Raw genomic sequence first — 72,089 nt, forward strand, 5'->3', positions numbered from 1 at the left:
TTAATTCAAATGGGAGGGTCCAATCTGGTGCTACCATGATAGGTGCATGGATCAATTTGTCTTTTAAGGTGTTGAAAGCATGAAGGCATTCAATTGAAAATTCAAAAGGCACTTCTATCTGAAGCAAGGTAGATAGTGGCTTGGCAATTTTTGAGAAATCCCTTATAAACCTCCTATAGAAGCCGACATGCCCTAAGAAATTTCTCATAGAATGGACAGATGATGGGGGTGACAATTTTTCAATTGCCTCCACCATGGCATTGTTGACTTCAATACCTCTGTGAGAGATCTTTTGTTCAAGCACTATGCCCTCTTGCACCATAAAATGACATTTCTCCCAATTCAACACAAGATGTGTTTCTTTGCATCTAGTAAGCACCTGTTCCAGATTATTCAAACATGCATCAAATGAAGAGTCAAAAATTGAAAAATCATCCATAAAGATCTCAACAATTTTTTCAACCATATTAGAAAATATGGACATCATGCATCGCTGAAAGGTTGTTGGTGTTAGACAGTTTTGTATGCCCTTAGCTTCAATCAAATTGATGTACTTTATGAGTTTATTGTAAATGAATAAAAGTGCATATTTGATTCATGTTCCCTTGGTATGTTTCTGTATAATACCCTTAAACTGGACACTTAATGAGACTCGCGTTAGTTTAGAATGTTCACAGCCAGTGGGTCAGTCTGGGGAGAACTATCCTGACAAGGCTGACACTATGGTGCCACCAAGTCGGTTGGGGTGGCTTGTCTCAGCTACTGGGGTGAGACCCTAGGCACATACAGCGTGGGATTAATTGAATCTTTGAACTGGACCAGATTTCCAGTATTGCCCTGGACCTTGGAGATTGATGGGCAAAACTGGCTGGCCCAGGGACCACTTAGGGTAAGTGTTGGGCCCATAGAGCCCATCTGATGGGTTTTTTTAGGGGGTGCACCGTCCATAACAGTGTATTCGGCCAGGCCTTGTAACAAAGGCTGGGATGAACCCATGTGGCTGATGTGTACATCAATGTTTGGGTCCCACACCATACAAGGAAGCCCAACTGGGCAGTAGTTTGGAAGGCTTAATGAATACATAACCCTTAATGGGCCTTAAGCCCATTTCGAATTGGGCTAATTTGATTAGTCTTTAAGGGGCGAATTCTAAGATAAGATCAGCTGATAGGATTGGGCCCACACCCTATCCACTCAGAGAGTCCAAGATCTAAATGAGATTTAGATTTGGAAACTTCCTAATTAGATTAGGAGCTGGCTGATCTAATCTGTAGATAAGATAAGGATTATCCCTTATCTTAAAGGGACTTCTAATCCAAATATGATTTGGGTTAGCAACTCCTAATGGGATTAGGAGCTGATCCCTTTAAGTCTATAAAAGGAAGAGGGGGTGGCAGCTTTTAGATATCCAAGAGACTCACCAGCAACAATCTTGTCTTTAGAGCTGAGATCACAGAAAAGAGAATTCTGCACCCTACAAATACTCTCTAGCCACCTCCTTCCTGCAACTGCCGCCTATTGCAGTTCAATCTCCATTCCTTGGGGTAAATCAAGATTGGATCTTGATTCCAATCTTTTGGAGAAAAGATTGGTAGGATTTGTATTCACTAGCCACCCAGGTGATTCTTGGGAAGAATCAAGTTCTTAGGAAGGACACTGCTGATTCTGCTCCACCCTACACTGCGCCATCTTCAATGGGAGTAGATTTTGGTTTCTACCTTGGGCGTGAACACCTCCGTTGAGAGATATTATTTCTCTGTATCAGGTATTATCTCTCTCTCCTCCTTTTGGTTCAGATCTAATTCAGTTTATGGTTCAAGAATGATCATTGAAAATATGATTTTCAAAATAAGGAATTCGATTCCCAGTTGAAGGGAAAGAAAAATTTTTGAAATTTTCCCCCTTTTATTCTGCAATCTTGGGCGTCCATATGATAGATTTCCTATCCCTTCAGTGGTATCAGAGCCATGGTTCAAATCTTGAACCATTCTGTTTCAGATATGAACCTGCGCAAATAGGGAGAAGGCGTTCTACCCAATTTGCGCAGATATGGGTTTTGGGAAATTTGTTCCCAAAACAGATGGGCAAATAATCTAAAATTAATTTTAAATAAATCTGATTATTATTTAGAATAGTTCTTTATAATTTTCTGGATTTATGGGCTGTTCGTACAAGAGGAGATCAAAATTTTGATTTGCGCAGGGAGAACTGCAAGATTTGTAGTTTTTTGAATTGAATTTATTAAATTTGGTCTGTAAATATATTTTTTTTAATTTTAGACTCAATGTATAGGCATTTGATCTAATGTAATAATTAATAGAAATAGGATTTCTATTTATTTTTAATTTTGGATCGAAGATGGTGGCGTAGAGAAGGAGATTTCGCAGATGGGAGATTCGCTATCTGCAATTTGCAGTTTGAGAAACTGCAATCTGCGATCTAACCTCTGTTTTGTAGGTTGGAGTGTGCGAACAGCCCTGATTAACTGATTTCTATTTTTCTTTTATCAGTTATTTAATTTCAGATTATTTACTTGAATTAAGGATTTAATTAAAAATCAAACCCTAGACCCATTCGAACCAAGATTGGTTCAAACTGTTTGGACCAATTCTAGGGTTTAATCAAGGCTGAAAGTCAGCCCTAATTTTCCCACTAATGGGCCTAAGGATTGATATTTAATTAAATGGTTAATTCGGCCCAGCCTGTAAAGGCCCAGTTTTAAATAGTTAAAACTGCAAAAGCCCATTTTAAAGGATAAAGCTATATGGGCCGAACTGGGTAACCCTAATTCAGCCCATATACCTAGATAATATTAATGGGTAATATTATGGAATTTTAACGGGCTTCCAATGGGCCTTACAGATAATTAATTGATTGGATCAATTTATCCCTGCATGAGATGTATGGATGTGTGATGTGCTGCATACATGGGCCATAAGTACTTGGCCCATGCTCCTTCGACAGTGGCTCTTGCGCACATCATGGCTGAATGCACATCATTGCCATGGTGTCCCTTTTTGGTCATTGGATGACTTCCCTCAGTGGTGGACCCCACACCTCATCAAGAGGTCACGTGTAGAACCCTAGCCGATTTAAGGCCCACCAAAATCTGGCTTTATGAAAGTTAGTGGGAGCCACTTTGGTTTGACCTAAATCAAACTAGGGCGTAATTTTGTTCCCTCCAGCTAATATGAGTGCATGTGATAGGGAGATTCATATGATGAACTCTCTAAAGGCCTTCCATCATTAGCATGAGGATGGGTGCTTCAGTAATGAGGAAACGCACCAAAAAATGGGCTATCCATTTGCTGTTGGGCTTGTATGAATGTTTCATAAAATGATAGGGGCATCATAGACCGATGTGAGAGGGGCTTCACTAGAAAATGAGAACTCTCTCACGGTACCTTGGCGTTCACGAATATGATGGGTAAGCACTCACTAGACAGAAAGGTTTACCTGAAAATGGCTTTGAACCTTGTCTGACAGAGGCCAAAAGGGAAAACTCATATGATGAGTGGATATGATCATTCACAGAAAGGTGGTGGGGTTATGCAGCTGAAATAGTTGGCTCCATGCACCCTATGTGACTTCCCACATTTCCAGAGACAACCCGTAGTCTTCGTCACTGAAGAAGGAGGGAAATCTCAAAGATGAATAAATGGAAATGGATCATAGATTAAAATCCATATGTATGAAAATGAACATGAACCAAATTAGGTTGTGGACTGATCTTTGCTCTTTTATCAGAAAATGACAAACGGATCTTTTGCAAAGCTTCTTGATGACAACAAGCTTAAGGGCCCAAACTACGCCGACTGGTATAGGAACCTTATGCTGGTCCTAGCTTCAGAAAAGCTAGACAAAGTGGAAAAGAATCCTGCCCCGGAGCATTCGGGAGATAGGGCTTCTGAAGCTAGCAAAACAGGCAAGAGAAAGAAGAAGGCAAAGAAGCCTCAGAAGAAAGCCACCAAGGGAAAAAGGCAGAAGAAAGACAAAGCATCAGATGCATGTCACTTCTGCAAGAAGACCGGCCATTGGAAACAGAATTGTCCTTCCTACCTGGAATCCAAGAAAGGTAATTTCGAAACTTATGTTATAGAAACCAATTTATTGGTAGCTTCTGCGTCCGGGTGTATTGACTCCAGGGCTTCAACTCATGCGTGTAACTCACTACAGGGGTTCAAGGTAAGCAGAAGGCTGAGTGAAGGAGAAGTCACTCTCTACTTGGGGACTACTACAACTGTTGCAGCCACGGCAATAGGAACCGTGGAGTTAATTTTTAGAGAAGGAAAAGTTGTACTCAAAGATCGTCTTTATGTACAAAACTTAAGAAGAAATTTGATTTCTGTTTCAAAACTGTGTGCAGATGGTTATTCTGTCTTCTTTAGTAATACGATTACTATTAAAAGAAATAACAGATTCATCGCATACGGGGAATTGGAGAACAGTCTCTATGTTCTACATTCTTCTCTAGAAACTAACGTGACCGGAACTACGTCGACTGAAATCCCCAAGAAGATAGCCCGTGATACAGTTAATCCCACGTGTCTGTGGCACTACCGACTTGGCTACATCAGTGTTGACCGAATCACAAGGTTGGTAAAGGATGGTCCTTTGGATTTTCTAACTATAGAAGATCTTCCCACCTGTGAGCCTTGCCTACAAGGCAAGATGACAAAACGGCCATTTGACGATAAGCCTGAAAAATGTACAGGCACACTTGACCTAATACATACTGATGTATGTTGATGTGTGGCTCATTGTGACACTAGCAAGTGCACTAGCCGTTCAAGTAATAAAGTAGAGAGTGAAGTATCATTCCCACGAGGATTTAGGAAACAATTACCAATACTAAATTGAACATTTCTTATCTGATCAACAAATAAATCAAAACTCTAATGAAAGCTAAGAAATCCTAAATTAAAATCTATCTAAATCATTGGCCCAATTGCCTTCAAATCAGGTTAGAAGAGTAAGCAGTAAATGTCAATCTCAGAATTCAGCAATCTATCAATTTGGATCATTCGAATGAATCATGATTGAGCCTTGGTTTGGTGAAACCCCAAGGTCATGAACAGCCTCTCTCAAGTGCATGTTCATCCTATTCATGAGTGACAGTTCTTCTATCTCTAGCAAGAATCTAATCCCCATGCATGCATTTCTTCAAACACTTCTAAGGCATCAATTCAAATCTGAATTGATCACCAACTGAATTGTGCAAGTTATCTCTAACCTTGCACTCAATTCAGTTCTTGAATAGTAGATCTGAATTCCTAGAGTCTCTCTCAAGCACTCTAGGAATTCCAAGCTGTAGATTAATTTGCCCAATCTGAAAATTGCAGATCTGAATTCTCTTTCAAGCAATTCAGATCTTGCAATCTCAGATCTGAGAATTCAGATTTGAGTTTTGAAGGTTAGTTGGCCGAATTAATCTACAATCACACCCTTATTCAAGAAACTTCAAATACAATGCATGACCATTTGAATGAATAAAAAAGAATTAGATTGCTGAACTGAAATTTTACAAGCTGAAATACATCAAGGAAGAATGGAAACAAGGAGAAAGAAGAAAGAACATATAACTAAGAAACTGAATTCAAATCAAAAGAAAATGAAACTACAAATGATTTATTACAGAAGATCTTTGAATCACAAACTCTCAATTCGAACTCACCTTCTTAAAAAACGAACAGATATTCTGGTTATACCCTGAATATCCATCCAAGAAACAATAATACTCATGCCCGGCTAGCCTCTCCAACATTTGATCCATAAATGGGAGAGGGAAGTGGTCCTTCCGGGTGGCTTCATTTAATTTTCTATAGTCAATACACACACGCCATCCGGTAACGGTTCTAGTAGGGATGAGTTCATTTTTCTCATTTGGAACAACAGTCGTACCCCCTTTTTTGGGCACAACTTGCACAGGGCTTACCCAAGAACTATCAGAAATAGGATAAATGATCCCAGCATCTAACAACTTAATTATTTCAGCCTTTACCACTTCTTTCATGTTGGGGTTCAGGCGCCTTTGGGGCTGAACGGAAGGCTTGCTGTCCTCTTCCATCAAAATTCTGTGAGTGCAGATTGATGGATTAATGCCTTTGATATCTTCTACCTTCCAAGCTATAGCATTTTTGTGTTCCCGCAGCACTCTTAATAATTTTTCTCTTTGTAAGGGATTCAGTGCTGCGGAAATTATCACGGGGAGATCTGATGGTTCCTCAAGGAAAGCATACTCTAATTGGGATGGTAATTGCTTCAGTTCAAGGGTGGGGGGTTCTTGGGGTGATGGCTTACCTGATGGTCCGGGCAATTTGCCTAAGTTCTCTAATTTAAGAAACCCCTTTCCCTTGAATTGAGGCTTATCGTTCAGGTATGCTATCATGAGGTTTATTTTTTCATTTTCTGCTTCTTCAAGTTCTCCCTGCTGGAGGCAGAGTTCAAGAGGATCAGTTATTCTACTTACCTGGAAGCATTCATCAATTGTCAATTCAATGGCATCAATAATAAAACAAGAATCATCACTAGAGGGTGCATGTTTCATAGCATCAGACATTTTAAAAATTATCTCCTCATCTTGTATCCTAAGGCTGAGTTGTCCTTGTTGGACATCAATCATTGCTTTCCCGGTAACCAGGAAAGGTCTCCCTAGGATAAGCGGGACCTCCACATCTTCTTGCATGTCTAACACAATGAAATCAACTGGAAAAATGAATTTGTCAACTTTAACTAACACATCTTCTATGATCCCCCTAGGATGTCTAATGGATCTATCAGCCAATTGTAATGCCACTCTAGTGGGTTGGGGTTCATTCAACCCCAATTTCTTGAAGATAGAATATGGCATTAAATTGATGCTAGCTCCCAGGTCACATAAAGCTTTTTCAATTTTTAAACTGCCAATGGTACAAGGAATAGTGAAACTCCCTGGATCTTTGAGTTTCTGAGGCAGCTTGTTCAAGATGATAGCAGAACATTCCTCATTTAATGCAACTGTAGCCACATCTCCCAGTTTCCTTTTGTTTGCCAATAATTCCTTCAAAAACCTTGCATAGTGTGGCATCTGGGCTAAAGCATCAGCAAAAGGAATATTAATATGTAAACTTTTAAATATTTCAAGAAACTTACCAAATTCCTTCTCCAATTTTTGTTGCTTCAGCCTGTGAGGGAATGGAACTTGCGGTTGTTGGTGCATCCCTTGTTGTGCTTCTGGTTGTTCCGTCTTCTGTTGTCTGGTTCCAAGGCTTGTTTCTGCCTTGGGTTCAACCCAATTCTTCTTTTCTACCTCAGGCAACTCTTTTCCACTTCTTAAGGTAATAGCTTGCACCTGCTCTCGTGGATTCACTTCAGTGTTGCTTGGAAGAGTTCCCAGCAGTCTGGAAGAGATTAATTGTGCCAATTGCCCCACTTGGTTTTCTAGGTTTTTGATTGAGGCTTCCTGGTTCTGGAACCTAGTTTCTGCACCTGCTATAAATTTTGTCATCAGTTCCTCCAAATTGGATTTCGGTTCAGGCTGATGATAAGTCTGGTGGAACGGCTTGGAAATATGCTGATTTGGCCAGGACTGGTTTGAATGTCCCCTCCATCCTCGATGAAAAGTATGGTGACTCTGGTAACCCTACTGTCTTGACGAATTGCTGACATAGTCAACTTGTTCAGTAGATGGTCTGAACTGATTGCCAACTTGGCAGTCTGTACTGATGTGGCCTCCCCCACACAATTCACAATTAAGAGGCTGCACATGCATGGCAGCTATCTGCATTTCATCTATTTTTTTACTAAGTGCTCCTATTTGTGCAGCTAGTGCTGTATAAGTGTCAACATTATGCAAGCCTTGCTGCTTCCTAGTTTGAGTCCTTTCCGAATGCCATTGATAATTGTTGGCTGCCATTTCCTCAATAAGTGCATGGGCAACCTCAGGAGTTTTATTATTTATGGATCCTCCGGCTGCAGCATCTAATATGGTCTTATTTGAGTCAGTAAGACCATTATAGAAAGTCTGCACTTGCAGCCAAATGGGGAGGCAATGGTGAGGTACTCTCCTTAACAGCTCCTTGTATCGTTCCCATGATTCATATAAAGATTCCCCCTCTTGCTGGAAAAAAGTAGTGATGTCATTCCTCATTTTAGCAGTTTTAGAAGGGGGAAAATATTTAGAGAGAAAACGGCTGGCCATTTCGTCCCATGTGGCTATAGATCCTGCCGGTAATGAGTTCAACCAAGCTTTGGCTTTATCCTTCAAAGAAAATGGGAATAACCTCAGCCGGATGGCTTCATCACTTACCCCATTGTGTTTGAAGGTGTCACAGATTTCCAAGAAGTTAGCAATATGGGCATTCGTATCCTCATGGGCCATACCACAAAACTGAACCGTATTTTGTATCATTTGGATTATGGCCGGTTTAATTTCGAAGTTATTGGCAGCAATAGTTAGCCTGATAATGCTGGAGACAGTCCCGGTGAGGGTGGGCTTGGCATAATCCATCATAGTTCTTTGTTCAGCCATTTCTTGTGCTTCTTGTCTGACTTGCTTAGCAGCTCTCAAACGGACACGGAGAGTCCGTTCAATCTCCGGGTCGTAAAGGATCTCTTCCAGTTCAGGTCTGCTTGTCATAAACTGTTAAAGTCAAAGCAATAAAAATGCCACTATTCACAAAAGAAAATAAATAACTAATCCTATCACACTGTAAAGTGAAGTATTGGAATACAAAACCTACATCCTATCATGAATAAGTGAAGCCGATTATACTAAAAGCAGATTTAAACCAATCATCTTATTCAAGGTTCCTTTATCTACATCCATCGATTGCAACATCTGAATTCAGACCCAATTTAGATCTGAATTCAGAGAAATTAATAAATAATAATTCAGATCCAAGCTGGATATCTAATACACACTCATTGGTATACACTACAATATACATCCATTAAGGTTGGAATCAATTCTGTGATGCTTTAGGGCTGAAATCAGATCTGATCTAAAAAAAAAATAATTTAAAAGGATCTGAAATAAACTAAAACCAGTCCTGAGTTAGGCTTGGGTTAAAGATTTTAAACTCTACAATTGAAGCTCAAACCTGTATAGCTGATGCATATCAAACACTTGCTAAGACCTAAAAATTGGGTCTGCAATGTTTGGTATTGCAAGCTATTCGGTCCATACAACTTTTGTAGAAATCTGAAATCAAGTCTGCTAACTGTTGCACTATAGCAGCCCTGCTACAGATCTGAATGCTAATAGAAATACTTGGAAAGTGTTAATTTTTCTTAAGTATCTGAGGCATAACAATTATTCAATCCAAACATACACCTCCTTAGCTAATGTAGCTCGGTTACAAGTGGGTAAAGCCAAGAATTCAGTCCACCCAGAATTCATAGTATGCTCTGTATCAGTTCAGTCCTCACATCATATCAACTGCTTTTCAGATTTGAATTTCTCTCATTCCTTGCTATCCATTCACCCTTGAGGCAGGTTGGATGTATCATAGGGTGGATTGGGGTAGTGATGGCACCCAATTCACCTCAAACTTGCATCGGTTCAGATCTGAGTTCAGAGGAATTCAGATCTGAACTGAGCAAATCTGTAACAGCAGAATTCAGATCTGAACTCAAGTCTGAGTTTGGATCTGAATTCTCAATTGCCTTACCTTCAGTTATTGCTACCAAATTGTTTTTGGGGAATAGCAGAAGTGCCCTAGGGTGAATTGGGGTGGTGATGACACCCAATTCCCCTCAAACTTGCATCGGTTCAGGTCTGAGTTCAGAGGAACTCAGATCTGAACTGTTGCAGATCTGCAATAGCAGAATTCAGATCTGAACTCAGATCCGAGTTCTGATCCGAATTCTCAATTGCTCCTCTGGTTGTTCAAAAGATCTCCCCCTTTTTTTTTTTTTTCATTTGTTTGTTTTTTTTTTCTTTTTGTAATGAAAGAAAAGAATAATAAAATCTGAAACACAAGCAACTCTTTTCGGCTGAGTGCTGCAGATCTGAAATCTGCTGATCTGAGTGCCGAATGCAACTCAGATCTGCAACACTCATGTTTATGTGAAATTTTTTTTTTTTCTTTTTGAAGGGAACAACACCAAGATTGAATAGAAATCAAATATGTCTTTATTAAAATGAAACTGAAACCAGAAAAAGAAAGTAATCTACTTAAGAAAGAAGAAACATAACTACAGTAGTACAGCAGTTGCAGTCCAAGCTGAAATGAAAAAGTTAGCAAATTAACCCAACTATGAATGCAATGCTGAATGAGATCAGATTAAGAATGCTCAATGTTTCCTAATATTGCTTCTATAAATCCCCGGCAACGGCGCCAAAAACTTGATGTGTAGCTCATTGTGACACTAGCAAGTGCACTAGCCGTTCAAGTAATAAAGTAGTGAGTGAAGTATCGTTCCCACGAGGATTTAGGAAACAATTACCAATACTAAATTGAGCACTTCTTATCTGATCAACAAATAAATCAAAACTCTAATGAAAGCTAAGAAATCCTAAATTAAAATCTATCTAAATCATTGGTCCAATTGCCTTCAATTCAGGTTAGAAGAGTAAGCAGTAAATGTCAATCTCAGAATTCAGAAATCTATCAATTTGGATCATTCGAATAAATCATGATTGACCCTTGGTTTGGTGAAACCCCAAGGTCATGAACAGCCTCTCTCAAGCGCATGTTCATCCTATGCATGAGTGACGGTTCTTCTATCTCTAGCAAGAATCTAATCCCCATGCATGCATTTCTTCAAACACTTCTAAGGCATCAATTCAAATCTGAATTGATCACCAACTGAATTGTGCAAGTTATCTCTAACATTGCACTCAATTCAGTTCTTGAATAGTAGATCTGAATTCCTAGAGTCTCTCAAGCACTCTAGTAATTCCAAGCTGTAGATTAATTCGCCCAATCTGAAAATTGCAGATCTGAATTCTCTTTCAAGCAATTCAGATCTTGCAATCTCAGATCTGAGAATTCAGATCTGAGTTTTGAAGGTTAGTTGGCCGAATTAATCTACAATCACACCCTTATTGAAGAAACTTCAAATACAATGCATGACCATTTGAATGAATCAAAAAGAATTAGATTGCTGAACTGAAATTTTATAAGCTGAAATACATCAAGGAAGAATGGAAACAAGGAGAAAGAAGAAAGAACATATAACTAAGAAACTGAATTCAAATCAAAAGAAAATGAAACTACAAATGATTTATTACAGAAGATCTTTGAATCACAAACTCTCAATTCGAACTCACCTTCTTCTTCTAGCTTGCTTGTCTTGAACTTCCTTCAGCCCTTCTTCTTCTTCTTCCTTGCGCCTAGCCTTCTTCTCTTCTCTTCTCTTCTCTCAAGGTGGCCGAACCTCTAAGAGTGGGAGAGCCTTCCTCTCAAGCAATTGAACCACTTTCTCCCCTCCTAGAGGCCTCCTTATATAGTTTTTCAAGGGGGCTCTTGCCCCTTCTTGAAGCCTCTAGAATGGGGTGTATTACACCCCTCATGAACCTTCTAGAGTGCTCCCTCCTTCTCTTCAAGAAACTCCTAGAAGTTGCCGCCCCTAGCTCCCTTTGGGCTGCTATTTGGGCTACAACTTAGCTTGCTTTTGAGCTCATGTGGGCTACACTCTAGGCTGTTATTTGGGCTAAAAATGGGCCTTCCTTGCTGGGCCGAATTCTCCTTCTTGCTAGGCTTCTTCCCTTGGATTTTCCAAAGAGTTTCACTTGCTCTTCTTGGGCCGAATGAAATTCTCTTGCTCTCATGGCTGGGCCGGGCTGAACTTGATAAATTTTGGGTTTTCTTTTCTTGCTTTTGCCTTCTTTTTGTTGATTTGGCTCCCCCTGAAATCTTTCTTGCAATCAAGCTAAATTAAAGCAAAAATTAATAAAACCGGCATAAAAATCCATGCAAAAACCTCATAAAATATAGATAAATTGTAGGTTCATCATATGTGGTCCCCTAAGTGTTAGGACACAGAATCAACACGTGTATTTCATCACCTTTATAGATGATTTCTCACGATATGGTTACGTGTACCTAATGAGACACAAGTCTGAATCCTTTGAAAAGTTCAAAGAGTTTAGACAAGAGGTCGAGAAACAGTTAGGGAGAGAAATTAAAGCCCTTCTATCTGATCGAGGTGGCGAGTATCTCTCTGACGAGTTCAGGGACTACTTAAAGGACAATGGGATAGTATCACAATTAGCTCCTCCTGCTACACCACAACTTAACGGTGTTTCAGAGAGGAGGAATAAGACCTTATTGGATATGGTCCAGTCACTTCTCATACACTTAGAGTTACCCACATCTTTTTGGGGTTACGCATTAGAGACAGCGATCTACGTGCTGAATCAGGTTCCAACCAAATCGGTTCCGAACACTCCATATGAACTTTGGACCAGAAAGAAACCAAGTGTCAGACCCTTGGAGATTTGGGGTTGTCCAGCACACGTTAAAAGAATGAGTGCGGACAAGTTGGAATCCAAGACCAGTCGTTGCCTATTTGTAGGCTACCCAAAAGGATCTGTAGGTTACCTTTTCTATGACCCAAGTGAGCAGAAAGTGTTCTGCAGTCGAAATGCCCAGTTCTTGGAGACTGATTATATCCTGGACACCCATCGTCAGGAAATTGTTCTTGATGAGGAAAGCTCAGGAGTAGTGGGAGATGTCCCACAAGTTCCAGGTAGTGACCAACCTAGAAGATCCACTCGGGTATCTAGGCCACCAGTCCGTTATGGTTATGACCAGGATAATTACCTAGTGGAAACCTTGACTAGTGAGGAGGATCCCGTGACTTACGCGGAAGCTATGTTGGACATAGATTTCCAGAAGTGGGTGGAGGCCATGAGAGCAAATATGGACTCAATGGAGAACAATGGATTCTGGACTCTAGTAGATCCGCCCTCCGGGGTAAAAGCAATTGGTTGCAAATGGATTTACAAGAGGAAGAAGGGCCCCGATGGTAGGGTTGAGACCTTCAAAGCTCGTCTGGTGGCGAAAGGGTACACTCAGAAAGAGGGCATCGATTATGAGGAAACCATTTCGCCTGTGGCAATGCTTAAATCCATTAGGATCCTGCTAGATGTAGCAGCATACCATGATTATGAGATTTGGCAAATGGATGTCAAAACTACATTCCTGAATGGAGATCTTACTGAAGATATCCATATGCAGCATCCGCAAGGCTTCATAGTTGCGGGTCAGGAAAACATGGTATGTAAACTTAATAGATCCATTTATGGACTTAAGCAAGCTTCTAGAATTTGGAACATTCATTTTGACTCTGCTGTCAAATCATTTGACTTCGAGCAGAATCCGGATGAACCCTGTGTTTACAGGAAGTAAAGTGGAGATAAGGTTACCTTCTTGGTTCTGTATGTGGATGACATCCTACTCATTGGGAATGATGTAAGAATGTTGACTACGGTGAAAGTATGACTTTCGCAGCAACTCTCCATGAAAGATCTTGGAGAGGCCTCGTATATACTGGGTCTTCGACTCTATAGAGATAGATCGAAGTGGATAATAGGATTATCCCAATCTGCCTACATTGACAAAATAGTCAAAAGATACAACATGGAAAACTCCAAGAAAGGAAATGTTCCGTTCAGGCACGGAGTCACTCTCTCCAAGAAGATGTCTCCCAAGACTTCTGACCAGATTGATGGCATGAAGAACGTTCCCTATGCCTCTGCCGTAGGGAGCATCATGTATGCCGTGCTGTGCATTCGCCCTGACATTGCTATGGCAGTGAGTGTAGTAAGCAGATTTCAAGCCAACCCAGGGCAGGAGCATTGGACTGCTGTGAAAGACATACTTAAGTACCTTCGAAGGACAAAAAAGTTTTGTCTAGTATTCAATGGTAGCTCACTACAGATCCAAGGGTATACAGATGCCGATTTCTAGTCGGATCCAAAAGATAGAAAGTACATCTGGGTATGTTTTCGCGATAGGATCGTGTGCTGTTTGCTGGAAAAGTAGCAAACAGGGGTCCACTGCAGACTCCACGACCGAGGCCGAGTACATAGCCACAAGTGAGGCTACCAAGGAAGCCGTGTGGATGAAGAAGTTCGTTCATGAGTTGGGAGTAGTTTCATCCAGCACATCACTCATCCCATTGTTGTGTGACAACAATGGAGCTATTGCTCAAGCTAAGGAGCCACGAGCCCACTCGAAGTCGAAGCACATCGAGAGGAAGTGCCATGTACTGAGGGAGATTGTTGGTAGAGGGGACATCCTGATTCAGAAGGTAGCGTCAGCGGAAAATGTAGCAGACCCATTGACAAAGCCACTATCACAGAAAGTGTTTGAGAAACACATGGAAAGCATGGGACTCCGGCTAGTACCTGATTGGACCTAAGTGCAAGTGGGAGCTGTTAGACAGTTTTGTATGCCCTTAGCTTCAATCAAATTGATGTACTTTATGAGTTTATTGTAAATGAATAAAAGTGCATATTTGATTCATGTTCCCTTGGTATGTTTCTGTATAATACCCTTAAACTGGACACTTAATGAGACTCGTGTTAGTTTAGAATGTTTACAGCCAGTGGGTCAGTCTGGGGAGACCTATCCTGACAAGGCTGACACTGTGGTGCCACCAAGTCGGTTGGGGTGGCTTATCTCAGCTACCGGGGTGAGACCCTAGGCACATACAGTGTGGGATTAATTGAATCTTTGAACTGGACCAGATTTCCAGTATTGCCCTGAACCTTGGAGATTGATGGGAAAAATTGGAAAGTTACACCTGACCCCTAGACTCGATTATGATACTGCACTAAGTGTCAGATTGGGCTGTCTTTGATATACCAATCAGTGAGATCCTTAGCAGGAGTCAAAACCTGGGTATGTTGGGACAGTCTGAGAATTCATCTGAGTGGGTGATCATAGTGACAGGATCAGCCCCTTTGTCGGACAAAGGTAATGATCGGGGATGCACTCTCCCTGACGGAAACCAAGACTGCCTGCAGCCGATTTCCCGGGATCCATGCTTGAGAGATTGCAACACTGTTCCTTGCAGCCGAGGGAGAGGTCCTCACTTGTCGGGCAGTGTATGATCATTATGGGTTGAGAGGTTGTTTGTAAGGCCATTGAGGATAATACCTGATGGGATAATCTTGCATCTGCCCACAGTCCCTAGGTGTTACAAGGTGGCTTGGCCCAGGGACCACTTAGGGTAAGTGTTGGGCCCATAGAAACCATCTGATGGGTTTTTTCAGGGGGTGCACTATCCATAACAGTGTATTTGGCCAGGCCTTGTAACAACGGCTGTGATGAACCCTTTTGGCTAATGTGTAGATCAATGTTTGGGTCCCATGCCATACAAGGAAGCCCAACTGGGTAGCAGTTTGGAAGGCTTAATGAATACATAACCCTTAATGGGCCTTAAGCCCATTTCGAACTGGACTAATTTGATTAGTCTTTAAGGGGCGAATTCTGAGATAAGATCAGCTGATAGGATTGGGCCCACACCCTATCCACTAAGAGAGTCCAAGATCTAAATGAGATTTAGATTTGGAAACTTCCTAATTAGATTAGGAGCTGGCTGATCTAATCTGCAAATAAGATAAGGATTATCCCTTATCTTAAAGGGACTTCTAATCCATATATGATTTGGGTTAGCAACTTCTAATGGGATTAGGAGCTGATCCCTTTAAGTCTATAAAAGGAAGAGGGGGCAGCAGCCTTTAGATATCCAAGAGACTCACCAGCAACAGTCTTGTCTTTAGAGCTAAGATCACAGAAGAGAGAATTCTGTACCCTGCAAATACTCTCTAGCCGCCTCCTTCCTGCAACTGCCGCCTATTGTAGTTTGATCTCCATTCCTTGGGGTAAATCAAGATTGAATCTTGATTCCAATCTTTTGGGGAAAAGATTGGTAGGAGTTGTATTCACTAGCCGCCCAAGTGATTCTTGGGAAGAATCAAGTTCTTAGGAAGGACACTACTGATTCTGCTCCACCCTGCACTACACCATCTTTAGTGGGAGCAGATTTTGGTTTCTACCTTGGGCATGAACACCTCCATTGGGAGATATTATTTCTTTGTATCAGGTATTATCTCTCTCTCCTCCTTTTGGTTCAGATCTGGTTCAGTTTATGGTTCAAGAATGATCCTTGAAAATATGATTTTCTAAATAGGGAATTCGATTCACAGTTGAAGGGAAATAAAATTTTTTGAAATTTGCCCCCTTTTATTCCGCAATCTTGGGAGTCCGTATGATGGATTTCCTATCCCTTCAGTTGGGGCATTGCATAATCCAAAGGGCATCCTTCGGTATGTAAAGGTAACATATGGGCAAGTAAAAGTGGTATTTTCTTGGTCTTCTGGTGCAAGTGGAATCTGGTTATACCCCAAATATCCATCCAAGAAACAATAATACTCATGCCTGGCTAGCCTCTCTAACATTTGGTCCATAAATGGTTGAGAGAAATGGTCCTTCCGGGTGGCTTCATTTAACTTTCTATAGTCAATACATACACATCATCCAGTGACAATTCTAGTCAGGATGAGTTCATTTTTCTCATTTGGAACAGTAGTCATACCCCCTTTCTTGGGCACGACTTGCATGGGGCTTACCCAAGAACTGTCAAAAATAGGATAAATGATCCCGACATCTAATAGCTTAACTATTTCAGGCTTTACCACTTCTTTCATGTTGGGGTTTAAGCGTCTTTGGGGCTGAACGGAAGGCTTACTGTCCTCTTCCATCAAAATTCTGTGAGTGCAGATTGATGGATTAATGCCTTTGATATCCTCTACCTTCCATGCTATAGCATTTTTGTGTTCCCATAACACTCTTAATAACTCTTCTTTTTGTAATGGATTCAGTGATGTGGAAATTATTATGAGGAGAGTTGATGGTTCCTCAAGGAAAGCATACTCTAAATGAGAAGGTAATTGCTTCAGTTCAAGGGTGGGAGGTTCTTGGGTGATGGCTCACTTGATGGTCCAGGCAATTTGCCTAAATTCTCCAATTTGAGAAACCTCTTTCCCTTGAATTGAGGCTTATCATTCAGATATGCTATCATGAGTTTTATTTCTTCATTTTCTCCTTTTTCAAATTCTCCTTGCTAGAGGCAGAGTTCAAGAGGATCAGCCATCCTACTTACCTAGAAGCATTCATCAATTGTCATATCAATGGCATCAATCATATAACAAGAATCATCACTAGAGGTTGCATGTTTCATAGCATCAGACATTTTAAAAATTATCTCCTCATCTTGTATCCTAAGGATGAGTTTGTCCTTGTTGGACATCAAACATTGCTTTTTCGGTAGTCAGGAAGGGCCTCCCTAGGATAAGTGGGACCTCCACATCTTCTTGCATGTCTAACACAATGAAATCAACTGGAAAAATGAATTTGTCAACTTTAATTAAGACATCTTCTATGATCCCCCTAGGATGTCTAATGGATCTATCAGCCAATTGTAATGCCACTCTAGTGGATTGGGGTTCCCCCAATACCAATTTGTTGAAGATAGAAAATGGCATTAAATTAATGCTAGCTCCCAGGTCAGATAAAGCTTTCTCAAATTTTAAATTGCCTATTGTAAAAGGAATAGTGAAATTCTCTGGATCTTTGAGTTTCTGAGGTAGCTTGTTGAGAAGCATGGCAGAACATTCTTCATTCAAAGCAACTATAATCACATCTCCCAGTCTCTTTTTGCTTGCCAATAATTCCTTCAAAAACTTTGCATAGTGTGGCATCTAGGCTAAAGCATCAGCAAAAGGAATATTAGTGTGTAAACTTTTAAATATTTCAAGAAACTTACCAAATTCCTTCTCCATTTTCTGTTGCTTTAGCCTGTTAGGGAATGGAACTTGTGGCTGCTGGTGCATCCCTTGTTGTACTTCAGGTCATTCCTTCTTCTGTTGTCCGGTCCCAAGGCTTGTTTTTGCCTTGGGTTCAGCCCTATTATTCTTTTCTATCTTGGGCAACTCTTTTCCACTACTTAAGGTAATAGCTTGTACCTGCTCGCGTGGATTCACTTTAGTGTTGCTTGGAAGAGTTCCCAGTAGTCTGGAAGAGATTAATTGTGCCAATTGCCCTACTTGGTTTTTCAGGTTCTTGATTGAGGCTTCCTGGTTCTGGAACCTGGTTTCCCCACTTGCTATAAATTTTGTCATCAGTTCCTCCAAATTGGATTTTGGTTCGGGCTGATGATAAGTGATGAGAATAAAATCTATCATATTTTATCCCCTAATAATCTGTCTTTTATACTGAATTAGTACTTAATTAGACTCATATTTCTTGTATTTTGGTTCAGGGCATGAAAGAAAGCATAAGGAGCAAAGAAAGACAAATCGGATGATTTTTCATAGTTTCAACATCATTCAGTAATCTAGGTCTAACTTTCGTATCCGAACTCTGATTGGACTGATTCAAGACCCACTGGAAAGATAAGAGAAAAATCCACAACTTTCATGTTTTGGGATTTCGCAGATTCAAACTGTATCAAAGTTAAATCTGGGCCCAAAGTTAGGGAAAATTCGTAGGAAGGCCCAATCCCCAGCTGAAGCCCAACTTGTAGAAAAGCCTGGCTGAAGCCCAATTCGCAGAAGAGGTTTAATACGAATCCAAGAACAAGAAACTGAGATGAGTCCTTCCAGATCTAAATTCTTGATATAATCTTAGAAAGATAAAGGGATTGAATTAATTAAATAAAGAGATAAGAGTAGGATTAGAATAGGACTTTCTATTCTTGTAAGATAAACTTCAAGAGGAAGTAGGAGACCACTCCCTCCCCTTTAAGCTATATAAAGGGGGGGGTGGACTAGCTGGAGGAATCACTCAAACTCTGAAGGGGATCATGAATTGCATTGAGAAATCAGCCAAGAGAGGAGAAAAGAAGTCAAGAAACAGAGGGAAGAAGATCAAGAATTCAAGAAATCTCAAAAAGAAGGTGGCGACAAGAAGAGGAGATCTCAACACCATGGGTGAATTCAAGAGTTATTTATTTTGCTTTGTTTGCTTTAATTCTCTTATCATGAATTGCTTTGTTTCTTGCTAGGTGATGTGTGGATCATTGTGACACTAGCAAGTGCACTAGCCGTTCAAGTAATAAAGTAGTGAGTGAAGTATCGTTCCCATGAGGATTTAGGAAACAAATATCAATACTAAATTGAGTACTTCTTATCTGATTAACAAATAAATCAAAACATTAATGAAAGCTAAAAGAATCCTAAATTAAAATTTATCTAAATCATTGGTCCAATTGCCTTCAAATCAGGTTAGAAGAGTAAGCAGTAAATGTCAATCTCAGAATTTAGCAATCTATCAATTTTGATCATTCGAATAAATCATAATTGAGCCTTGGTTTGGTGAAACCCCAAGGTCATGAACAGCCTCTCTCAAGCGCATGTTCATCCTATGCATCAGTGACAATTCTTCTATCTCTAACAAGAATCTAATCCCCATGCATGCATTTCTTCAAACACTTCTAAGGCATCAATTCAAAATTGAATTGATCACCAACTGAATTGTGCAAGTTATCTCTAATCTTGCATCCAATTTAGTTCTTGAATAGTAGATCAGAATTCCTAGAGTCTCTCTCAAGCACTCTAGGAATTCTAAGCTTTAGATCCATTCGGCCAATCTGAAAATTGCAGATCTAAATTCTCTTTCAAGCAATTCTGACCTTGCAATCTCAGATTTGAGTTTTGAAAGTTAGTTGGCCGAATTAATCTACAATAACACCCTTATTCAAGAAACTCCAAATACAATTCATGACCATTCGAATGAATAAAAAAGAATTAGATTGCTGAACTGAAATTTTGCAAGCTCAAATACATCAAGGAAGAATGAAAGAAGGAGAAAGAAGAAAGAAAATATAACAAAGAAACAGAATTCAAATTAAAGGAGAATGAAACTACAATTGAGTTATTATAAATGATCTTTAAATCACAAACCCCCAATTTCGAACTCACCTTCTCTTCTAGTTTGGTTGCCTTGAACTTCCTTCAACCCTTCTTCTTCTTCTTCCTTGCGCCTAACCTTCTTCTCTTCTCTTCTCTCAAGGTGGCCAAACCTCTAAGAGTGGGAGAGCCTTCCTCTCCAGCAATTGAACACCTCTTTCACTTCCTAGAGGCCTCCTTATATAGTTTTTCAAGGGGGCTCTTGCCCCTTCTTGAAGCCTCTAGAATGGGGTGTATTACACCCCTTTCTTGAACTTTCTAAAGCTCTCTTGAAATCCTCCTAAGGGCTACTATTTGGGCTGCACTTAGGATCTCTCTTAACACATGATAGCTATATATTGAGCTGCTCTTTTGGGCTGAGAATGGGCCTTCCTTGTTGGGCCGAATTCTATTCTTAGATAGGCTTTCTTTTCTTGGGTTTTTTCAAGGAATTCACTTGCTCTTCTTGGGCCGAAGTGCTTTCTCTTGCTTCCACAACCGGGTTGGGCCGAATTTGATCTTTTTGAACCTTCTTTTCTTGCCTTTTTCCTTCATTTTCTTGGATTAATTACCCCTGAAACTTATTCTTAGCTTTAAGCTAAATTAAGGCAAAAATTAATAAAATTGGCATAAAAATCCATGCTAAAGTCCTCAAAAAATTATAGATAAATTGTAGGTTCATTAAATACCCCCACACTTAAGCTTTTGCTTGTCCTCAAGCAAAGACATCAGCCATAAACTGAACGTTGCCCCCCTTTTGTTCTCACCATTTACCTGGTGAATATTTTAAGATAGAAATGCATTGAGTAGTCGGGGAACTTTTATAAGTGCTCAGCTCTTATTCTTGTAATTTACCATTTAACATAAGTATAAGATCCAAGGAAAGGAGAATATGAATTTCATCATAGTCTACCCTTCACTCTTAATTCATATATAAATCAGCTCCTTAGTTGTCAAGGTTAATAATCAAATTTCACTACGTTTCACATCTATAACTAAATCTCAATGAGAGTTCAACTTTAGAGTGCCCCTTTGAACCTCAGTTGTCACCACAATTACTTATTTCTAAGGGTGAGTGCATCTTATGCTCCATCTCACCCTTTTCTTCTTCTTTTTTTCGGTGTGAGTGCATTTTATGCTCCATCTCACACACTTTTCTCTCCCTTTTTTTTTTTTGGTGTGAGTGCATCTTATGCTCCATCTCACACTAGTCACTTACTTGAGGTAGGTAAATAGGACTCATGTTCTGAGCTGCTAGTTTTACTATTCATCTCAAAATAGCGGAGTCAATTTAGGCTTTTCTATGCAATTATTGAACCTCAAGAATCCGCACTTCAGATGTGCACTAGCTCTCTTGACCATTAACCATGAAATCAAGGGCTTCCATACACATGAAGATAGTTAGGGCTAGTCATGCTAAAAGGCATATTCAGCTCTCCTTTTCTCATGCATATATCAAATTGGGTCATTCACAAGAATAAAAACTTAACAAGTACATCAGTCTCCCTTAACTTATTGAATTCCTTCTTAAAAATCATCAAATAGATAGTAATGAACTTGAGGAGTTCTAGCCTTTTTTTTTTGTTGTCATTGTTTGCATATATGTGTTGGGGTGAATGAGGTGCATGGTTTCAGCCCCCATACCCTAGCCTCGGGCTCACTCCCCCACACTTAAGATGAACATTGTCCTCAATGTTCGTAGTGTTAGGGAATCACACTTGCTAGAGCAAACTGAAGAAAAGGATGAACTGAGTCCTTAAAGAATTGGAATTTGGAGAAAAAGAACTTTGTTTTACTAACTAATATTCTAAAAAGATAAATGACAAAAAGTTGCCTTAACCCGTTCATGAGCAAGCATAAAAGATTATTGGTTATCAAGATAAATAGTGGATGGAGGGGGTACAGTACCGCCCATTAAATATGGTTTCAGGCGCTGACCATTTACTTTAAACGTGCCCTGAACCGGGTGGGTGAGTTCTATAGCCCCATGGGGAAAAACCTGTGAAATGGTAAAGGGTCCAGACCACCTGGATCTCAGCTTACCTAGAAACAAGCGGAGACAGGAATTATATAACAATACATGTTGGCCTACATAAAAGTCCCGTCTCAGCAAGTTCTTATCATGCCAGTTTTTTATTCTTTTTTTATAAACTTTGGCATTCTCATAGGCGGCAAGTCTGAATTCATCCAATTCATTCAATTGCAACCACCTTTTAGCCCCTGTGGTCTGAATGTCAAAATTTAAGAATTTAAGAGCCCAATAGGCCTTGTGTTCTAATTCAACTGGTAAATGACATGCTTTACCAAAGACCAATCTGTAGGGGGACATGCCAATGGGTGTCTTAAATGCAGTTCTGTATGCCCATAATGCATCATCTAATTTGATGGACCAATCTTTTATGGCATATGCTATGGTCTTTTCCAGAATTCTTTTGAGTTCCCTAATAGCCAACTCCACTTGGCCACTAGTTTGAGGGTGATAAGGGGTAGTTAATTTATGTGTAATTCCATATTTCTGCATTAACCTCTCAAATTGGCTATTGCAGAAGTGAGTTCCCCTATCACTAATTATAGCTCGTGGAGTGCCAAATCAGGAGAATAGCTTCTTTAGGAAGTGTAACACCCTTCTTGAGTCATTTGTGGGTAAAGCTATGGCTTCTACCCATTTGGATACATAGTCAACTGCAACGAGGATGTACATATTCCCAAAAGAATTCGGAAAAGGTCCCATGAAATCTATACCCCAAACATCAAAGATTTCACATATCAAAATATTGGAAAGGGGCATTTCATTCCGTCGGGAAATGTTTCCCGATTTTTGGCATTTGTCACATGTGGACACATACCTATGGGCATCTTTGAAAAGTATGAGCCAATAAAAACCTGATTGCAAAACCTTGGCTGCAGTGCGACTAGCTCCAAAATGTCCTCCTGCTTCTTTATCATGGCAAAATTGGAGTACCGACTCCATCTCCTCCTCAGGGACACGTCTCCTTATGATCTGATCTGCACACAATTTATACAAAAAGGGTTCCTCCAACAGATAGTATTTTACATCAGAAAGGAATTTCTTTTTCTGTTGATATGAAAGGTTAGGAGGAAGGACTTGTGTAGCTAGATAATTAGCAAAATCAGCATACCAAGGATATGAGTATTTCTGTTTTGAGTACAGCTGCTCATCCGAAAATTCTTCTTGAATGTTGTTCGTTATCTCCTCTTTTGAGCTTACCTTGTCTAACCGGGAGAGATAGTCAGTAGCCAGGTTTGCAGCACCCTTCATGTCTCTAATCTCAATGTCAAACTCTTGCAATAAAAGGATCCACCTGATCAGTCTTGGTTTTGAGTTTTGCTTGGTAAGCAAGTGCCTTAATGCTGAGTGATCTGTGTAGACAACAACCTTGGATAATATCAGATATGAATGAAACTTGTCAAGTGCAAATATTACTGCTAGAAGCTCCTTTTCTGTGGTGGTGTAATTGAGTTGGGGTCCAATCAAGGTTCTGCTAGCATAGTAAATTGGCTGAAAATGTTTGTTCATTCTTTGTCCTAAAATAGCTCCTATAGCAGAATCACTCACATCACACATTAATTCAAATGGGAGGGTCCAATCTGGTGCTACCATGATAGGTGCATGGATCAATTTGTCTTTCAAGATGTTGAAAGCATGAAGTCATTCAGTTGAAAATTCAAAAGTCACTTCTTTTTGAAGCAAGGTAGATAATGGCTTGGCAATTTTTGAGAAATCCTTAATAAACCTCCTATAGAATCCGACATGTCCTAAGAAACTTCTCAATGAACGAATAGATGTTGGGGGTGGCAGTTTTTCAATTGCCTCCACCTTGGCCTTGTCGACTTCAATACCTCTGTGAGAGATCTTGTGTCCAAGCACTATGCCTTCTTGCACCATAAAATGACATTTCTCCCAATTCAACACAAGATGTGTTTCTTTGCATCTAGTAAGCACCTGTTCTAGATTATTCAAACATGCATCAAACGAAGAGCCAAAAAATGAAAAATCATCCATAAAGTTCTCAATAATTTTTTCAACCATATCAAAAAATATAGACATCATACATCGCTGAAAGTGTTAGACAGTTTATGTATGCCCTTAGCTTCAATCTGATTTGATGTACTTTTGTTATTTAGTGGAAATAAATAAAGTGCATGTTTGATTCATGTTGTTTGGTTTAATTCTGTGTAAAACCCAAAAACTGAACATTTATAGAGACTCGTGTTAGTTTTAAATGTTCACAACCGTTGGATAAGTCTGGGGAGATTTATCCTGCCAAGGCTGATACTTGTGTGCCACCAAGTGTTGGGATGGCCTGTCTCAGCCACCAGGGTAAGACCCGAGGCACATGCAGTATGGGATTACTTGAATCCTTGAACCGGACCAGATTTCTAGTCTTGCCCTGGACCTTGGAGATAGATGGGCAAAATTGGAAAGTTACACTTGACCCCTAGACTCGATTATGACACTTCACTAGGTGTTGGATCAGGCTACCTTTGATATGCAAATCAGTGAGATCCTTAGCGGGGATCAAAACCTGGGTATGTTGGGGCAGTTTGAGAATTAATCTGAGTGGGTGGTCATAGTGACAGAATCAGCCACTTTGTCGGACAAAGGGTAATGATCGGGAATGCACTCTCTCTGATGGAAACCAAACTGCCGGCAGTTGATTTCAATCGTAGGAATTTTGTTTTGCAAAATTAATATATTTATATATATATGTACGATTTCAAATTGTTTGCAAATGGTTTTAATTCCCGGGATCCATGTGAGAGGACAGTGCGACACTGTTCCTTGCAACCGAGGGAGAGGTCCTCTCTTGTTGGGCAGTGCTTGATCATTAAGGGCTGAGAGGTTAAGTGTAAGACCATTGAGGATAATACCTGATGGGCTAATCTTGCACCTGCCCACAGTCCCTGGGTTTTTATAAGATGGCTTGGCCCATGGACAACTTAGTGTAAGTGTTGGGCCCATAGGGTCCATATGATGGACTCAAGGGGTTCATTGAGTTTTTTAGTGAATTCGGTTGGGCCTTGTATTAAAGGCTGGGACGAACCCATGTGGCTGGTGTGTAGATCAATGCTTGGGTCCCATGCCATACAAAGATGCCCAACTGGGCAGCAGATTGGAAAGTAATTAGACACTGAACACTTAATGGGGCAGAAGCCCATTTCGAGGTGGGCTGATATGATCACCCATCCTTGGGGCGAATCTGAGATTAATGTTAGTAAAAGGATTGGGCCTTTAGCCTTATCCACTCTTGGAGACCAAATTCAAATTAGATTTGAATCTGGTAAGCTCCTGATAAGATCAGGAGCAAGCTAACTTTATCTGCAGATAGGATTAAGATTATCCCCTATCCAAATACTGATTTGGATTGGGATAACTCCTAATTAGGAGGTTTCTTAATCAAGAAGAAAGGAGGAGAAACCCTAACCAAGAAAGGGAGAAATACAATAGTTTTCGAACCAAGAGAAATCGCAAGAAAGGTTCCTACGAATTGAGATCAGATCTGATACTCCAGAAAAAGAAAGAAGAAGCAGTTCAGCTTTTTCGCCTTTGGAGTTCTCCTCCTGCCGCCGCCATCTATTTTTGCAAGATTAGATCTTTGCAGAAAAAAAAAGGTCAAGAAATCTGTTCTTGACATCAGTCTTGCAAAAAGACTAAAAAAGATTCAGTTTTAGTAATTCCAGAGGATTCTTGTGAAGGATCCAGTGTGTAGGACGCACCCTGCTGCTTCTGTTCCATCCACAGCTGTGTCATCTTCAGCAGGAACGGATCTTGGAGTACTCTTTGGGCGTGAACACCAACTTTGGGAGATAGTGCTTCTCCGGATCAGGTATATTCCTCCCATTTGTCTTTTGGTACAGATCTGGTTTGATTATGGTTCAAGTAGGATCCTTGAATATTGTATTCTAAATTTAGGGAATATGATTCCTAGTTGGGAGAAGGTAGGAAATTTTTGAAATTCGCCCACCCATTCCGCAACCTTTATGGCGTCCATTAGATGGATCCTACCATTCTTTCAGTGGTATCAGAGCCACAGGTTCGAATCTTGAACCAAAAGAAAATCATATCTGACCCTACGCAGATGGATAGAAGGTGTTCTTTCAAGATTTGCGCAGATTATTTTCTTTTTTCAAGAAACTGTTTTTTGTTAAGGGCGATTGATCCAAAATTAATTTTTCTTAAATCCAAAATTTATTTAGAATTGTTCTTTATTTATTTTGATTTAATGGACTGTTCGAACCTAGAGATTGCAATGCAGATTTGGCGCAGATAGTCTGCGCACCCTTTTTCTTTCTGTTTATTTATTTCATTTAATTCGGTTTGTAAATATTTTTTTATTTTTAGACTGAATGTATAGGATTTGATCAAGAATGTAATTAATAGAAATAGGATTTCTATTATTTTTCTTGATTAAAGAAGAAGGAAGAAGAAGGCGGCACTGAAGATTTGCAGTTGGAGAAATCGCTTTCTGCGATTTGCAGTTTGTGAAACTGCAACCCTTGTGATTAACCTCTGTTTTGCAGGTGGTGCGAATAGTCCATAGTTTGATTTGTGATTGTTTGAAATCAAAATTATTAATTTCAAATCTTTCATGAATTAATTCTTGAATTGAAAATCAGCTTTGGATCCTCTCGGACTAGATTGGACCAAAACTGTTTGGACCGAATCTAGGGTTCGATAGGGACTGTTTTTCAGTCTGTATTTCTCACACTTGCTGTTCCAAATCTGATGTTCAATTATAGGGATTAATTCGGCCCACCTGTAAAGCCCAGTTTTAAAGGGTTATAACTGCAAAAGGCCCATTACTTTGAGATAAGCTGTATGGGCCGAACTGCTACTGCGATTCAGCCCATAGACCTAGTAGTCATTAATTGTTAATGACTTAGATTTTAAATGGGCTATTCAATGGACTTTACAGTAGTTAATTGATTGGATCAATTTCTCCTTTACATGTGATGTTTGGATGTTTGATGTGTTGCGACCATGGGCCATAAGTACTTGGCCCATGAAGACTCGTTAGTGGCTCTTGCGCACACCATGGCTGAATGCACATCATTGCCATGGTGTCCTTCAAGGTCATTGGATGACCCCTCTTTGCTTGGTGGGCCCCACAACCCTGAAAAGGGATGCGTACGAAACTCCTAGCCGATTAAGGCCCACCAGAAATCTGACTTTATGAAAGTCAGTGGGAGCCACTCTGGTTTGACCTAAATTAAAACTAGGGCGTATTTTTGTTCCCTCCAGCAAATATGAATGCATGTGATAGGGAGACCCATATGATGGACTCTCTAAAGGCCTTCCGTCATTAGCACAATGATGGGTCCTTCAGTAATGAGGAAACGCACCATAAAATTGGGCTATCCATTTGCTATTGGATCTATTAGAGTGTTTCATAAGATGATAGGGGCGTCATAGACCGATGTGGGAGGGGCTTCACCAGAAAATGAGAACTCTCTCACGGTACCTTGGCATAATGTGAATATGATGGGTGTGCACTCACTGGACAGAAAGGTTTACCTGAAAATGGCTCTGAACCTTATCTAACAGAGGCCAAAAGGAAACTCATTTGATGAGTGGATATGATCCGTCATAGAAAGGTGGTGGGGTTATGCAGCTGAAATAGTTGGATTCACGCACCCCATGTGATTTGCCACATTTTCAGAGACATTTCGTCGTCTCAGTCACTGAGAAAGGAGGGAAATCTCAGAGATGAACAAATGGGAATGGAACATTGATTAAAAGCCATATCTATGTAGGTAACATGAATCAAACTAAGGTTGTGGACTAATGATTTTGCTATTTTATCAGAACATGGCAAACGGTCAATTTGCAAAGCTTCTAGATGATAACAAGCTTAAGGGCCCAAACTATGCCGACTGGTACAGAAATCTTATGCTGGTCCTAACTTCCGAAATGTTAGACAAGGTGGTGAAAAATCCTGCCCCGAAACGTCCAGGTGATAGGGCTTCTGAGGCCCGTAGGAGGGAGTACCAAGAGTGGGAGGATAAGAACTCCCTATCCCGCTGCTTTGTCATTGCCTCATTATACAACTCAAGACAGAGGCAGTTCAATCAGATCGAACTAGCCAAGGACATATTGGACAGTCTAAGAACAATGTATGAAGAGCAGAACCGTTCTACTCGACAGAAGGTCTTGAAATTGTTCATGACCGCGCAGATGACCAAAAGGCAGAAAGTTCATGACCATTGTCTTCGGATGATGGGATACATTAACGAACTTGAAGCTCTTGGATCCGGGCTAGATCTTGGCACGCAAGTGGATGCCATCCTCAATTCTTTGCCCTCTTCCTTCAATGCATTCACAATGAACTACAATATGAATAAGCTGAATGTCAGCGTCCAGGAACTCAGCAATATGTTGTAGAGAGCCGAGGATCTACTCAAGAAGGATGAGCCTGTGGTTATGCTTGTTGAAGCTAACAAATCGGGCAAGAAAAAGAGAAAGGCAAAGAAGCCTCTGAAGAAGGCTGCCAAACCTAAGAAGCAGAAGAAGAACAAGGCATCTGATGTCTATCACTTCTGCAAGCAGACCGGCCATTGGAAGAGGAATTGTCCTGCCTACCTGGAATCTAAGAAAGGTAACATCGAAACTTGTGTCAACCGTAGGGAGCATCATGTATGCCATGCTGTGCACTCGCTCGGACATTGCTCAGGCGGTGAGTGTGGTAAGAAGATTCCAAGCAAACCCAAGGTAGGAGCATTGGACTGCTGTGAAGAACATACTCAAATATCTTCGAAGGACAAAAGAGTTTTGTCTGGTATTCGATGGTAGTTCACTGCAAGTTCTACGGTATACCGATGCCGATTTCCAGTCAGATCCAGATGATAGAAAGTCTACATCTGGGTATGTTTTCATGATAGGATCGTGTGCTGTTTGCTGGAAAAGCAGCAAACAGGGGTCCACCGTAGACTTCACAACCAAGGCCGAGTACATTGCCGCAAGTGAAGCTGCCAAGGAAGCCGTGTGGATGAAGAAGTTCATACACGAATTGGGAGCGATTCCATCCAGCACATCTCGCATCCCGTTGTTTTGTGACAACAATTGAGCGATCGCCCAGGCAAAAGAGCCTCGGGCTCACTCGAAGTCAAAGCATATCGAGAGAAAGTACCATGTACTGTGGGAGATCGTTGGTAGAGGGGACGTCCTGATTCAGAAGGTAGCATCAGTGGATAATGTGGCAGACCCATTGACTAAGCCACTGACACAGAATGTGTTTGAGAAACACATGGAAAGTATGGGACTCCGGCTTATACCAGATTGGACCTAAGTGCAAGTGGGAGCTGTTAGACAGTTTATGAATGCCCTTAGCTTCAATCTGATTTGATGTACTTTTGTTATTTAGTGGAAATAAATAAAGTGCAATTTGATTCATGTTGTTTAGTTTAATTCTGTGTAAAACCCTAAAACTGGACATTTATAGAGACTCGTGTTAGTTTTAAATGTTCACAGCCGTTGGATATGTCTGGGGAGATTTATCCTGCCAAGGCTGATACTGGAGTGCCACGAAGTGTTGGGATGGCCTGTCTCAGCCACCAGGGTAAGACCCAAGGCACATGCAGTATGGGATTACTTGAATCCTTGAACTGGACCAGATTTCCAGTCTTGCCATGGACCTTGGAGATAGATGGGCAAAACTGGAAAGTTACACCTGACCCCTAGACTCGATTATGACACTTCACTAGGTGTTGGATCAGGTTGCCTTTGATATGCAAATCAGTGAGATCCTTAGCGGGGATCAAAACCTGGGTATGTTTGGGCAGTTTGAGAATTCATCTGAGTGGGTGGTCATAGTGACAGAATCAACCACTTTATCGGACAAAGGGTAATGATCGGGAATGCACTCTCTCTAATGGAAACCAAACTACCGACAGTTGATTTCAATCGTTGGAATTTTGTTTTGCAAAATTAATATATTTATATATATATGTACGGTTTCAAATTGTTTGCAAATGGTTTTAATTCCCAGGATCCATGTGAGAGGAGAGTGCGGCACTGTTCCTTGCAACCGAGGGAGAGGTCCTCTCTTGTGGGGCAGTGCTTGATCATTAAGGGCTGAGAGGTTAAGTGTAAGACCATTGAGGATAATACCTGATGGGCTAATCTTGCACCTGCCCACATTCCCTGGGTTTTTATAAGATGGCTTGGCCCAGGGACCACTTAATGTAAGTGTTGGGCCCATAGGGTCCAGATGATGGACTCAAGGGTTTCTTTGAGTTTTTCAATGAATTCGGCTGGGCCTTGTATATAAAGGCTGGGCCGAACCCATGTTGCTGGTGTGTAGATCAATGCTTGGTTCCCACGCCATACAAAGAAGCCCAACTGGGCAGCAGATTGGAAAGTAATTAGACACTGAACACTTAATGGGCCAGAAGCCCATTTCGAGGTGGGCTGATATGATCACCCATCCTTGGGGTGAATCTGAGATTAATGTTAGTAAAAGGATTGGGCCTTTAGCCTTATCCACTCTTGGAGACCAAATTCAAATTAGCTTTGAATCTGGTAACCTTCTGATAAGATCAGGAGCAAGCTAACTTTATCTGCAGATAGGATTAAGATTATCCCCTATCCAAATACTGATTTGGATTAGGATAACTCCTAATTAGGAGGTTTCTTAATCAAGAAGAAAGGAGGAGAAACCCTAACCAAGAAAGGGAGAAATACAATAGTTTTCGAACCAAGAGAAATCGCAAGAAAGGTTCCTGCGAATTGAGATCAGATCTGATACTCTAGAAAAAAAAGAAGAAGCAGTTCAACTTTTTCGCCTTTGGAGTTCTTCTCCTGCCCCCGCCATCTATTTTTGCAAGATTAGATCTTTGCAGAAAAAAAAAGGTCAAGAAATCTGTTCTTGACATCAATTTTGCAAGAAAGACTGAAAAAGATTCAGTGTTTAGTACTTCTAGAAGATTCTTGTGAAGGATCCAGTGTGTAGGACGCACCCTGCTGGTTCTGTTCCATCCACAGCTGTGCCATCTTCAGCAGGAACGGATCTTGGAGTACCTTTTGGGCGTGAACACCAACTTTAGGAGATAGTGCTTCTCCGGATCAGGTATATTCCTCCCATTTGTCTTTTGGTACAGATCTGGTTTGATTATGGTTCAAGTAGGATCCTTGAATATTGTATTCTAAATTTAGGGAATATGATTCCTAGTTGGGAGAAGGCAGAAAATTTTTGAAATTCGCTCACCCATTCCGCAACCTTTATGGCGTCCATTAGATGGATCCTACCATTCTTTCAGAAAGGTTGCTGGGGCATTGCATAACCTAAAGGGTATCATTCGGTATGCAAAGGTTCCATATGGGCAAGTAAAAGTGGTCTTTTCTTGATCATCTGGTGCAATTGGTATCTGGTTATACCCTGAATATCCATCCAAGAAACAATAATACTCATGCCCGGCTAGCCTCTCCAACATTTGGTTCATAAATGGGAGAGGGAAATGGTCCTTCCGGGTGGCTTCATTTAATTTTCTATAGTCAATACACACACACCATCCGGTGACGGTTCTAGTAGGGATGAGTTCATTTTTCTCATTTGGAACAATAGTCATACCCCCTTTCTTGGGCACAATTTGCACAGGGCTTACCCAAGAACTATCAGAAATTGGATAAATGATCCTAGCATCTAACAACTTAATTATTTCAGCCTTTACCACTTCTTTCATATTGGGGTTCAAGCGCCTTTTTCAAAATTCTGTGAGTGCAGATTGATGGATTAATGCCTTTGATATCTTCTACTTTCCAAGCTATAGCATTTTTGTGTTCCCGCAACACTCTTAATACTTTTTCTCTTTGTAAGGGATTCAGTCCTGCGGAAATTATCACGGGGAGATCTGATGGTTCCTCATGGAAAGCATACTCTAAATGGGATGGTAATTGCTTCAGTTCAAGGGTGGGGGGTTCTTGGGGTGATTGCTTACCTGATGTTCCAGGAAAATTGCCTAAGTTCTCTAATTTAAGAAACCCCTTTCCCTTGAATTGAGGCTTATCATTCAGGTATGTTATCATGAGGTTTATTTCTTCATTTTCTCCTTCTTCAAGTTCTCCCTGCTGGAGGTAGAGTTCAAGAGGATCAGTTATTCTACTTACCTGGAAGCATTCATCAATTGTCAATTCAATGGCATCAATCATAAAACAAGAATCATCACTAGAGGGTGCATGTTTCATAGCATTAGACATTTTAAAAATTATCTCTTCATCTTGTATCCTAAGGCTGAGTTGTCCTTGTTGGACATCAATCATTGCTTTCTCGGTAGCCAGGAAAGGTCTCCCTAGGATAAGCGAGACCTCCACATCTTCTTGCATGTCTAACACAATGAAATCAACTGGAAAAATGAATTTGTCAACTTTAACTAACACATCTTCTATGATCCCCCTAGGATGTCTAATGGATCAATCAGCCAATTGTAATGCCACTCTAGTGGGTTGGGGTTCATTCAACCCTAATTTCTTGAAGATAGAATATGGCATTAAATTGATGCTAGCTCCCAGGTCACATAAAGCTTTTTCAATTTTTAAACTGCCAATGGTACAAGGAATAGTGAAACTCCCTGGATCTTTGAGTTTCTGAGGCAGCTTGTTCAGAAGGATAGCAGAACATTCCTCATTTAAAGCAACTATAGCCACATCTCCCAGTTTCCTTTTGTTTGCCAATAATTTTTTCAAAAACCTTGCATAGTGTGGCATCTGGGCTAAAGCATCAGCAAAAGGAATATTAATATGTAAACTTTTAAATATTTCAAGAAACTTACCAAATTCCTTTTCCAATTTTTGTTGCTTCAGCCTGTTAGGGAATGGAACTTGTGGCTGCTGGTGCATCCCTTGTTGTGCTTCTGTTGTCCGGTCCCGAGGCTTGTTTCTGTCTTGGGTTCACCCCAATTCTTCTTTTCTACGTCGGGCAACTCTTTTCCATTCCTTAAGCTAATAGCTTGCACCTGCTCTCGTGGATTCACTTCAGTGTTGCTTGGAAGAGTTCCCGTCAGTCTGGAAGAGATTAATTGTGCCAATTGCCCCACTTGGTTTTTCAGGTTTTTGATTGAGGCTTCCTGGTTCTGGAACCTGGTTTCTGCACCTGCTATAAATTTTGTCATAATTGGACTTTGGTTCAGGCTGATGATAAGTCTGGTGGAACGGCTTGGAAGTATTCTGATTTGGCCAGGACTGGTTTGAATGTCCCCTCCATCTTGGATGAAAAGAATGGTGACTCTGATAACCCTGCTGTCTTGACGAATTGTTGACATAGTCAACTTGTTCAGTAGATGGCCTGAACTGATTGCCAACTTGGTATTCAGTACTGATGTGGCCTCCCCCACACAATTCACAATTAAGAGGCTGCACATGCATGGCAGCTATCTGCATTTCATCAATTTTCTTACTGAGTGCTCCTATTTGTGCAGATAGTGCCGTATAAGTATCAACATTATGCAAGCCATGCTGCTTCCTAGTTTGAGTTCTTTCAGAATGCCATTGATAGTTGTTGGCTGCCATTTCCTCAATAAGTGCACGGGCAACCTCAGGAGTTTTATTATTTATGGACCCTCCAGCTGCAGTATCTAATATGGTCTTATTTGAGTTAGTAAGACCATTATAGAAAGTCTGCACTTGCAGCCAAATGGGGAGGCCATGGTGAGGAACTCTCCTTAACAACTCCTTGTATCGTTCCCATGACTCGTATAAAGATTCCCCCTCTTGCTAAAAAAAAGTAGTGATGTCATTCATCATTTTAACAGTTTTAGAAGGGGGAAAATATTTAGAGAGAAAACGGCTGGCCATTTCATCCCACGTAGCTATTGATCCTATCGGTAATGAATTCAGCCATGCTTTGGCTTTATCCTTCAAAGAAAATGGGAATAACCTCAACCTAATGGCATCCTCACTTACCCCATTTTGTTTGATGGTGTCACAAATTTCAAAAAGTTAGAAGTGTGTGCATTGGGATCTTCATGGGCCAATCCACAGAATTGCACCATGTTTTGAATCATTTGTATGATGGCAGGTTTGATCTCAAAGTTGTTAGCAGCAATATTGGGCCTGATAATGCTGGAGGCAGCTCCAGTGAGAGTGGGTTTGGCATAGTCCATCATAGTCCTCTGCTCAGCCATTTCTTGAGCCTCTTGAGCTTCTTGAGCTTCTTGCTGGACTTGTTTGGCTGCTCTTAGTCGGACATAGAGAGTTCTTTTAATCTCTGGGTCATAGAGGATTTCCTCCAGCTCGACTCTGCTTGTCAGAAACTATGAAAGTCAAGGCAATAAACATGCCAATATTTACAAAATAACTAACCTTATTACAACTGAAAATGTATAGTGAAGTATTGGAATATACAAACCTACATCCTAAACCAAATAAATGTAGCTAACTAAAAGCAGATCAACATCTTATTCAAGGTTCCTTTATCTACATCTATCGATTGCAACATCTGAATTCAGATCCAATTTAGTTGAGTTCAGATCTGCAAGTCTTTGGTATTGTTAGTCCAGAGAAAATTAACAAATAATAATTCAGATCTGAGCTGTATATCTCATACACACTCATTGGTATACACTGCAATATACATCCATTAAGGTTAGAATCAAATCTGTGATGCTTTAGGGCTAATATCAGATCTGATTTGAAAAATATATTAAAAGGACCTGAAATAAACTAAAATCAGTCCTGAGTTAGGCTTGGTTTAAGGATTTTAAGCTCAACAATTGAAGCCCAAACCTATATAGCTGATGCATATCAAACACTTGCTAAGACCTGAAAATCGGGTCTGCAATGTTTGGTATTGTTAATTGCTACAATTCAGATCTGATGTTAGCAGTTTTACAGAACAAAACTCAGTCCAAAGATATTTCAGATCAGATCTCATATCAAACCACCTGCACTTCATATCTATAAATTTATTAGAAAACAGAGTTGGCCAACAAGAACTTTAAATTTAGAAATGGACATCCAAGCCTGAGTGGCTCATGTTCAGTGATTGTAGAAACCTGAAATCAGGTCTGCAATGTTTATACTGTAAGCAGCCTGGATTCAGATTTGAATGCCAGTATATTACAATCTAAAATATGAAGCTCTTTTTGGACCTTTCAGGCCTTACAAACATCAGTCCTATTCTAATCTAAACATCAATTCAGATCGGGTGCAAGAGATTTAAATGATAATAAAACATCAAGATCAAAGAAATTTTAGATCATGTACTCATACTGCCTTAGATTCTCATGCATTTCAGATCTGATTTTACCATTCATGGCTTATATTTTCATCAATGAGGCAAGTCTGATGCATCAAATTGTGAATTGGGTGTTGTTACTACCCGAATTCACATCAGAATAGAGTGGGTTCAGGTCTGAGTTCAGATGAACTCAGATCTGAACCCAAATGCATTCAGACCTGCAACCAGCTAAGCTCAGATTTGAGTTCAAATCTGAGGTTCAGATCTGAAGGCTCACATGTCATTCTTTCAAATATTTTTCATTCCTTGCTACCCTTTGATTCTTAAAGCAAATCTGATATCTCACATTGTGAATGGGGTGCCAAATTCACATCAGAATTGAGTATGTTCAGGTCTGAGTTCAGATGAACTCAGATCTAAACCTAGCAGATTTGCAACCAACTGAACTCAGATCTGACCCCAAGTCTGATTTCACATCAAATTTCTATCATTCTTTGCTACAATTTCAGCCATGAGACAAGTCTGATGTATCAAAATATCAGTCATAATTGAGTAGGTTCAGGTCTGAGTTCTGATGAACTCAGATCTGAACCTAGCAGAATGAAGACCTGCACTCAGCTGAACTCAGATCTAAACTTCAAATTTGAGTTTCAAATTTGATAGTCAGATTTGAAGTTCAGATCTGAAAGCTCTCATGCTATTCTTTCATTGTTTTTTTTTTTCTATATATATATGTATTTTTTTTTAGAAAGGAAGAAAGCTAAAACAAAATACAGCAATGCAACCAAAATCTTTTTGGATGAGTGTAGCTCTGATTGCTGAATGCAATTCAAATCTGAACTCATTTTGAGATTTATAATTTTTTTTTTCTTTTTGGAGGTAATAGAATCACAAATAAGAGAAATCAGACCTACTTCAGCTACACTAAAACTAAAACAAAGGATGGATGATGAACTTACAATTTATCTATAATTTTTGAGGACTTTAGCATGGATTTTTATGCCGGTTTTATTAATTTTTGCCTTAATTTAGCTTAATGCTAAGAATAAGTTCAGGGATAATTAATCCAAGAAAAGGAAGGAAAAAGGCAAGAAAAGAAGGCTCAAAAAGACCAATTTCAGTCCAGCCCGGTCGTGGAAGCAAGAGAGAGCACTTCGGCCCAAGAAGAGCAAGTGAATTCCTTGAGAAAACCCAAGAAAATAAAGCCTAGCTATGAATAGAATTCGGCCCAGCAATGAAGGCCCATTCTCAGCCCAAAAGAGCAGTTCAATGTATAGCTATCATGTGCTAAGAGAGAGCCTAAGTGCAGCCCAAATAGCAGCCCTTAGGAGGCTTTCAAGAGAGCTCTAGAAAGTTCAAGAAAGGGGTGTAATACACCCCATTCTAGAGGCTTCAAGAAGGGGCAAGAGCCCCCTTGAAAAACTATATAAGGAGGCCTCTAGGAGGGGTGAGAGGGTTCAATTGCTTGAGAGAAAGGCTCTCCCACTCTTAGAGGTTCAGCCACCTTGAGAGAAGAGAAGAGAAGAAGGCTAGGCGCAAGGAAGAAGAAGAAGAAGGGCTGAAGGAAGTTCAAGACAAGCAAGCTAGAAGAAGAAGGTGAGTTCGAATTGAGGGATTGTGATTCAAAGATTTTTTGTAATAAATCATTTGTAGTTTCATTCTCTTTTGATTTGAATTCAGTTTCTTAGTTATATGTTCTTTCTTCTTTCTCCTTGTTTCCATTCTTCCTTGATGTATTTCAGCTTGTAAAATTTCAGTTCAGCAATCTAATTCTTTTTGATTCATTCAAATGATCATGCATTGTACTTGAAGTTTCTTGAATAAGGGTGTGATTGCAGATCAATTCGGCCAACTAACCTTCAAAACTCAGATCTGAATTCTCAGATCTGAGATTGCAAGATCTGAATTGCTTGAAAGAGAATTCAGATCTGCAAATTTCAGATTGGGCGAATTAATCTACAGCTTGGAATTCCTAGAGTGCTTGAGAGAGACTCTAGGAATTCAGATCTACTATTCAAGAACTGAATTGAGTGCAAGGTTAGAGATAACTTGCACAATTCAGTTGGTGATCAATTCAGATTTGAATTGATGCCTTAGAAGTGTTTGAAGAAATGCATGCATGGGGATTAGATTCTTGCTAGAGATAGAAGAACCGTCACTCATGCATAGGATGAACATGCGCTTGAGAGAGGCTGTTCATGACCTTGGGGTTTCACCAAACCAAGGCTCAATCATGATTCATTCGAATGATCCAAATTGATAGATTGCTGAATTCTGAGATTGACATTTACTGCTTACTCTTCTAACCTGAATTGAAGGCAATTGGACCAATGATTTAGATAGATTTTAATTTAGGATTTCTTAGCTTTCATTAGAGTTTTGATTTATTTGTTGATCAGATAAGAAATGTTCAATTTAGTATTGGTAATTGTTTCCTAAATCCTCGTGGGAACGATACTTCACTCACTACTTTATTACTTGAACGGCTAGTGCACTTGCTAGTGTCACAATGAGCCACACATCAATGGAACAATCAAATATCAATAGAAGAACCATGGCTCCATCAATGCAGCCCTTGCATTCAAGGCTGAAATGTAAGATGAAAATTTGAAAACCAGCCATGAATGCAATGCTAAAAACCAGATTAAGAATGATCAATCATTACTAATATTGATTCTATAAATACCCGGCAACAGCACCAAAAACTTGATATGTGTGGATCATTGCGACACTAGCAAGTGCACTAGCCGTTCAAGTAATAAAGTAGTGAGTGAAGTATCATTCCCACGAGGATTTAGGAAACAAGTATCAATACTAAATTGAGTATTTCTTATCTGATTAACAAATAAATCAAAACTTTAATGAAAGCTAAAATAATCCTAAATTAAAATCTATCTAAATCATTGGTCCAATTGCCTTCAAATCAGGTTAGAAGAGTAAGCAGTAAATGTTAATCTCAGAATTCAGCAATCTATCAATTTTGATCATTCGAATAAATCATAATTGAGCCTTGGTTTGGTGAAACCCCAAGGTCATGAACAGCCTCTCTCAAGTGCATGTTCATCCTATGCATCAGTGACAATTCTTCTATCTTTAACAAGAATCTAATCCCCATGCATGCATTTTTTCAAACACTTCTAAGGCATCAATTCAAAACTGAATTGATCACCAACTGAATTGTGCAAGTTATCTCTAATCTTGCATCCAATTCAGTTCTTGAATAGTAGATCTGAATTCCTAGAGTATTTCTCAAGCACTCTAGGAATTCCAAGCTTTAGATCCATTCGACCAATCTCAAAATTGCAGATCTGAATATTCTTTCAAGCAATTCAGATCTTGCAATCTCAAATCTGAGAATTCAGATCTGAGTTTTGAAGGTTAGTTGGCCGAATTAATCTACAATAACACCCTTATTCAAGAAACTCCAAATACAATTCATGACCATTCGAATGAATAAAAAAGAATTAGATTGCTGAACTAAAATTTTACAAGCTGAAATACATCAAGGAAGAATGGAAGAAGGAGAAAGAAGAAAGAAAATATAACAAAGAAACAGAATTCAAATTAAAGGAGAATGAAACTACAATTGAGTTATTATAAATGATCTTTGAATCACAAACCCCTAATTTCGAACTCACCTTCTCTTCTAGTTTGCTTGCCTTGAACTTCCTTCAGCCCTTCTTCTTCTTCTTCCTTGCGCCTAACCTTCTTCTCTTCTCTTCTCTCAAGGTGGACGAACCTCTAAGAGTGGGAGAGCCTTCCTCTCCAGCAATTGAACACCTCTCCCCCCTCCTAGAGGCCTCCTTATATAGTTTTTCAAGTGGGCTCTTGCCCCTTCTTGAAGCCTCTAGAATGGGGTGTATTACACCCCATTCTTGAGCTTTCTAGAGCTCTCTTGAAAGCCTCCTAAGGGCTGCTATTTGGGCTGCACTTAGGATCTCTCTTAGCACATGATAGCTATACATTGAGCTACTCTTTTGGGCTGAGAATGGGCCTTCCTTGCTGGGCCGAATACTATTCTTAGCTAGGCTTTCTTTTCTTGGGTTTTTTCAAGGAATCCACTTGCTCTTCTTGGGCCAAAGTGCTCTCTCTTGCTTCCACAACCGGGCTGGACCAAATTTGGTCTTTTTGAACCTTTTTTTCTTGCCTTTTTCCTTCATTTTCTTGGATTAATTACCCCTGAAAGTTATTCTTAGCATTAAGCTAAATTAAGGCAAAAATTAATAAAACCGGCATAAAAATCCATGCTAAAGTCCTCAAAAAATTATAGATAAATTGTAAGTTCATCACTAGGGCTGTGGAAAGCCTAACCATGTTAATGAATATATTTTTATCTTTATGATTTATCCAAGATTGTGATTTTCATATAGTCTATGAATTATTGTGCTTAATGCAATTAAGAGCTTGGCCACCTCTTAATTGATTTGTGTTATGTGAATGAATCGAGAGAGGAATTCACATAATCGACTGAATAATTCATAGTGTGAATTGAATGGTATGTATATATATATATATATATATATACATGATTCATCTGAACTTAATGGTTTTTTTTGGACTTAATGCATTTTCATCTTGAGAGCTCTACTTGAGAGATCGAAGGGTTACCTGATGGACGTAGTTTTAGTATATCTGGAGAGAGAATATTGAATAAAATTGGAAAGACCTCAGCTTATGGGAATGACAAATAATCTTGGTTAATCGAATCCATTAATATTCATTACATTGGTTAGGTGGACCTAAAAGTCCTAGCGATTTCATCCATTGCATATTCAATTAGTGATCCTTGCTTCTATTTTCTTTTTCTAGTTTTTAATTTCAGTAGTTCTTGCTCAAATCTGAATTTCGTTTGTCCAGATAATTAGGGAAGACTGTGGTTTTAATACTTATTTTGTTAAATCCCCGTTGGAACGATATTTTATACTACTTGATAACTAGTGCACTTGCTAGGGTTATATTTATAGCTATCAATAAGTCTGGTGGAGAGGCATGGAAGTATGCTGACTTGGCCAGGACTAGTTTGGATGTCCCCTCCATCCTGGGTGAAAGGTATGGTGACTTTGGTAACCCTGCTGTCTTGACAGATTGTTGACATAGTCGACTTGTTCAGTAGATGGCCTAAACTAATTTCCAACTTGGCAGTCAGTACTGCTGTGGCCTCCCCCAAACAATTCACAAGTAAGAGGCTGCACATGCATGGCAGCTATCTACATTTCATCAATTTTCTTACTGAGTATTCCTATTTGTGCAGATAGTGTCGTATAAGTATCAACATTATGCAAGCCATGCTACTTTCTAGTTTGGGTTCTTTCAGAATGCCATTGATAGTTGTTGGCTGCCATTTCTTCAATGAGTGCATGGGCAACCTCAGGAGTCTTATTGTTTATGGACCCTCTGGTTGCAACATCTATATGGTCTTATTTGAGTCAGTAAGACCATTATAGAAGGTCTGCACTTGCAGCCATATGGGAAGGCCATGGCGAGGAACTCTTCTCAGCATCTCCTTGTATCTTTCCCATGACTCATATAAAGATTCCCCTTCTTGTTGGAAAAATGTAGTGATATCATTCCTCATTTTAGCAGTTTTAGAAGGGGGAAAATACTTAGAGAGGAAATGGCTGGCCATTTCATCCCATGTAGCTAGTGATCCCATTGGTAATGAATTCAGCCTTGCTTTGGCTTTATCCTTCAAAGAGAATGGGAATAACCTCAGCCTAATGGCATCATCACTTACCCCATTGTGTTTGAAGGTATCACATATTTCTAAAAAGTTAGCAATATGTGCGTTGGGATCTTCGTGGGCAATTTTACAGAATTGCACAGTGTTTTGAATTATCTATATAATGGCAAGGTTCATCTCAAAGTTGTTAACAGCAATAGTAGGCCAGATAATGCTGGAAGGAGCTTGAGTGAGTGAGGGTTTGGCATAATCCATCATGGTTCTCTATTCAGCCATTGCTTGAGCTTCTTGAGCTTCTTGTTGGACTTGTCTAGCTGCTCTTAGATGGACACTTTGGGTCATAGAGGATCTCCTCCAGCTCGACTCTGCTTGTCATAAACTGTGAAATTCAAGGCAATAAAAAGGCTAATACAACAGAATATGATTACTTAAACCTACTATAACTGAGATATGTACAATGGTTTATTGTCATACAAGTACTAATCATAATTAAATTTTTGATTATTAAAAAGGATCTGATCCAACAATCTTATTCACATCCCTTAATTGCAGAATCTTTTAGGTCTACAATCTGATTTGATGTATTTTTGTTATTTAGTGGAAATAAATAAAGTGCATGTTTGATTCATGTTGTTTGGTTTAATTCTGTGTAAAACCCTAAAACTGGACATTTATAGAGACTCGTGTTAGTTTTAAATGTTCACAGCCGTTGGATAAGTCTGGGGAGATTTATCCTGCCAAGGCTGATACTGGTGTGCCACCAAGTGTTGGGATGGCCTGTCTCAGCCACCAGGGTAAGACCCGAGGCACAGGCAGTATGGGATTACTTGAATCCTTGAACCGGACCAGGTTTCCAGTATTGCCCTGGACCTTGCAGATAGAAAAACTGGAAAGTTCCACCTGGCCCCTATACTCGATTATGACACTTCACTAGGTGTTGGATCAAGCTGCCTTTGATATGCCAATCAGTGAGATCCTTAGCGAGGATCAAAACCTGGGTATGTTGGGGCAGTTTGAGAATTCATCTGAGTGGGTGATCATAGTTACAGAATAAGCCACTTTGTCGGACAAAGGGTAATGATCGGGAATGCACTCTCTCTGATGGAAACCAAACTGTCGGCAGTTGATTTCAATTGTTGGAATTTTGTTTTGCAAAATTAATATATTTATATATATATGTACGGTTTCAAATTGTTTGCAAATGGTTTTAATTCCCGGGATCCATGTGAGAGGAGAGTGTAGCACTGTTACTTGCAGCCGAGGGAGAGGTCCTCTCTTGTCGGGCAGTGCTTGATCAGTAAGGGCTGAGAGGTTAAGTGTAAGACCATTGAGGATAATACCTGATGGGCTAATCTTGCACCTGCCCACAGTTCCTGGGTTTTTATAAGATGGCTTGGCCCAGGGACCACTTAATGTAAGTGTTGGGCCCATAGGGTCCATATGATGGACTCAAGGGGTTCATTGAGTTTTTCAGTGAATTCGGTTGGGCCTTGTATTAAAGGCTGGGCCAAACCCATGTGGCTGGTGTGTAGATCAATGCTTGGGTCCCACGCCATACAAAGATGCGCAACTAGGCAGTAGATTGGAAAGTAATTAGACACTGAACACTTAATGGGCCAGAAGCCCATTTCGAGGTGGGATGATATGATCACCCATCCTTGGGGCGAATCTGAGATTAATGTTAGTAAAAGGATTGGGCCTTTAGCCTTATCCACTCTTGGAGACCAAATTCAAATTAGCTTTGAATCTGGTAACCTTCTGATAAGATCAGGAGTAAGCTAACTTTATCTGTAGATAGGATTAAGATTATCCCCTATCTGAATATTGATTTGGATTGGGATAACTCCTAATTAGGAGGTTTCTTAATCAAGAAGAAAGGAGGAGAAACCCTAACCAAAAAGGAGAGAAATACAACAGATTTTGAATCAAGAGAAATCGCAAGAAAGGTTCCTACGAATTGAGATCAAATCTCATACTCAAGAAAAAGAAAGAAGAAGCAGTTTAGCTTTTTCGCTTAAGGAGTTCTCCTCTTGCCGCCGCCATCTGTTTTTGCAAGATTAGATCTTTGCAGAAAAAGAAAGTCAAGAAATCTATTCTTGACATCAGTCTTGCAAGAAAGACTAAAAAAGATTCAGTGTTTAGTACTTCCAGAGGACTCTTGTGAAGGATCAAGTGTGTAGGATGCACTCTGCTGGTTCTGTTCCATCCACAGCTGTGTCATCTTCAACAAGAACAGGTCTTGGAGCATTCTTTGGGCGTGAACACCAACTTTGGGAGATAGTACTTCTCCGGATTAGGTATATTCCTCCCATTTGTCTTTTGGTACAGATCTAGTTTGATTATGGTTCAAGTAGGATCCTTGAATATTGTATTCTAAATTTAGGGAATATGATTCCCAGTTGGGAGAAGGTAGGAAATTTTTGAAATTTGCCCACCCATTCCACAACCTTTATGGCGTCCATTAGATGGATCCTACCATTCTTTCAGTGGTATCAGAGCCACAGGTTCGAATCTTGAACCAAAAGAAAATCAGATCTGACCCTGCGCAGATGGATAGAAGGTGTTCTTTCAAGATTTGCGCAGATTGTTTTCTTTATTTCAAGAAACTGTTTCTTGTTAAGGGCGATTGATCTGAAAATAATTTTTATTAAATCCAAAATTTATTTAGAATTGTTCTTTATTTATTTTGATTTAATGGACTGTTCGAACCTGGAGATCGCAGTGCAGATTTGGCGCAGATAGTCTGCGCCCCTTTTTCTTTCTATTTATTTAATTCGGTTTGTAAAATTTTTTTTTTATTTTTAGACTGATTGTATAGGATTTGATCAAGAATGTAATTAATAGAAATAGGATTTCTATTATTTTTCTTGATTAAAGAAGAAGGAAGAAGAAGGCGGCGCTGGAGATTTGCAGTTGAAGAAATTACTTTCTGCGATTTGCAGTTTGTGAAACTGCAACCCTTGTGATTAACCTCTGTTTTGCAGGTGGTGTGAACAGTCCATAGATTGATTTGTGATTGTTTGAAATCAAAATTATTAATTTCAGATCTTTCATGAATTAATTCTTGAATTGAAAATCAGTTTTGGATCCTCTCGGACTAGATTGGACCAAAACTGTTTGGACCGAATCTGGGGTTCGATAGGGACTGTTTTTCAGTCTGTATTTCTCACACTTGCTGTTCTAAATCTGATGTTCAATTACAGGGATTATATCGGCCCACCTGTAAAGCCCAGTTTTAAAGGGTTAAAACTGCAAAAGTCCCATTACTGTGAGATAAGCTGTATGAGCCGAACTGCTATCTGCGATTCAGCCCATAGACCTAGTAGACATTAATTGTTAATGACTTAGATTTCAATGGGATATTCAATGGGCTTTACAACAGTTAATTGATTGGATCAATTCCTCCTTTACATGTGATGTTTGGATGTTTGATGTGCTGCGACCATGGGCCATAAGTACTTGGCCCATGAAGACTCGTTAGTGGCTCTTGCGCACACCATGGCTGAATGCACATCATTGCCATGGTGTCCTTCAAGGTCATTGGATGACCCCTCTTTGCTTGGTGGGCCCCACAACCCTGAAAAGGGATGCGTACGGAACCCCTAGCCGATTAAGGCCCACTAGAAATCTGACTTTATGAAAGTCAGTGGGAGCCACTCTGGTTTGACCTAAATTAAAATTAGGGCATAATTTTGTTCCCTCCAGCAAATATGAATGCATGTGATAGGGAGACCCATATGATGGACTCTCTAAAGTCCTTCCGTCATTAACACAATGATGGGTCCTTCAGTAATGAGGAAACGCACCATAAAATTGGGCTATCCATTTGCTGTTGGATCTATTAGAGTGTTTCATAAGATGATAGGGGCGTCATAGACCGATGTGGGTGGGGCTTCACCAGAAAATGGGAACTCTCTCACGGTACCTTGGCGTAACGTGAATATGATGGGTAAGCACTCACTGGACAGAACGGTTTACCTGAAAATGGCTCTGAACCTTGTCTGACAAAGGCCAAAGGGAAACTCATTTGATGAGTGAATATGATCTGTCACAGAAAGGTGGTGAGGTTATGCAGCTGAAACATTTGGCTTCACGCACCCCATGTGATTTCCCACATTTCCAGAGACATTTCGTCGTCTCCGTCATTGAGAAAGGAGGGAAATCTTAGAGATGAACAAATGGGAATGGAACATAGATTAAAAGCCATATCTATGTAGGTAACATGAATCAAACTAAGGTTGTGGACTAATGATTTTGCTATTTTATCAGAAAATGGCAAATGGTCAATTTGCAAAGCTTCTAGACGATAACAATCTTAAGGGCCCAAACTATGCCGACTAGTACAGAAATCTTATGCTGGTCCTAACTTCCAAAAAGTTAGACAAGGTGGTGAAAAATCCTGCCCCGGAAAGTCCAGGTGATAGGGCTTCTGAGGCCCGTAGGAGAGACTACCAAGAGTGGGAGGATAAGAACTCCCTAGCCCGCTGCTTTGTCATTGCCTCATTAGAGAACTCAATACAGAGGCAGCTCGATCAGATCGAACTAGCCAAGGACATATTGGACAGTCTAAGGACAATGTATGAAGAGCAGAACCGTTCTACTCGACAGAAGGTCCTGAAATTGTTCATGACCGTGCAGATGACCAAAGGGCAGAAAGTTCATGCATTGTCTTTGGATGAAGGGATACATTAACAAACTTGAAGCTCTTGGATCCGGGCTAGATCTTGGCACGCAAGTGGATGCCATCCTCAATTCTTTGCCCTCTTCCTTCAATGCGTTCACAATGAACTACTATATGAGTAAGCTGAATGTCAGCGTCCAGGAACTCAGCAATATATTGCAGAGAGCTGAGGATCTACTCATGAAGGATGAGCCTGTGGTTATGCTTGTTGAAGCTAACAAATCGGGCAAGAAAAAGAGAAAGGCAAAGAAGCCTCAGAAGAAGGCTGCCAAACCTAAGAAGCAGAAGAAGAACAAGGCATCTGATGTCTGTCACTTCTACAAGCAGACCGGCCACTGGAAGAGGAATTGTCCTGCCACCTGGAATCTAAGAAAGGTAACATCGAAACTTGTGTCATAGAAACTAACATGTTAGTTACTTCAGTGTCCTGGTGTGTTGACTCCGGGGCTTCAACTCATGCCTGTAACTCACTGCAGAGGTTCAAAGTTAGCAGAAGGTTGAGTGAAGGTGAAGTGACACAATTCTTGGGAACAACTGTAAGTGTTGCAACGACGGCAATAGGAACCGTAGAATTAGTTTTTAAAGAAGGTATACTTGTACTTAAAGATTTTCTTTATGTACAGAACTTGAAAAGAAATTTAATTTCTGTTTCAAAACTGTGTGCTGATGGATATAGTGTTTATTTTAGTAATATGATTACTGTTAAACGGAATAATAAATTCATCGCATGCGGGGAACTAGAGAACGGTCTCTATGTTCTACATCTTTCTCTGGAAACTAACTTAACCGAAACTATGTCGGTCAAAAATCCCAAGAAAAGGACTCGTGATACAGTAAGTCCCACATGCCTCTAGCGTTACCGACTTGGCCATATCGGTATTGACCGAATCACAAGGCTGGTAAAGGATGGTCCTTTGGATTTTCTAATCGTAGAAAATCTTCCCACTTGTGAACCTTGCCTTCAAGGTAAGATGTCTAAGCGGCCATTTGACGGTAAGCCTGAAAGATCTGAAGGCACACTTGACCTGATACATACTGATGTATGTGGTCCCCTGAGTTTTAGGACACCGAATCAATGCGTGTACTTCATCACCTTTACAGATGATTTTTCACGATATGGTTACGTGTACCTAATGAGACATAAGTCTGAATCATTTGAAAAGTTCAAAGAGTTTAGACAGAAAGTCGAGAAACAGTTAGGGAGAGAAGTTAAGGCCCTTCGATCATATCGAGGTGGCAAGTATCTCTCTGACAAATTCAGGGACAATTAAATGCCAACGGGATAGTGTCACAATTAGCTCCTCCTGCTACACCTCAACTCAATGGTGTTTTTGAGAGGAGGAATAGGACCTTGTTGGACATGGTCTGGTCACTTCTCGTACGCTCACAATTACCCACATCCTTTTGGGGATACGCATTAGAGACTGCTATCTACGTGCTGAATCGGGTTCCAACCAAATCAGTTCCGAAAACTCCATATGAACTTTGGACCGGAAGGAAGCCAAGTGTAAGACACTTGAAGATTTGGGGTTGTCCTGCACACGTTAAAATAACAAGTGCGGACAAGTTGGAATCTAAAACCAGTCGTTGCCTGTTTATTGGCTACCCAAAGGATTCGGTGGGTTATCTATTCTATGACCCGAGTGAGCAAAAAGTGTTATGCAGTCAAAACGCCCAATTCTTAGAATCCGATTACATCCTGAACACCCATCGTCAGGAAATAGTTCTTGATGAGGAGAGCTTAGGAGCAGTGGGAGATGTCCCACAAATTCCACGTAATGACCAACCTAGAAGAACCACCCGGGTATCCAGACAACCAGTCCGATATGGTTATGACCAGGATAGTTACCTGGTGGAAACCTTGACTAGTGAAGAGGATCCCGTGACTTACGTGGAAGCTATGTTAGACATAGACTCCCAGAAGTGGGTGGAGGCCATGAGAGCTGAAATGGACTCAATGGAGACCAATGGAGTCTGGACTCTAGTGGATCCGCCCTCCGGGGTAAAAGTAATTGGTTGCAAATGGATCTACAAGAGGAAGAAGGGCCCCGATGGCAAGATTTAGACCTTTAAAGCTCGTTTGGTGGCGAAAGGGTATACTCAGAAAGAAGGCATCGACTATGAGGAAACCTTTTCGCCCATGGCCATGCTTAAATCCATTAGGATCCTGCTAGCTGTAGCAGCGTACCATGACTACGAGATTTGGCAAATGGATGTCAAAACCGCATTCCTGAATGGAGATCTTAGTGAAGATATCTACATGCAGCAGCCGCAAGGCTTCATTGCTGCTGGTCAGGAACACATGGTATGTAAACTTAATAGATCCATATATGGACTTAAGCAGGCTTCTAGGAGTTGGAACATCCGTTTTGATTCTGCAGTCAAAACGTTTGACTTTGAGCAGAATCCAGATGAGCCCTGTGTTTACAGGAAGTCCAGTGGGGATAAGATCACCTTTTTGGTGTTGTACGTGGACGATATCCTACTCATTGGGAATGATGTAGGAATGTTGACTTCGATCAAGGTATGGCTATCACAGTAGTTCTCCATGAAAGATCTTGGAGAAGCTTCATACGTACTGGGTCTTCGACTCTATAGAGATAGATCGAAGCAGATAATTGGATTATCCCAGGCTGCTTATATTGACAAAATTGTCAAGAGTTACAGCATGGAGAACTCCAAGAAAGGAAACGTTCCTTTCAGGCATGGAGTCACTCTCTCCAAGAAAATGTCTCCCAAGACTTCTGAGGAGATTGAGAGCATGAGAGACGTTCCCTATGCCTCAGCCGTAGGGAGCATCATGTATGCCATGCTGTGCACTCGCCCAGACATTGCTCAGGCGGTGAGTGCGGTAAGCAGATTCCAGACAAACCTAGGGCAGGAGCATTGGACTGCTGTGAAGAACATAATCAAATACCTTCGAAGGACAAAAGAGTTTTGTCTGGTATTCGATGGTAGTTCACTTCAAGTTCTAGGGTATACCGATGCCTATTTCCAGTCAGATCCAGATGATAGAAAGTCTACATCTGGGTATGTTTTCACGATAGGATCGTGTGCTGTTTGCTGGAAAAGTAGCAAACAGGGGTCCACTACAGACTCCACAACCGAGGCCGAGTACATTGCCGCAAGTGAAGCTGCCAAGGAAGCCGTGTGGATGAAGAAGTTCATACACGAACTGGGAGTGATTCCATCCAGCACATCTCCCATCCCGTTGTTGTGTGACAACAATGGAGCGATCGCCCAGGCTAAAGAGCCTCGGGCTCACTCAAAGTCAAAGCACATCGAGAGAAAGTACCATGTACTGTGGGAGATCGTTGGTAGAGGGGACGTCCTGATTCAGAAGGTAGCATCAGCAGATAATGTGGCAGATCCATTGACTAAGCCACTGACATAGAAGGTGTTTGAGAAACACGTGGAAAGTATGGGACTCCGACTTGTACCAGATTGGACCTAAGTGCAAGTGGGAGCTGTTAGACAGTTTTTGTATGCCCTTAGCTTCAATCTGATTTGATGTACTTTTGTTATTTAGTGGAAATAAATAAAGTGCATGTTTGATTCATGTTGTTTGGTTTAATTCTGTGTAAAACCCTAAAACTGGACATTTATAGAGACTCGTGTTAGTTTTAAATGTTCACAGCCATTGGATAAGTCTGGGGAGATTTATCCTGCCAAGGCTGATACTGGTGTGCCACCAAGTGTTGGGATGCCTGTCTCAGCCACCAGGGTAAGACCCGAGGCACATGCAGTATGGGATTACTTGAATCCTTGAACCGGACCAGATTTCCAGTATTGCCCTGGACCTTGGAGATAGATGGGCAAAACTATAAAGTTACACCTGACCCCTAGACTCGATTATGACACTTCACTAGGTGTTGGATCAGGCTGCCTTTGATATGCCAATCAGTGAGATCCTTAGCGGGGATCAAAACTTGGGTTGTTGGGGTAGTTTGAGAATTCATCTGAGTGGGTGATCATAGTTACAGAATCAGCCACTTTGTCGGACAAAGGGTAATGATCGGGAATGCACTCTCTCTGATGGAAACCAAACTGCTGGCAGTTGATTTCAATCGTTGGAATTTTGTTTTGCAAAATTAATATATTTATATATATATGTACGGTTTCAAATTGTTTGCAAATGGTTTTAATTCTCGGGATCCATGTGAGAGGAGAGTGCGGCACTGTTCCTTGCAGCCGAGGGAGAGGTCCTCTCTTGTCGGGCAGTGCTTGATCATTAAGGGCTAAGAGGTTAAGTGTAAGACCATTGAGGATAATACCTGATGGGCTAATCTTGCACCTGCCCACAGTCCCTGGGTTTTTATAAGATGGCTTGGCCCAGGGACCACTTAATGTAAGTGTTGGGCCCATAGGGTCCATATGATGGACTCAAGGGGTTCATTGAGTTTTTCAGTGAATTCGGTTGGGCCTTGTATTAAAGGCTGGGCTGAACCCATGTTGCTGGTGTGTAGATCAATGCTTGGGTCCCATGCCATACAAAGAAGCCCAACTGGGCAGCAGATTGGAAAGTAATTAGACACTGAACACTTAATGGGCCAGAAGCCCATTTCGAGGTGAGCTGATATGATCACCCATCCTTGGGGTGAATCTGAGATTAATGTTAGTAAAAGGATTGGGCCTTTAGCCTTATCCACTCTTGGAGACCAAATTCAAATTAGATTTGAATCTGGTAACCTCCTGATAAGATCAGGAGTAAGCTAACTTTATCTGCAGATAGGATTAAGATTATCCCCTATCCAAATACTGATTTGGATTGGGATAACTCCTAATTAGGAGGTTTCTTAATCAAGAAGAAAGGAGGAGAAACCCTAACCAAAAAGGAGAGAAATACAATAGATTTTGAATAAAGAGAAATCGCAAGAAAGGTTCCTGCAAATTGAGATCAGATCTCATACTCTAGAAAAAGAAAGAAGAAGCAGTTCAGCTTTTTCGCTTTTGGAGTTCTCCTCCTGCCACCGCCATCTGTTTTTGCAAGATTAGATCTTTGCAGAAAAAGAAAGTCAAGAAATCTATTCTTGACATCAGTCTTGCAAGAAAGACTGAAAAAGATTCAGTGTTTAGTACTTCCAGAGGATTCTTGTGAAGGATCCAGTGTGTAGGATGCCCTCTGCTAGATCTGTTCCATCCACAAATGTGTCATCTTCAGCAGGAACAGATCTTGGAGTATTCTTTGGGCGTGAACACCAACTTTGGGAGATAGTGTTTCTCCGGATCAGGTATATTCCTCCCATTTGTCTTTTGGTACATATCTGGTTTGATTATGGTTCAAGTAGGATCCTTGAATATTGTATTCTAAATTTAGGGAATATGATTCCCAATTGGGAGAAGGTAGGAAATTTTTGAAATTCGCCCACCCATTCCGCAACCTTTATGGCGTCCATTAGATGGATCCTACCATTCTTTCACTCCTTGTATCTTTCCCATGACTCATATAAAGATTCCCCTTCTTGTTGAAGAAATGTAGTGATATCATTCCTCATTTTAGCAATTTTAGAAGGGGGAAATACTTAGAGAGGAAATAGCTGGCCATTTCATCCCACGTAGCTAGTGATCCCATTGGTAATGAATTCAGCCATGCTTTGGCTTTGTCCTTCAATGAGAATGGGAATAACCTCAGCCTATTGGCATTATCACTTACCCCATTGTATTTGAAGGTATCACATATTTCTAAAAAGTTAGCAATATGTGCATTGGGATCTTCATGGGCCATTCTACAGAATTGCACAATGTTTTGAATCATCTATATAATGGCAGGGTTCATCTCAAAGTTGTTAACAGCAATAGTAGGCCGGATAATGCTGGAAGGAGCTTCAGTGAGTGAGGGTTTGGCATAATCCATCATGGTTCTCTATTCAGCCATTGCTTGAGCTTCTTGAGCTTCTTGTTGGACTTGTCTAGCTGCTCTTAGATGGACACTTTGGGTCATAGAAGATCTCCTCCAGCTCGACTCTGCTTGTCATAAACTGTGAAATTCAAGGCAATAAAAAGGCTAATACAACAGAATATGATTACTTAAACCTACTATAACTGAGATATGTACAATGATTTATTGTCATACAAGTACTAATCATAATTAAATTTTTGATTATTAAAAAGGATCTGATCCAACAATCTTATTCACATCCCTTAATTGCAGAATCTTTTAGGTCTACAATTCTTTGGGCTTGTTGGTTCAAAGAAATTCAACAAATTCATGAAATATGAATGGAATATACAATTCTTGAAATACAATGTATACAATTGCACACATCTATTAACATTTGCTAGGCTAAGGGCTGCTTATCAGAGCTGAATTGTCAATGTGCCTTCAATGGACCTAAATTGGGCTACAATCAAACCTGAGCCAGGTTTGGGTTCAGGTTTGTAAGCTTATGCAAGTGTATGGCTTCACAAGTTTGAAGAATTCTATTGACCTAAAATCAGGTCTGATATTGTCCTGTAAATGTTGCTGCTATTGAAAGTAGTTCAGTTCACATTCAATCCATTCAATATCTCGGTTTAGACCTCTTATGAATCCGTACAATTGCTCATAAGTCAAAACCATCCATAGCAACCCAAAGTGCAGCAGTAGACAAAACATTCATTCCACACAATTTCAAATTCAGGTCTACTGTTATTGTAAGCTATAGTGCAGCAGTAGCAGATCTAAATTGAGTCCAAATCTTTAGACTTTCTATTCATGCATAGCTGAAATCAGAGCTATCTAACTTGAAAATTTTCAAGGATCAGCCTAGGACCATTCACAATGCCAATTTAGTAATGTTAATTGTAATACAATCCTGTTCAAAACTTGCCCTGATTCAGCCTTATTGTAGCAGCTCCGCTGTAGCAGCCATGCTACAGGTCTGAATTCTAATAGGAAAAAAAGGTGTAAAAGTGCCACTTTGCATGAAATCTTTTGAGGCATAAAAAATTCTCAGATTAAATATACTTTTTGATGAGAGTAGAATTTATCATATTTTTATCCACAATTATTCTGTGTTTTATACTGAATTAGCACCTAATTGGACTCATATTTCAGTTTAGGGCATGAAACAAAGCATCAGGAGCAAAGAAAGACAAATCGGATGATTTTTCATAGTTTCGGCACCATTCAGTAATCTGGGCCTAACTCTCGTATCCAAACTCCCATTGGGCCAATTCAAGACTCACTGGAAAGATAAGAGAAAAATCCACAAGTTTTATGTTTTGGGATTTTGCAGATTCAGCATGCATCAAAGTCAAATTCGGGCCTGAAGTCGCAAAAAATTCGTAGGAAGGCCCAATCCGCAGCTGAAGCCCAACTTGTAGAAAAGCCTGGCAGCAGCCCAATTCACAGAGGAGGTCTAATACGAATCCAAGAACAAAAAACTGAGAAGAGTCATTCCAAATCTAAATTCTTGATGTAATCTTAGAAATATAAAAGGATTGAGTTCATTAGATAAAGAGATAAGAGTAGGATTAGAATAGGACTTTCTATTCTTGTAAGATAAACTTCAAGAGGAAGTAGGAGACCACTCCCTCCCCTTAAGCTATATAAAGGAGGGGAAGGACCAGCTTTAGGATTACACAATCACTCAATCTTGGGGATTGAATCAAGAAGAAAGGAGCAATCAGTCAAGAAAGGAGCAAGAATTCAAGAAGAAGGTGGCGACAAGAGGAAGAGATCTTAGCATCATGGGCTTAATGCAATTAAGGACTTGGCCACCTCTTAATTGATTTGAGTTATGTGAATGAATCAAGAGAGGAATTCACATAATCGACTGAACAATTCATAGTGTGAATTGAATGGTATATAGAGATATATATACATGATTCATCTGAATTTCATGGTCTTCTTGGACTTAATGCACTCCCATCTTGAGAGTTCTACTCGAGAGATCGATGGGCTACCTGATGGGCATAGGTTTAGTATATCTCGAGAGAGAATATTAAATAAAATTGGTAAGACTTCAGCTTATGAGAATGACAACTAATCTTGGTAAATTGAACCCATAAATATTCATTGCAATGGTTAGGTGGACCAAAAGCCCTGGCGATCCCATCCTTTGCAGATTCGATTAGTGATCACCTTCGCTTTTACTTTCTTATGCCAGTTTTTATTTTTAGTAGATCTTGCTCAAATCTAAAATTCAATTATCCAAATAATTAGGGAAGATGGTGGTTCTAATGCCTATTTTGTTAAATCCCCGTGGGAACAATATTTTTTATAGTACTTGATAACTAGTGTTATATATTTATAGGGTTATATATTTATAGCTATCAAGTTTTTGGCGCTGCTGCCAGGGATTTAATCCTAAAATAATATTAGAATTTGTTAACCTTAATTCTTGTTGGTTCAGATTTATTAGTGCATGATACACACTAGAAGAGAAGGACTAGCAAGATTTGATCCTGAAATAGAAAGAACCCTTCTTTATTTAAAGAGATGCTTAGGGAGTATCCTCACCATGGAATACCAACTTGGTATCAAAATCAGACCTTTTATAATGGCATTACCCCCCCCCCCCCAATCAATCTATTATTGATGCAGCCACAGGTGGCACTATATCACGAGAAGAACACTAGAGGAAGCCTATGACCTAATAGAGGAAATGGTGTCAAACAGGTACCAGTGGAGCAATGGTCGAACTAATCAGAGGGGAGTACACCACATTGATTCCTTTGCATCCCTATCTGCACAAATTGCCAACCTAAATAAGAGACTAGATAATTTTAGTATTGCAGCCATGAATACACCATTTAGCATCTCATGCGATTTATGTGGTCAATTAGGACATACTAATTCTGATTGTCAATTAAATAGTCCTTTTATTTCTCATGAGAATGCTAATTTTATCTCTAATGTTGGTAGGCCAAACTCCAACCCATACTCCAATACATACAACCCAAGGTGGAGGAATCACCCAAACTTTTCATGGAGTAACAATCAGCAAAAGGCACCCATGGGTTTCCAACCACAGCCGCCCCCATAAGAAAAAAAGAACAATTTGGAGGAAAAGATCTCTAAGTTCATTAATGCCACTGGAGCAAGGTTCCAAAGCCATGAAGCATCGATTAAGAACTTAGAAGTTCAAGTGGGGCAGATTGTGCATATGTTGTCAGAAAGAAAAGAGGAATGGCTGCCTAACAATATGGAGAAGAATGCAAAAGAGCAAGTAAGTGCCATAGCTTTAGGAAGCGGGAAGACGATTTGTGAGACCCAGAAGGATGATAAGGAAGCTGATGTGGCCGATTTGCAAAAGGAGATCATAGGGAGTACACCTAAACTGAGTTTAGATGCTATTAAACTTCCTCTCCGTTACCCTGAAAGAGTCTTGAAAGCTAACTTGGATGAGGAAGTTAAGGAGGTTTTGAACAATTTGAAGGCTGGCCAGGAAGGGTGCAAGCCAAGACAAGGTAAGGTTCATTATAATATATTTCTGATTTCTAATAAGAGACCGTTACCCTCTCTTTTGCACGCCCCTGTTCCATATTTAAACCCACCCATGATGGATGGAAGGGGAGCACACTGAAAGCTGAAACCACGAGAGATAGAGGATCCAACTTATGATAGGGAAGTTTGCTTTTTCTTTTTGTTCTTACGTTTCTAGTTTAGTTTTTCTTTTTTTTTATTTTTTTTTTGCCCTTTCTTTGCATTTAACCTCACATTGGGGACATTGTAAGTTTTAAGTGTGGGGGAGGGGATTTAAGATTTAGGTTAGAATTTAGGTGGTATTTTAAAATTTGATTTAGGTCATGTTTTCTGCATTTAAAAAAAAATCAAAACCTCAACTCTTTTGAAATCAATTGAAACAATGTTCTAAGAAAATTTTTGTGAACCTTGTAATGAGGTACAATTAGGAAGTACATGACCTATCTGAAGCCATTTCCAGTTAAGCTAGTCCTAAATTCAGGTTTAAGTAAATAGGGTGAATATTTTTGGTAGGATGGAGCATAAAATGCACCTACCAACTAAGCAATTCAATAGTAGGACGGAGCATAAAATGCACCTACTGGCTGAGTGATCCAAAAGTGAGATGGAGCACAAAATGCATTCACTCCAAAAAAAAAAAAAAGAGAGAGAAAGGTTTTCCCTGATTTAAAACCTGGTTTGCAGTAGAAAGAATTGGATTGGCTGATAGATGAGTTGAGTATAACTTGGTTGTGTTGATTTAATGGTTTGCAATAGTTAACCTAAAATATTTGTGGAGAAAGATGAAGGAGAGTTGAGTTTAAAAATTGGTAGGAAAGTTAGTTTTTTCTTGCTTGAGTTTTGTCTTGCCCGAGGACGGGCAAGAGTTTAAGTGTGGAGAATTTGATGAGAGTAGAATTTATCATATTTTTATCCCCAATTATTCTGTCTTTTATACTGAATTAACACTTAATTGGACTCATATTTCTGTTTAGGGCATGAAAGAAAGCATCAGGAGCAAATAAAGACAAACTGGATGATTTTTCATAGTTTCGGCACCGTTCAGTAATCTGGGCCTAACTCGCGTATCCGAACTCCGATTGGACCAATTCAAGACTCACTAGAAAGATAAGAGAAAAAGAAACAACTTTTATGTTTAGGGCATTCACAGATTCTGCATGCATTGAAGTCAAATTTGGGCCCGAAGTCGTGGAAAATTCATAGGAAGGCCCAATCCGCAGCTGAAGCCCAACTTGTAGAAAAGCCTGGCAGCAACCCAATAAGCAAAGGTCTAATACGAATCCAAGAATAAGAAACTGAGAAGAATCATTCCATATCTAAATTCTTGATGTAATCTTAGAAAGATAAAATGTTTGAGTTTATTAGATAAAGAGATAAGAGTAGGATTAGAATGAACTTTCTATTCTTGTAAGATAAACTTTAAGAGGAAGTAGGAGACCACCCCCTCCCCTTAAACTATATAAAGGAGGGGAAGGACCAGTTTTAGGATCACACAATCACTCAATCTTGGGGATTGAATCAAGAAGAAAGGAGCAATCAGTCAAGAAAGGAGCAAGAATTCAAGAAGAAGGTGGCGACAAGAGGAGGAGATCTTAGCATCATGGGCGATTCTAAGAGTTATTTATTTCCCTTTGTTTGCTTTAATTCTTCTATCATGAACAGATTTGTTTCTTGCTAGGGATGAGGAAAGCCTAATCATGTTAATGAATATGTTTTTATCTTTATGATTTATTCAAGATTGTGATTTTCATATAGTCTATGAATTATTGTGCTTAATGCAATTAAGAGCTTGGCCACCTCTTAATTGATTTGAGTTATGTGAATGAATCGAGAGAGTAATTCACATAATCGACTGAATAATTCATAGTGTGAATTGAATGGTATATAGAGATATATATACATGATTCATTTGAATTTCATGGTCTTCTTGGACTTAATGCACTCCCATCATGAGAGTTTTACTCGAGATATCGAAAGGCTACCTGATGGGCATAGGTTTAGTATATCTCAAGAGAGAATATTAAATAAAATTGGTAAGACTTCAACTTATGAGAATGACAACTAATCTTGGTAAGTCGAACCCATAAATATTCATTACATTGGTTAGGTGGACCAAAAGCCCTAGCGATCCCATCCTTTGCAGATTCGATTAGTGATCACCTTAGCTTTTGCTTTATTATGCTAGATTTTATTTTCAGTAGATCTTACTCAAATCTGAAATTCGATTGTCCAGATAATTAGGGAACACGGTGGTTCTAATGCTTATTTTGTTAAATCCCTGTGGGAGTGATATTTTTTATACTAATTGATAACTAGTGCACTTGATAGGGTTATATATTTATAGTTATCACTCTTCCTCAACCAAATCAGCTCAGATAGATCAGAGTACAAGTTATCTACCATGCAAAGTCTGCCCTGTATTGGGTGATTTCAGATCCGAATTTCTTCAACCAATGCTATCCACTTGTTCTTGGGGGCTAGCAGATGGGTCCTATGGTGAATTAGGGTGGTGATGACCCCCAAATACCCTCAAACTTACCTTGGTTCAGGTCTGAGTTCAGAGGAACTTAGATCTGAAGTATTGCAGATTTGCTATAGCAGAAATTAGATCTGAAGATCTGAGTTCTGATCTGAATCATTACTTTCCATTCTTTTGTTTATATGGTTCTTTTTTCTTATTTTCATTTTCTATATATATATATATATATATATATATTTGTAATGAAAGAAAAATAATAAAGGGTTGAAACATAATTAGATTTTTTTTCGGCTGAGTGCTGTAGTTCTGCTATAGCAGATCTAAGTGCCAAATGCAACTCAGATTTGCAACACTCATGTTTTCAAAATATTTTTTATTTCTTTTATAAGACAATAACTTCTAGATAGAAAGGAAAACAGGTCTCCCTTTATTAAAATTAAACTAAAACAATGAAGATAACATAATCTACTAAAACAAAACTACAGTAGTACAACAGCTGCAATCCAAGCTGAAATGAAAAATTAAGCAAATTAAACCAACTATGAATACAATGCTGAATGAGATCAGATTAAGAATGCTCATTGTTTACTAATATTGTTTCCCTAAATCCCCGGCAACGGCGCCAAAAACTTGATGTGGCTCATTGTGACACTAGCAAGTGCACTAGCCATTCAAGTAATAAAGTAGTGAGTGAAGTATCGTTCCCACAAAGATTTAGGAAACAATTACCAATACTAAAATAGGCACTTCTTATCTGATCAACAATAAATCAAAACTTTATTCAAAAGCTAAAAATTTTAAACTAAAATCTATCTAAATTATTGGCCCAATTGCCTTCAATTCAGGCTAGAAGAGTAAGCAGTTTAATGCTAATTTTAGAATTCAGCAATCAATAAAGTTGAATCATTTGAATAGATTGTGATTAAGCCTTGGTTTGTTAAAACCCTAATGTCATGAACAGCCTCTTTCGAGTGCATGTTCATCCTATGCATTAGTGATGATCTCCATATCTCTATCAATGATCTAATCCCATGCATGCATTTCTTCAAACACTTCTAAGACATCAATTCAAATCTGAATTGATCACCAACTGAATTGTGCAATTTATATCTAACCTTGCATCCAATTCAGTTCTTGAATAGTAGATCTGAATTCCTAGAGTCTTTCTCAAGCACTCTATGAATTTCAAGCTTTAGATTAATTTGACCAATCTGAAATTTGCAGATCTGAATTCTCTTTCAAGCAATTCAGATCTTGCAATCTCATATCTGAGAATTCAGATCTGAGAATTGCAAGATCTGAGTTTTGAAAGCTAATTGGCCGAATTAATCTACAATTTAACCCATATTCAAGAAACTTCAAGTACAATTCACAAACATTTGAATGAATCAAAAAGAATTTGATTGTTGATTTGAAATTTTACAAACTGAAATACATCAAGAAAGAATGGAAGAGAGAGAAAGAAAAATTTACAAGAAGGAAACTGAATTCAATTCAAAGGAAAATGAAACTAGAATAGCATGATTACAATAGATATCTGAATCAAAAATCCCCAATTTCCAACTCACCTTCTCTTCATGCTAATATGAGTTGAACTCCTTCAGCCCCTTATTCTTCTTCTTCCTTGCGCTTAGCCCTTATTCTCTTCCTTTTCTTCAAGGAGTTTGAACGTCTAGGAGTGGGAGAGTCTTTCTCTCAAGCAATTGAAAACCTTCCTCCCTTCTAGAGGCCTCCTTATATAGATTTTCAAGGGGGCTCTTGCCCCTTCTTGAAGCCTCTAGAATGGGGTGTATTGTACCCCGTTCTTGAACTTTGTAGAGTTCTCCTGAAAGCCTTCTAAGAGTGCTGCTATTTGGGCTGCACTTAGGCTCCCTCTTAGCACATGATAGCTACACTCTAGTCTGCTCTTTTGGGCTAAGAATGGGCATTCTCTACTGTGTTGAATTTTACTCTTTGCTAGGCTTTCTTTTCTTGGCTTTTTTCAAGGAATCAATTTGTTCTTCTTGGGCCGAAGTGCTCTTTCTTGCTTCCACAACCGGGATGGGCTAAAATTGGTTTTTCTGAACCTTCTTTTCTTGCCATTTTTCTTTCTTTTTCTTGGATTAATTACCCCTGAAATCTTTTCTTATCATTAAACTAAATTAGGGCAAAATTAATTAAAAATGACATAAAAATCCATGCAAAGACCTCATAAATTATAGATAAATTGTATGTTCATCACTAATCCCACATTTGTAAATTTAAGCACTTCCCTAAAATTAGAGTGAATAGTGTCGATCCATAAAAACAAATAAGAATTGAAATGGGTGATTGTAATGTATCGTATATAGAAAATGGATAATTTTTTTTTGAAATCTAATCATCAAATGCTTAGCACAACTAACTAAATAAAGGTAAATTTTTTGTTTGGTAATTGCAATCACCTCCCCTGTAACTTTCTAACATAGTTGCAATTATATATCCCCTATTAGATTCCTCTAACAAGAGGCATGAAAATGTCAAAAATACCCATGTAAGTACTTTCTACAAAGTGTTTATTATTCCAACTTTCTCTTCACATCAATTGCTATTCCAAATCCTTCCAATCTCATTTTAGAAATTGATTTATTTTCCCAATTTTCCCTTCATATCAATCACTCAAAGATAAAGCTGTAACTTTTTTTGTTCATAAAGTTTGTACAATATATATATATATATTTGTAAAATCCATCCTCAATAATAACTACATGCATTAGTATTTTGAACATTTTGGTGTCTATTCTTAGATGGTTCTAACAGGGGATCTACTTACAACTATGTTAGAAATTTCACCGGAAGTGATTGCATTTACCAAATTTTAGGGGAGGTTTCAATAATGGTTAGAAACTTTAGGTGAGATTTCAACAACCTACCTTAAATAAAAAATCCATTATTCATTCAATGTGACTAGGGGTGGATTCGAGCCAAGCCGAGCTGAATAGTACAAGGCTCGAGCTCGGCTCGAGACTATTCTACAAGGCTTGAGCTCGAGCTCGAGATCGGTTTAAGACAGAACCTTGAGCTCGAGCTTGGCTCGAGTCAAAAGTTCCTAAGCTCGAGCTCATCTCATCTCGGCTTTACTCATTTTATATTTAAAAAAATATTTTATTATATATTTTATAAATAGTTTATTATAAAAATATTTTTTAAAAATAATAATTATAATATATAATTTTTTATTTTTTATTTAAAAATTTAAGATTTATAATAATAATAATTATAATATTTCTATTATATATATTATATAATAAATATCAAATATATATATATTCGAGTCGGCTCGCAAGTTGAGCTCAAGCAGCTCGTGAAAATCTCGTCTTGTTGCCACCCCTAAATGTGGCAGCCAATTAAAGGAGAACACTTGGACTTTGATGTGATTTTTTTTAAGATAAATAAGAAGAAATTTTATAGAATAAAAATGAGGATTTGGAAAGGGTTCCAACTGAAGTTAGACATACCCTAATAACCCAAAGTTAAACTCCAGGCCCATATGAACCACAACAGCCCACCCAACCCACATCACTTCCTTACCCTAACCCAGTAAGCACACACTCGCACATACAGACACACACAATGACTTTCCAAAATAAACAGACCACATTTCCAACTTAAAACAACCTTTATATCACTTCTAAACTCCCCTTCTTCTCCTTCCCCTTTCTCTGGTGCTTCTATTTAGGACAATTGTACATGAAATAGGAAGACACATATATATGAAGGGTTGAGAGATCCATCACATGGACGCCCAAAGATTGCGGAATAAGGGGCGAATTTCAAAAATTTTTCTCTCCCTTCAACTAGGAATCACATTCCCTATTTAGAAAATCACATTTTCAAGGATAAATCTTGAACCTTAAACTGAACCAGATCTGAACCAAAAGGAATGGGAGAGAATGATACCTGATATGGAGAAGCAATATCTCCCAACGAAGGTGCTCACGCCCAAGGAAGGATCCAAAGACTGCTCCCACTGAAGATGGTGCAGTGCAGGATGGAGCAGAATCAACAGTGTTCTTCCCCAAGAACTCTGTCCTTCGCAAGAAACAGCAGGATGGAACGTGAGCACAGCTCCCTTTTCAATCCTTTCTCAAAGAATTGATGTCAAGATCCAATCTTGACTTCTCCCACAGCTGGAGATCGAACTGGCAAACAGGACGACAAGAGCAGGGAGGCGGCAAGAGAGTATTCGCAGGGTGCAGAATTCTCTCTTCTTGGTTTCAGCACTAAAGAGGATCTGATGTGTTTCTTGGTCTCTCTCAAGGCTGCCGCCCCCTCCTTCCTTTTGTTAACTTGAAAAGATCAGCTCCTAATCCCATTAGGAGGTGCTTATCCAAATCATATTTGGATCAGCTTTCTCTTCTAATGATAAGGATAAACCCTCATCTTATCTGTAGATTAGATTAGCTTTATCCTAATCTTATTAGGAGGTTTCTAGATCTGAATCACATTCAGATCTGGACTCTCTGAGTGGATAGGATTAAGACCCTATCCTAACTGCTAATCCATCTCAGAATTTGCCCCTTTAATTAACTAAATTAATAGCCCAGTTCAAAATGGGCTTTAGGCCCATTAAGCTTATGTGCTCACTTAACCTTCCTAACTGCTGCCCAGTTGGGCTTCCTTGTATGGCATGGGACCCAAGCATTGATCTACACATCAGCCACATGGGTTCAGCCCAGCCTTTGTTACAAGGCCTGGTCGAATGCACTGTTAAAGACAGTGCACCCCCTGAAACCCATCGAATGGGCTCTATGGGCCCAACACTTACCCTAAGTGGTCCTTGGGCCAAGCCACCTTGTAACACCCAGGGACTGTGGGCAGATGCAAGATTAGCCCATCAGGTATTATCCTCAATGGTCTTACACTTAACCTCTCATCCCATAATGATCATACACTGCCCGACAAGAGAGGACCTCTCCCTCGGCTACAAGGAACAGTGTTGCACTCTCCACTTATATGGATCCCGGGAATTAAAACCTTTTGCAAACATTTTAGAAACCATAATATATATACTTTTATATCTCATATAAAATATATTTTGCAAAACAAATTTCAATGGTTAAAATCGGCTGCCGGCAGTCTTGGTTTCCAACAGTGAGAGTGCATCCCCGATCATTACCTTTGTCCGACAAAGGGGCTGATCCTGTCACTATGATCACCCACTCAGATGAATTCTCGGATTGTCCCAACATACCCAGGTTTTGACCCCTGCTAAGGATCTCACTGATTGGTACATCAAAGACAGCCCGATCCGGCACCTAGTGCAGTATCATAATCGAGTCTAGGGGTCGGGTGTAACTTTCCAGTTTTGCCAATCAATCTCCAAGGTCCAGGGCAATACTGGAAATCTGGTCCAGTTCAAAGATTCAATTAATCCCACACTGTATGTGCCTAGGGTCTCACCCCGGTAGCTGAGACAAGCCACCCCAACCGACTTGGTGGCACCACAGTGTCAGCCTTGTCAGGATAGGTCTCCCCAGACCAACCCACTGGCTGTGAACATTCAAAACTAACACGAGTCTCAATAAGTGTCCAGTTTAAGGGTAATACACAGAAACATACCAAGGGAACATGAATCAAATATGTACTTTTATTCATTTACAATAAACTCATAGAGTACATCAATTTTGATTGAAGCTAAGGGCATACAAAACTGTCTAACAATATACAATTTCATTTACTAAATATTATATATACTTTGGTCTTTTCACAATTTCAATTACCATTCTTGTTAAGAAATTGTTATCATTAATTTCAGTCTTTAATAGTTTTTATGAAGCATGTTATAAAATACTTGCTTTCTCCTTATTTATACTTTAGATAATGTCTCTAATATGAAAGTGACCAAGTAATTCAGTTACCAACTTAATATTCAATACACATGAAGCAATTATGGTCTTTAATTTCAATCTTCAAATGTTTTATTAAACATGTGAAGAGTAACTGCAGTCTTTAATTTCATTCTTTATATATGTTTTATTAAACATGTGAAATACTTGTTTTACCCTCATTTATACTTGAAAAATATTAATTAAAAGAGAAATTTTTGTCCAACCAAAATTCCAGAAATATTATGTGAACATTTGTACATTTTATAGTAGTATAAATTTTCACATGATACAAATCCAATAAGATAGACAATTGTTTATGTTGATTTTTCTTTGTATGCTTGAATCCAAGCACCAAGGTGTCGAGTGGCATCCTACTTGCATGGACTAGGGCACTTGGGTTTGACTACACAAGTTAGAAAAAAATGTCTATTGAGCAAGTAGCAACAAAACTACAGAACTACACAAAATACTACCAAGTAGGAGTGGCATCCTACTTCCTACTTAACCTGACTAGTCAGCCTTTTCCATACATTTACATACACAACTATAAATAATACTACCAAATAGCAACAAAACTACAGAAAACACATCAGAACAAGTTTGCATTATTGCAGTAGATAATTTAATTCCAACAATTTCTATTAGTTGCCACCATGATCGAACCTACCAATCATATACGAAACTGGAGGTTAATCGGCCATAGATTATTTCCATTGAATGAACAAGGGGCCTTTCTTGCTTAATCAGTAAATATAATCCTCACAGTTAATCGCAGAAAACATATGAATACCCATAAAACAATGAACTGAAATAAAAATCAATTAGATCTCACAATGTTATAGAATCAAAGATTTCCTAACCCTTCAACCAGAAAATAAAACCTTACAGACACTTCATGATGAAATTGCAACTTCTAGATGAGAGGGGGGCGAACTCTGCTTCTTCCTCCTTGGTTGCTGATGTCTCTCTCTAAAGGCTGAAGCTCTTCTTGGAGGATTTGATGCCTTGGGTGCCAGTCCGCCCCCTCTTTATATAGATTTGGGGACAGGGCTGTTCTCCAATTCCCTTTAGGAGATTATCCTCAAAACTGGAAAGTCCTAGTCTAATATGAACTTATCCTATCCTAACTCTTATCTCAATCTCTAATCTTTCTAGGATTACAAATTGAAAATTTAAATCTGATAAAACTCTCTTTCTTGAGATTACATTCAACTTCTATTTTAATGGGACTCTTGGTTCTTGAATTCGAGTTGGGCTTCTTTAACAATGCAGGCTGCTTCAAGGCTCTACTACGAAGTGGGCTTCAGTTGTGAAATGGGCCTTGCTGCAAAATTGCTCTGACTTTGGGCCCGAATTCATCTTCGATGTGGACCGATTCTACCAAAACCCAAAACACAAAAGTTGTGGGCCCTATCAATCCAATTTTTGCTACTACAAACCAGGTAGTAAACTTTCTTCTCTCTCTTTTTGTTTTCTTTGTCTTTCTTCTGAAAAGTGAGTGCCTTTTATGCTCCATCTCACTCTTGGATTACTTGGTCAATAGGTGCATTTTATGCTCCATCCTACTGTTTGAATTGCTATCTAGTAGTTGCGTTTTATGCTCCGTCCTACTATCAGATTGAATTTCTTCTGAAGATGACTTGGCTGATAGGTGCATTTTATGCTCCATCCTACCAATTGTAGCAATGCTTGCCCCATTTACTTAAACCTGAATTTAGGACTAGCTTCAAATGGAATGGCCTTAGATAGGTTGTGTACTTCTTAATTGTACCCCATTACTAGGTTCACAAGAATTTTCCAAAATATTGTTTCAATTGAGTTCAAAAGAGTTGAGCTTTTTTGTTTTTTATAGAACTAAAATAAAATGCTTAAAGCCTATACTCTCCCCCCTCACGCACACACACACTTCAAACATAATAAAAGATGGAAACTACAAAACGATAAATGCAAAAACAAGAAGAAGGGAAAAAAGAAACAAACTTCCTTGATGTGGTGGAAGGTGGGTGATAAGACTGAAAAGAACCATATTTTTTTCCCCTAATTTTCATCATTTTATACTACCTTAGCACTTAAATGCACTCATTACTCTTGTATTTCTATTCAGGGCAATAAAGAAGGAAATTAGAAGGAAACAGGCAAATTCGGGTGATTTTGCACAGTTTCGGCGATAGTCAGTGATCTGGGCCTAACTCACAATTTCGGACTCCGAATTGGCAATCCAAAAAGCATTAGAAAGAAGAAAGAAAGGCCTACAACTTTTGTGTTTTGGGTTTTGACTGATTAGGTACGCATCGAGTACGAAACCGGGCCTGAAGTCGGAGCAAGTTCGTAGCCAGGCCCATTTAACAGCTGAAGCCCAACTCGCAGAAGAACCTGGAAGCAGCCCAAGTAACAGAGAAGCCCAACTCGGATGCAAGAGTCTAGAGTCCTAATTCGAATGTAATTTCCCAAGAGGGAGAGAGTCTTATTAGATCTAAACTTTGAATGTAATCCTATAAGGATAAGAAGGTTGGGGATTAGATAAGAGATAGGATAGAATCAAGACTCCCTAAAGATAAGATGATCTCCTAGAAGGAGTTGGAAAATAGCCCTCTCCTTTGGCTATATAAAGAGGGGGGCGAACCAGCTCTAGCAATCACTCATTCCAAAATCCAAGAGATCATCAAGAGGCCAAGAACCTCAAGGAAGCAATCCGGCTATGGAGAAGAAAGGCATGGAGATTGCGCAGATCATGAGTAGCTAAAATTCTTTTTCTAGTTCAAGGGGGGAGGTTCAATTGTGTCATTGTGAGGTTCTGTAGTTACTTTATTTTCTTGCTTTCTAATTCAAGTGTTCATTGATTCTTTTGCATATTTTTATTGGATGTTGATGTTAATTAGTTTGACAAACTGAATTAATGTTGATTTTCCTATTGCTATCCATGATTTCAGTGATCCATAATTGTCACGAATAATAGTACAAATAGCAATTAGGTTGTTATCTTTTTGGGTCAATTGTTCGTGACAGCCTTTGACCAATGTTTTATCATGGTTCAACCTAAAGGAATCGATGAAACAAAATTCAATAATTGCAGTTATCTCAATTATTGTTATTTTGGTTTAATTGTTTTCACAAATCTTAATGCTATCATTGTTTAACATGGAACGCTATTGTACCCAGTTGAGTGGTGATAAGTGTTGATCGAGTGCTGGGTTTGATCAACTAAATTAGGAAAATACAAGGTTTATTATGGCTATCATAGTAAATCTAAGATTAAATGCTTGAATTGCAAGAATGCTGAATTGTACCTAGGATCGATGGCCAATCGGTTCAACCCGAACCCTTGAACCAGAATTCGGTAAGACTGATTTTTCTCTTGTTTGCTTAGTTTGTTATTCTTCTAATTTTAGTTATTAAATTTTCCCACAGAATTACTTTATCCATTCGGCTAAGAGATTACTGAATTGCTCCCTATGGGATTCGACCTAGTACCACTTTTACTATAAATATTTTATTATGGGACTAGTACTAATTTTGAGGGCTTCGACAAACCCATCAGTGGGTGGGGAGATAGAGTTTCATGCCTTACTCTGTATTAGATCAGACTTTTCAGAGATACCTTCTCCACATTGTATACCTGAAATCCTTCATAAAAATGTTTTAGACGGTGCCCATTTACCTTGAACCTCTTGGCTGTGGTCAGACTCTGAATCTCAACTGCTCCATAAGGTAAGATGTTAGTAACAGTGAAAGGTCCAACCCATCGAGATCACAACTTACCAGGAAAGAGTTTAAGCCTAGAATGGAAAAGAAGAACTTTCTAACCAACTACAAAATCTTTCCTTGAAATCAACTTGTCATGAAAGGCTTTTGTCTCCTCCTTGTAGATTTGAGAGCTCTCGTAAGTGTCATTGCGGATCTCTTCTAGTTCTTATAGTTGCAACTTCCTCTGTTCTCCTGCTTCATTCATGTGCATGTTGCATTGTTTGACCGCCTAGTATGCTTTATGTTCCAGTTCGACAGGGAGATGACAAGGCTTGCCGAATACCAAACGGTAGGGAGACATACCTATAGGAGTTTTGTAGGCTGTGCGATGAGCCCATAGTGCATCATTGAGTCTCAAACTCCAATTCTTCCTTCTGGGGTCAACTGTTTTTCAAGTATGGACTTGATCTCCCTATTGGACACCTCGGTTTGTCCACTTGTTTGTGGGTGGTATGCAATGGAAATTCGATGGGTGAAATTGTATTTCTTGAATAGAGCTTCCACCACTCGGTTGCAGAAGTGAGTGCCTCGGTTACTTATTATCAACTTGGGCATTCTGAACCTGGAAAAAATGTGGGACTTGACAAAATCTACAACAACTTTAGCATGGTCAGTCCAAGTAGCTTTAGTTTCTAACCATTTCAAAACATAATCCACAACTACTAGAATATAAACATTACCAAAAGAGGAAGGAAATGACCCCATGAAATCTACACCCCATACATCAAATATTTCACATACTAGTATAGGGGTAAGTGGCATTTGATCTTTATGACTTAAGTTACCCATCTTTTGGCATTGTACACAGGCTTTGCAGAACATATAAGCATCACGAAATAAGGTAGGCCAAAATAATCTGCACTCCAATACCTTTCATGCTGATGAACTTACAATTTATCTATAATTTTTTAGGACTTTAGCATGGATTTTTATGCCGGTTTTATTAATTTTTGCCTTAATTTAGCTTAATGCTAAGAATAAGTTCAGGGATAATTAATCCAAGAAAATGAAGGAAAAATGCAAGAAAAGAAGGTTCAAAAAGACCAAATTCAGCCCAGCCCGGTTGTGGAAGCAAGAGAAAGCACTTCGGCCCAAGAAGAGCAAGTGGATTCCTTGAAAAAAATCCAAGAAAAGAAAGCCTAGCTAAGAGTAGAATTCGGCCCAGCAAGGAAGGTCCATTCGTAGCCCAAAAGAGCAGTTCAATGTATAGCTATCATGTGCTAAGATAGAGCCTAAGTGCAGCCCAAATAGCAGCCCTTAGGAGGCTTTCAAGAGAGCTCTAGAAAGTTCAAGAAAGGGGTGTAATACACCCCATTCTAGAGGCTTCAAGAAGGGGCAAGAGCCCCCTTGAAAAACTATATAAGGAGGCCTCTAGGAGGGGGGAGGGGTGTTCAATTGCTTGAGAGAAAGGCTCTCCCACTCTTAGAGGTTCAGCCACCTTGAGAGAAGAGAAGAGAAGAAGGCTAGGCGCAAGGAAGAAGAAGAAGAAGGGCTGAAGGAAGTTCAAGACAAGCAAGCTAGAAGAAGAAGGTGAGTTCGAATTGAGGGATTGTGATTCAAAGATTTTTTGTAATAAATCATTTGTAGTTTCATTCTCTTTTGATTTGAATTCAGTTTCTTAGTTATATGTTCTTTCTTCTTTCTCCTTGTTTCCATTCTTCCTTGATGTATTTCAGCTTGTAAAATTTCAGTTCAGCAATCTAATTCTTTTTGATTCATTCAAATGATCATGCATTGTACTTGAAGTTTCTTGAATAAGGGTGTGATTGCAGATCAATTCGGCCAACTAACCTTCAAAACTCAGATCTGAATTCTCAGATCTGAGATTGCAAGATCTGAATTGCTTGAAAGAGAATTCAGATCTGCAAATTTCAGATTGGGCGAATTAATCTACAGCTTGGAATTCCTAGAGTGCTTGAGAGAGACTCTAGGAATTCAGATCTACTATTCAAGAACTGAATTGAGTGCAAGGTTAGAGATAACTTGCACAATTCAGTTGGTGATCAATTCAGATTTGAATTGATGCCTTAGAAGTGTTTGAAGAAATGCATGCATGAGGATTAGATTCTTGCTAGAGATAGAAGAACCGTCACTCATGCATAGGATGAACATGCGCTTGAGAGAGGCTGTTCATGACCTTGGGGTTTCACCAAACCAAGGCTCAATCATGATTCATTCGAATGATCCAAATTGATAGATTGCTGAATTCTGAGATTGACATTTACTGCTTACTCTTCTAACCTGATTTGAAGGCAATTGGACCAATGATTTAGATAGATTTTAATTTAGGATTTCTTAGCTTTCATTAGAGTTTTGATTTATTTGTTGATCAGATAAGAAATGTTCAATTTAGTATTGGTAATTGTTTCCTAAATCCTCGTGGGAACGATACTTCACTCACTACTTTATTACTTGAACGGCTAGTGCACTTGCTAGTGTCACAATGAGCCACACATCACATGCTGTCCTTTTTGGGCCAAAATGGCCCCCAAAGGCATATGAATGGCAGAAGTGAAGAATGGAGGGGATTTCGGGGTTGGGCACACATATTCGAAGGACTTGATTGGAGCATTGCTTCCATAGATATGGGTTGTCTCAAATGTAGTATTTGGCATCACTTTTTACCTTATCTCTTTGAGCTCTTGTTAATTCTCCTAGTTTGGTTCTAGTAACCAAATAGTTAACAATATCTGCGTACCATGGAGTTCCTTCTTGAATCGTAAAAAGATGCTCATCCGGGAACTCATCCTTCAAGGGTGTTGCCTCTTCAGTTGTAGTCAGCCTACTAAGATGGTCTGCAACCAAATTTTTTGCACCCTTCTTGTCATGGATTTCGAGGTTGAATTCTTGTAGCAAGAGAATCCAGCGAATAAGCCTTGGCTTTGCTTCTTTCTTGGTGAGCAAATATTTTAGGGCTACATGGTTAGAATAAATGATTAGTTTAGTACCCAATAATTATGAAAATATTTTTTCTAGGGCAAAAACTACAGCCAAGAGTTCCTTCTCTGTTGTTGAATAGTTGCATTGGGTAGCATCAAGGGTCCTCAAAGCATAATATATCGCATGAACGGCTCTTCCAACCCTTTGTCCCAGAACAACACCGATGGCATAATTGCTTGCATCACACATAATTTTGAAGGGGAGACCCCAATTCGGTGGCTGGATAATTGGGGCTAAAGTCAATGACTCCTTCAACTTATCAAAGGCTGCCCTGCACCCTGCATCAAAATCAAACATAACATCTTTCTGGAGTAAATTACATAAGGGATGAGTTATCTTGGAAAAATTTTGATGAATCTCTGATAGAATCCTGCATGTCCAAGGAAAGAACGAACTTCCCGTATCTTCGTGGGATAGGGTAGGGATTTAAGAACATCTACTTTTTCTTTATCAACTTTGATTCCCTTAGAAGAGACTACATGCCCTAGAATGATGCCCTGGTCGACCATGAAATGGCATTTCTCATAATTGAGCACGAGGTTCTTTTCTATACACCTTTCAAGTACCTTTCAAGTACCTTTGTAAAGTTAGATAGTGGGGTACTTGCTTAATTGCATCAAGGAGGGGGATGTTTACCTCAACCTTGTAGAATGTCTCGAGAGTGTCCTTGTCTTGGTCCTCCCTCTTGGATTTTGCAAATTGGCTAGGGAAAGGTGGAGCGATGACTATGGCTTGGGGTGGCTTTCCGCTTGAATCCATTTGGGGAGATGGTGTCTCTTTTTTGGTTGTTTCTTTGGATGCTTCTTGACTGGGTTCATTCAGCTCCTTCCCGCTTCTAAAGGTGATTGCGCTAGCATTCTATTTCAGGTTGGTTGTGGTCTGGGAAGGTAGCCTCCTTGATGATTGAGATTCCATTCGACTCATAGCTATTGATAATTGGCTGACCTGATTCTCTAGGTTCCGGATGCTTGTCCTCGTCTCCTATTGAAATTGTTGAGTATTAGTTGCAAGTGTGATGAGACCAAAAAGAACCATATTTTTATACCCTAATATTCAATCTTTTACATTTATTTAGCATTTAAATGAACTCATTACTCTTGTATTTCGATTCAGGGCAACAAAGAAGGCAATTGGAAGAAAACAGGGCAAATCGGGTGATTTTGCACAGTTTCGGCAATAGTCAATCATCTCGGCCTAACTCTCAATTCCGGACTGCAAATGGGACAATTCAAGAAGAATTAGAAAGATGAAAGGAAAGCCCACAACTTTTATGTTTTGGGTTTCTATAGATTCAGCCCGAATCAAGTACAAAAATGAGCCCGAATTTGGAGCAAGTTCGTAGCCAGGTGAAGGGATAGGAAATCCATCACATGGACGCCCAAAGATTGCGGAATAAGGGGGCGAATTTCAAAAATTTTTCTCTCCCTTCAATTGGGAATTGAATTCCCCATTTAGAAAATTATATTTTCAATGATCATTCTTGAACCATAAACTGAACCAGATCTGAACCAAAAGGAGTAGGGAGGGATAATACCTGATACAGAGAAGTAGTATCTCCCAATGGAGGTGTTCATGCCCAAGGAAGGATCCAAAATCTGCTCCCACTGAAGATGACGCAGTGCAGGGTGGAGCAGAATCAACAGTGTTCTTCCAAAAGAACTTGATCCTTCTCAAGAATCACCTAGACGGCTTGTGAATACAACTCCCACCAATCTTTTTTCCAAAATATTGGAATCAAGATCCAATCTTGATTTCTCCCAAGAACTAGAGATCGAACTGCTATAGGCGGCGGCTGTAGGAAGGAGGTGGCAAGAGAGTATTTGCAAGGTGCAGATTCTCTCTTCTGTGATTTCAGCACTGAAGACAATAATGTCTATTGTTTGCTTGTGATGTCTAAAGGCTGCTGCCCCCCTCTTCCTTTTATAGACTTAAAGGGATCAGCTCCTAATCCCATTAGGAGTTGCTAAGCCAAATCATATCTGGATTAGAAGTCCCTTTAAGATAAGGGATCATCCTTATCTTATCTCCATATTAGATCAGTCAGCTCCTAATCTAATTAGGAAGTTTCCAGATCTAAATCTTATTTAGATCTTGGACTCTTTGAGTGGATAGGGTGTGGGCCCAATCCTATCAGCTGATCCATCTCAGAATGCACCCCTTAAGTGACTAATCAAATTAGCCTAGTTCGAAATGGGCTTAAGGCCCATTTAAGGTTATGAATTCATTTAGCC

The 72,089-nt window shown here is 39.5% G+C and overlaps 1 long non-coding RNA gene and 3 other non-coding genes across 4 annotated transcripts; 3 read left to right on the top strand and 1 right to left on the bottom strand.

The window, feature by feature from the left end:
- Nucleotides 1–8,024: 8,024 nt before the first annotated feature.
- On the top strand, nucleotides 8,025–8,131 carry LOC148880868 (small nucleolar RNA R71). Its single transcript, XR_016106171.1, has one exon. It is a non-coding gene; the product is annotated as a small nucleolar RNA R71 (small nucleolar RNA).
- A 25,406-nt stretch (nucleotides 8,132–33,537) lies between these two features.
- On the top strand, nucleotides 33,538–33,644 carry LOC148880869 (small nucleolar RNA R71). The gene has a single exon (XR_016106271.1). It is a non-coding gene; the product is annotated as a small nucleolar RNA R71 (small nucleolar RNA).
- Nucleotides 33,609–38,830, bottom strand: LOC148880870 (uncharacterized). Its single transcript, XR_016099450.1, has 2 exons — nucleotides 38,715–38,830; nucleotides 33,609–34,136 (listed from the first exon to the last, which is right to left on the bottom strand). It is a non-coding gene; the product is annotated as an uncharacterized LOC148880870 (long non-coding RNA).
- Nucleotides 38,831–40,547: 1,717 nt separating this feature from the next.
- Nucleotides 40,548–40,654, top strand: LOC148880871 (small nucleolar RNA R71). Its single transcript, XR_016106263.1, has one exon. It is a non-coding gene; the product is annotated as a small nucleolar RNA R71 (small nucleolar RNA).
- The last annotated feature ends 31,435 nt before the right edge of the window (nucleotides 40,655–72,089 follow it).

The sequence above is a fragment of the Nelumbo lutea genome, chromosome 1 (genome assembly GCF_056320005.1).
Source record: "Nelumbo lutea isolate HS-2025 chromosome 1, American lotus-T2T, whole genome shotgun sequence".
NCBI lineage: Eukaryota > Viridiplantae > Streptophyta > Magnoliopsida > Proteales > Nelumbonaceae > Nelumbo > Nelumbo lutea.